The 71,682-nt window shown below is 43.1% G+C and overlaps 2 protein-coding genes across 4 annotated transcripts; both read right to left on the bottom strand.

Annotated features, from left to right (window-relative positions):
* Window positions 1-24,656: 24,656 nt before the first annotated feature.
* LOC132882275 (glutathione S-transferase A-like) lies at window positions 24,657-31,408 on the bottom strand. Of its 2 annotated transcripts, XM_060915565.1 has the most exons (6): window positions 31,097-31,407; window positions 30,870-30,935; window positions 29,948-30,053; window positions 25,265-25,383; window positions 25,101-25,189; window positions 24,657-24,888 (listed from the first exon to the last, which is right to left on the bottom strand). In XM_060915565.1, exons 1-6 carry the CDS (start codon window positions 31,262-31,264, stop codon window positions 24,756-24,758), a joined length of 681 nt encoding a protein of 226 aa, XP_060771548.1. In that variant the 5' UTR covers window positions 31,265-31,407; the 3' UTR covers window positions 24,657-24,755. The 2 variants fall into 2 exon arrangements, with proteins under 2 accessions (XP_060771548.1, XP_060771549.1); XM_060915566.1 differs by lacking the exon at window positions 30,870-30,935 and having other exon boundaries at window positions 31,097-31,408.
* A 23,402-nt stretch (window positions 31,409-54,810) lies between these two features.
* LOC132882274 (glutathione S-transferase A-like) lies at window positions 54,811-71,504 on the bottom strand. 2 transcript variants are annotated; one of them, XM_060915563.1, is made up of 6 exons: window positions 71,185-71,504; window positions 70,958-71,023; window positions 69,490-69,595; window positions 59,502-59,620; window positions 59,332-59,420; window positions 54,811-55,290 (listed from the first exon to the last, which is right to left on the bottom strand). In XM_060915563.1, exons 1-6 carry the CDS (start codon window positions 71,350-71,352, stop codon window positions 55,158-55,160), a joined length of 681 nt encoding a protein of 226 aa, XP_060771546.1. In that variant the 5' UTR covers window positions 71,353-71,504; the 3' UTR covers window positions 54,811-55,157. The 2 variants fall into 2 exon arrangements, with proteins under 2 accessions (XP_060771546.1, XP_060771547.1); XM_060915564.1 differs by lacking the exon at window positions 70,958-71,023 and having other exon boundaries at window positions 71,185-71,503.
* Between the last annotated feature and the right edge of the window lie 178 nt (window positions 71,505-71,682).

Genomic DNA, 71,682 nt, shown 5'->3' with positions numbered 1-71,682 from the left:
GGTGTTAGTCAGTGGTGTGTGTGTGTTATTAATATGCGCATACCTGCAGTGGTGTTAGTCAGTGGTGTGTGTGTGTTATTAATATGCACATACCTGCAGTGGTGTTAGTCAGTGGTGTGTGTGTGTTATTAATATGCGCATACCTGCAGTGGTGTTAGTCAGTGGTGTGTGAGTGTGTTATTAATATGCACATACCTGCAGTGGTGTTAGTCAGTGGTGTGAGTGTGTTATTAATATGCACATACCTGCAGTGGTGTTAGTCAGTGTGTTGTGAGTGTGTTATTAATATGCTCATACCTGCAGTGGTGTTAGTCAGTGGTGTGTGTGTGTGTTATTAATATGCGCATACCTGCAGTGGTGTTAGTCAGTGGTGTGAGTGTGTTATTAATATGCACATACCTGCAGTGGTGTTAGTCAGTGGTGTGTGTGTGTGTTATTAATATGCACATACCTGCAGTGGTGTTAGTCAGTGGTGTGTGAGTGTGTTATTAATATGCGCATACCTGCAGTGGTGTTAGTCAGTGGTGTGTGAGTGTGTTATTAATATGCGCATACCTGCAGTGGTGTTAGTCAGTGGTGTGTGAGTGTGTTATTAATATGCGCATACCTGCAGTGGTGTTAGTCAGTGGTGTGTGTGTGTGTTATTAATATGCGCATACCTGCAGTGGTGTTAGTCAGTGGTGTGTGAGTGTGTTATTAATATGCGCATACCTGCAGTGGTGTTAGTCAGTGGTGTGTGTGTGTTATTAATATGCGCATACCTGCAGTGGTGTTAGTCAGTGGTGTGAGTGTGTTATTAATATGCACATACCTGCAGTGGTGTTAGTCAGTGGTGTGTGAGTGTGTTATTAATATGCGCATACCTGCAGTGGTGTTAGTCAGTGGTGTGAGTGTGTTATTAATATGCACATACCTGCAGTGGTGTTAGTCAGTGGTTGTGAGTGTGTTATTAATATGCGCATACCTGCAGTGGTGTTAGTCAGTGGGTGTGAGTGTGTTATTAATATGCGCATACCTGCAGTGGTGTTAGTCAGTGGTGTGTGTGTGTTATTAATATGCGCATACCTGCAGTGGTGTTAGTCAGTGGTGTGTGAGTGTGTTATTAATATGCGCATACCTGCAGTGGTGTTAGTCAGTGGTGTGTGTGTGTGTTATTAATATGCGCATACCTGCAGTGGTGTTAGTCAGTGGTGTGAGTGTGTTATTAATATGCACATACCTGCAGTGGTGTTAGTCAGTGGTGTGTGAGTGTGTTATTAATATGCGCATACCTGCAGTGGTGTTAGTCAGTGGTGTGAGTGTGTTATTAATATGCACATACCTGCAGTGGTGTTAGTCAGTGGTGTGTGTGTGTTATTAATATGCGCATACCTGCAGTGGTGTTAGTCAGTGGTGTGTGTGTGTTATTAATATGCACATACCTGCAGTGGTGTTAGTCAGTGGTGTGTGTGTGTGTTATTAATATGCACATACCTGCAGTGGTGTTAGTCAGTGGTGTGTGTGTGTGTTATTAATATGCGCATACCTGCAGTGGTGTTAGTCAGTGGTGTGTGTGTGTGTTATTAATATGCACATACCTGCAGTGGTGTTAGTCAGTGGTGTGAGTGTGTTATTAATATGCGCATACCTGCAGTGGTGTTAGTCAGTGGTGTGAGTGTGTGTTATTAATATGCGCATACCTGCAGTGGTGTTAGTCAGTGGTGTGAGTGTGTTATTAATATGCACATACCTGCAGTGGTGTTAGTCAGTGGTGTGAGTGTGTTATTAATATGCACATACCTGCAGTGGTGTTAGTCAGTGGTGTGAGTGTGTTATTAATATGCGCATACCTGCAGTGGTGTTAGTCAGTGGTGTGAGTGTGTTATTAATATGCACATACCTGCAGTGGTGTTAGTCAGTGGTGTGAGTGTGTGTTATTAATATGCGCATACCTGCAGTGGTGTTAGTCAGTGGTGTGTGTGTGTTATTAATATGCGCATACCTGCAGTGGTGTTAGTCAGTTGTGTGTGTGTGTGTTATTAATATGCACATACCTGCAGTGGTGTTAGTCAGTGGTGTGTGTGTGTGTTATTAATATGCGCATACCTGCAGTGGTGTTAGTCAGTGGTGTGTGAGTGTGTTATTAATATGCTCATACCTGCAGTGGTGTTAGTCAGTGGTGTGTGTGTGTTATTAATATGCGCATACCTGCAGTGGTGTTAGTCAGTGGTGTGAGTGTGTTATTAATATGCGCATACCTGCAGTGGTGTTAGTCAGTGGTGTGTGTGTGTTATTAATATGCCATACCTGCAGTGGTGTTAGTCAGTGGTGTGTGTGTGTTATTAATATGCGCATACCTGCAGTGGTGTTAGTCAGTGGTGTGTGTGTGTGTGTTATTAATATGCACATACCTGCAGTGGTGTTAGTCAGTGGTGTGAGTGTGTGTTATTAATATGCGCATACCTGCAGTGGTGTTAGTCAGTGGTGTGAGTGTGTGTTATTAATATGCACATACCTGCAGTGGTGTTAGTCAGTGGTGTGTGAGTGTGTTATTAATATGCACATACCTGCAGTGGTGTTAGTCAGTGGTGTGTGTGTGTGTTATTAATATGCACATACCTGCAGTGGTGTTAGTCAGTGGTGTGAGTGTGTTATTAATATGCGCATACCTGCAGTGGTGTTAGTCAGTGGTGTGAGTGTGTGTTATTAATATGCGCATACCTGCAGTGGTGTTAGTCAGTGGTGTGAGTGTGTGTTATTAATATGCGCATACCTGCAGTGGTGTTAGTCAGTGGTGTGTGTGTGTTATTAATATGCGCATACCTGCAGTGGTGTTAGTCAGTGGTGTGTGTGTGTTATTAATATGCACATACCTGCAGTGGTGTTAGTCAGTGGTGTGTGAGTGTGTTATTAATATGCTCATACCTGCAGTGGTGTTAGTCAGTGGTGTGTGTGTGTGTTATTAATATGCGCATACCTGCAGTGGTGTTAGTCAGTGGTGTGAGTGTGTTATTAATATGCACATACCTGCAGTGGTGTTAGTCAGTGGTGTGTGTGTGTGTTATTAATATGCGCATACCTGCAGTGGTGTTAGTCAGTGGTGTGAGTGTGTGTTATTAATATGCACATACCTGCAGTGGTGTTAGTCAGTGGTGTGTGTGTGTGTTATTAATATGCACATACCTGCAGTGGTGTTAGTCAGTGGTGTGTGTGTGTGTTATTAATATGCACATACCTGCAGTGGTGTTAGTCAGTGGTGTGGTGTGTGTTATTAATATGCACATACCTGCAGTGGTGTTAGTCAGTGGTGTGTGAGTGTGTTATTAATATGCACATACCTGCAGTGGTGTTAGTCAGTGGTGTGTGTGTGTGTTATTAATATGCACATACCTGCAGTGGTGTTAGTCAGTGGTGTGTGTGTGTGTTATTAATATGCACATACCTGCAGTGGTGTTAGTCAGTGGTGTGAGTGTGTGTTATTAATATGCACATACCTGCAGTGGTGTTAGTCAGTGGTGTGAGTGTGTGTTATTAATATGCGCATACCTGCAGTGGTGTTAGTCAGTGGTGTGTGTGTGTGTTATTAATATGTGCATACCTGCAGTGGTGTTAGTCAGTGGTGTGAGTGTGTGTTATTAATATGCACATACCTGCAGTGGTGTTAGTCAGTGGTGTGTGTGTGTTATTAATATGCACATACCTGCAGTGGTGTTAGTCAGTGGTGTGTGTGTGTTATTAATATGCACATACCTGCAGTGGTTAGTCAGTGGTGTGTGAGTGTGTTATTAATATGCACATACCTGCAGTGGTGTTAGTCAGTGGTGTGTGTGTGTTATTAATATGCACATACCTGCAGTGGTGTTAGTCAGTGGTGTGTGAGTGTTATTAATATGCGCATACCTGCAGTGGTGTTAGTCAGTGGTGTGTGAGTGTGTTATTAATATGCACATACCTGCAGTGGTGTTAGTCAGTGGTGTGTGTGTGTTATTAATATGCGCATACCTGCAGTGGTGTTAGTCAGTGGTGTGAGTGTGTTATTAATATGCACATACCTGCAGTGGTGTTAGTCAGTGGTGTGTGTGTGTTATTAATATGCGCATACCTGCAGTGGTGTTAGTCAGTGGTGTGAGTGTGTTATTAATATGCACATACCTGCAGTGGTGTTAGTCAGTGGTGTGAGTGTGTTATTAATATGCTCATACCTGCAGTGGTGTTAGTCAGTGGTGTGTGAGTGTTATTAATATGCACATACCTGCAGTGGTGTTAGTCAGTGGTGTGTGTGTGTGTTATTAATATGCACATACCTGCAGTGGTGTTAGTCAGTGGTGTGTGTGTGTGTTATTAATATGCACATACCTGCAGTGGTGTTAGTCAGTGGTGTGAGTGTGTTATTAATATGCACATACCTGCAGTGGTGTTAGTCAGTGGTGTGTGTGTGTTATTAATATGCACATACCTGCAGTGGTGTTAGTCAGTGGTGTGAGTGTGTTATTAATATGCACATACCTGCAGTGGTGTTAGTCAGTGGTGTGAGTGTGTTATTAATATGCACATACCTGCAGTGGTGTTAGTCAGTGGTGTGAGTGTGTTATTAATATGCGCATACCTGCAGTGGTGTTAGTCAGTGGTGTGTGAGTGTTATTAATATGCACATACCTGCAGTGGTGTTAGTCAGTGGTGTGAGTGTGTTATTAATATGCACATACCTGCAGTGGTGTTAGTCAGTGGTGTGAGTGTGTTATTAATATGCACATACCTGCAGTGGTGTTAGTCAGTGGTGTGTGTGTGTGTTATTAATATGCACATACCTGCAGTGGTGTTAGTCAGTGGTGTGTGAGTGTTATTAATATGCGCATACCTGCAGTGGTGTTAGTCAGTGGTGTGTGAGTGTTATTAATATGCACATACCTGCAGTGGTGTTAGTCAGTGGTGTGTGTGTGTGTTATTAATATGCACATACCTGCAGTGGTGTTAGTCAGTGGTGTGTGTGTGTGTTATTAATATGCACATACCTGCAGTGGTGTTAAGTCAGTGGTGTGAGTGTGTTATTAATATGCACATACCTGCAGTGGTGTTAGTCAGTGGTGTGAGTGTGTTATTAATATGCACATACCTGCAGTGGTGTTAGTCAGTGGTGTGAGTGTGTTATTAATATGCACATACCTGCAGTGGTGTTAGTCAGTGGTGTGTGAGTGTTATTAATATGCGCATACCTGCAGTGGTGTTAGTCAGTGGTGTGTGAGTGTTATTAATATGCACATACCTGCAGTGGTGTTAGTCAGTGGTGTGAGTGTGTTATTAATATGCACATACCTGCAAGTGGTGTTAGTCAGTGGTGTGAGTGTGTTATTAATATGCACATACCTGCAGTGGTGTTAGTCAGTGGTGGTGTGTGTGTGTTATTAATATGCACATACCTGCAGTGGTGTTAGTCAGTGGTGTGTGAGTGTTATTAATATGCACATACCTGCAGTGGTGTTAGTCAGTGGTGTGAGTGTGTTATTAATATGCACATACCTGCAGTGGTGTTAGTCAGTGGTGTGAGGTGTGTTATTAATATGCGCATACCTGCAGTGGTGTTAGTCAGTGGTGTGAGTGTGTTATTAATATGCTCATACCTGCAGTGGTGTTAGTCAGTGGTGTGTGTGTGTGTTATTAATATGCACATACCTGCAGTGGTGTTAGTCAGTGGTGTGTGTGTGTGTTATTAATATGCACATACCTGCAGTGGTGTTAGTCAGTGGTGTGAGTGTGTGTTATTAATATGCGCATACCTGCAGTGGTGTTAGTCAGTGGTGTGTGTGTGTTATTAATATGCACATACCTGCAGTGGTGTTAGTCAGTGGTGTGTGTGAGTGTGTTATTAATATGCACATACCTGCAGTGGTGTTAGTCAGTGGTGTGTGAGTGTTATTAATATGCTCATACCTGCAGTGGTGTTAGTCAGTGGTGTGTGAGTGTTATTAATATGCACATACCTGCAGTGGTGTTAGTCAGTGGTGTGTGTGTGTGTTATTAATATGCGCATACCTGCAGTGGTGTTAGTCAGTGGTGTGTGTGTGTTATTAATATGCGCATACCTGCAGTGGTGTTAGTCAGTGGTGTGTGTGTGTTATTAATATGCGCATACCTGCAGTGGTGTTAGTCAGTGGTGTGAGTGTGTTATTAATATGCACATACCTGCAGTGGTGTTAGTCAGTGGTGTGTGTGTGTGTTATTAATATGCTCATACCTGCAGTGGTGTTAGTCAGTGGTGTGTGTGTGTTATTAATATGCACATACCTGCAGTGGTGTTAGTCAGTGGTGTGTGAGTGTTATTAATATGCACATACCTGCAGTGGTGTTAGTCAGTGGTGTGTGTGTGTTATTAATATGCACATACCTGCAGTGGTGTTAGTCAGTGGTGTGTGTGTGTGTTATTAATATGCTCATACCTGCAGTGGTGTTAGTCAGTGGTGTGTGTGTGTTATTAATATGCACATACCTGCAGTGGTGTTAGTCAGTGGTGTGTGTGTGTGTTATTAATATGCTCATACCTGCAGTGGTGTTAGTCAGTGGTGTGTGTGTGTTATTAATATGCACATACCTGCAGTGGTGTTAGTCAGTGGTGTGTGTGTGTTATTAATATGCACATACCTGCAGTGGTGTTAGTCAGTGGTGTGTGTGTGTTATTAATATGCACATACCTGCAGTGGTGTTAGTCAGTGGTGTGTGTGTGTGTTATTAATATGCTCATACCTGCAGTGGTGTTAGTCAGTGGTGTGTGTGTGTTATTAATATGCACATACCTGCAGTGGTGTTAGTCAGTGGTGTGTGTGTGTGTTATTAATATGCTCATACCTGCAGTGGTGTTAGTCAGTGGTGTGTGTGTGTGTTATTAATATGGCACATACCTGCAGTGGTGTTAGTCAGTGGTGTGTGAGTGTGTTATTAATATGCGCATACCTGCAGTGGTGTTAGTCAGTGGTGTGTGTGTGTTATTAATATGCACATACCTGCAGTGGTGTTAGTCAGTGGTGTGTGTGTGTGTTATTAATATGCTCATACCTGCAGTGGTGTTAGTCAGTGGTGTGTGTGTGTTATTAATATGCACATACCTGCAGTGGTGTTAGTCAGTGGTGTGTGAGTGTTATTAATATGCACATACCTGCAGTGGTGTTAGTCAGTGGTGTGTGTGTGTTATTAATATGCGCATACCTGCAGTGGTGTTAGTCAGTGGTGTGAGTGTGTTATTAATATGCGCATACCTGCAGTGGTGTTAGTCAGTGGTGTGAGTGTGTTATTAATATGCACATACCTGCAGTGGTGTTAGTCAGTGGTGTGAGTGTGTTATTAATATGCACATACCTGCAGTGGTGTTAGTCAGTGGTGTGAGTGTGTTATTAATATGCACATACCTGCAGTGGTGTTAGTCAGTGGTGTGTGTGTGTGTTATTAATATGCGCATACCTGCAGTGGTGTTAGTCAGTGGTGTGTGAGTGTGTTATTAATATGCGCATACCTGCAGTGGTGTTAGTCAGTGGTGTGTGAGTGTGTTATTAATATGCGCATACCTGCAGTGGTGTTAGTCAGTGGTGTGTGTGTGTTATTAATATGCACATACCTGCAGTGGTGTTAGTCAGTGGTGTGTGTGTGTGTTATTAATATGCTCATACCTGCAGTGGTGTTAGTCAGTGGTGTGTGTGTGTTATTAATATGCACATACCTGCAGTGGTGTTAGTCAGTGGTGTGTGTGAGTGTTATTAATATGCACATACCTGCAGTGGTGTTAGTCAGTGGTGTGTGTGTGTTATTAATATGCGCATACCTGCAGTGGTGTTAGTCAGTGGTGTGAGTGTGTTATTAATATGCGCATACCTGCAGTGGTGTTAGTCAGTGGTGTGAGTGTGTTATTAATATGCACATACCTGCAGTGGTGTTAGTCAGTGGTGTGAGTGTGTTATTAATATGCACATACCTGCAGTGGTGTTAGTCAGTGGTGTGTGAGTGTGTTATTAATATGCACATACCTGCAGTGGTGTTAGTCAGTGGTGTGAGTGTGTTATTAATATGCACATACCTGCAGTGGTGTTAGTCAGTGGTGTGAGTGTGTTATTAATATTGCACATACCTGCAGTGGTGTTAGTCAGTGGTGTGAGTGTGTGTTATTAATATGCACATACCTGCAGTGGTGTTAGTCAGTGGTGTGAGTGTGTTATTAATATGCACATACCTGCAGTGGTGTTAGTCAGTGGTGTGTGAGTGTGTTATTAATATGCGCATACCTGCAGTGGTGTTAGTCAGTGGTGTGTGTGTGTTATTAATATGCACATACCTGCAGTGGTGTTAGTCAGTGGTGTGTGTGTATGTTATTAATATGCGCATACCTGCAGTGGTGTTAGTCAGTGGTGTGAGTGTGTTATTAATATGCACATACCTGCAGTGGTGTTAGTCAGTGGTGTGTGTGTGTTATTAATATGCACATACCTGCAGTGGTGTTAGTCAGTGGTGTGTGTGTGTGTTATTAATATGCACATACCTGCAGTGGTGTTAGTCAGTGGTGTGTGTGTGTTATTAATATGCACATACCTGCAGTGGTGTTAGTCAGTGGTGTGTGTGTGTGTTATTAATATGCGCATACCTGCAGTGGTGTTAGTCAGTGGTGTGTGTGTGTTATTAATATGCACATACCTGCAGTGGTGTTAGTCAGTGGTGTGTGAGTGTTATTAATATGCGCATACCTGCAGTGGTGTTAGTCAGTGGTGTGTGAGTGTGTTATTAATATGCGCATACCTGCAGTGGTGTTAGTCAGTGGTGTGAGTGTGTGTTATTAATATGCACATACCTGCAGTGGTGTTAGTCAGTGGTGTGAGTGTGTTATTAATATGCACATACCTGCAGTGGTGTTAGTCAGTGGTGTGTGAGAGTGTTATTAATATGCGCATACCTGCAGTGGTGTTAGTCAGTGGTGTGTGAGTGTGTTATTAATATGCGCATACCTGCAGTGGTGTTAGTCAGTGGTGTGAGTGTGTGTTATTAATATGCACATACCTGCAGTGGTGTTAGTCAGTGGTGTGAGTGTGTTATTAATATGCACATACCTGCAGTGGTGTTAGTCAGTGGTGTGTGTGTGTTATTAATATGCACATACCTGCAGTGGTGTTAGTCAGTGGTGTGTGTGTATGTTATTAATATGCGCATACCTGCAGTGGTGTTAGTCAGTGGTGTGAGTGTGTGTTATTAATATGCGCATACCTGCAGTGGTGTTAGTCAGTGGTGTGAGTGTGTTATTAATATGCACATACCTGCAGTGGTGTTAGTCAGTGGTGTGAGTGTGTTATTAATATGCTCATACCTGCAGTGGTGTTAGTCAGTGGTGTGTGTGTGTTATTAATATGCACATACCTGCAGTGGTGTTAGTCAGTGGTGTGAGTGTGTTATTAATATGCACATACCTGCAGTGGTGTTAGTCAGTGGTGTGTGTGTGTTATTAATATGCACATACCTGCAGTGGTGTTAGTCAGTGGTGTGTGTGTGTGTTATTAATATGCGCATACCTGCAGTGGTGTTAGTCAGTGGTGTGAGTGTGTTATTAATATGCGCATACCTGCAGTGGTGTTAGTCAGTGGTGTGAGTGTGTGTTATTAATATGCGCATACCTGCAGTGGTGTTAGTCAGTGGTGTGAGTGTGTTATTAATATGCGCATACCTGCAGTGGTGTTAGTCAGTGGTGTGAGTGTGTTATTAATATGCGCATACCTGCAGTGGTGTTAGTCAGTGGTGTGTGTGTGTGTTATTAATATGCTCATACCTGCAGTGGTGTTAGTCAGTGGTGTGAGTGTGTGTTATTAATATGCGCATACCTGCAGTGGTGTTAGTCAGTGGTGTGTGTGTGTGTTATTAATATGCGCATACCTGCAGTGGTGTTAGTCAGTGGTGTGTGTGTGTTATTAATATGCTCATACCTGCAGTGGTGTTAGTCAGTGGTGTGTGTGTGTGTTATTAATATGCTCATACCTGCAGTGGTGTTAGTCAGTGGTGTGAGTGTGTTATTAATATGCACATACCTGCAGTGGTGTTAGTCAGTGGTGTGTGTGTGTGTTATTAATATGCACATACCTGCAGTGGTGTTAGTCAGTGGTGTGTGAGTGTGTTATTAATATGCGCATACCTGCAGTGGTGTTAGTCAGTGGTGTGTGAGTGTGTTATTAATATGCGCATACCTGCAGTGGTGTTAGTCAGTGGTGTGTGAGTGTGTTATTAATATGCGCATACCTGCAGTGGTGTTAGTCAGTGGTGTGTGTGTGTGTTATTAATATGCGCATACCTGCAGTGGTGTTAGTCAGTGGTGTGTGAGTGTGTTATTAATATGCGCATACCTGCAGTGGTGTTAGTCAGTGGTGTGTGTGTGTGTTATTAATATGCGCATACCTGCAGTGGTGTTAGTCAGTGGTGTGTGTGTGTGTTATTAATATGCGCATACCTGCAGTGGTGTTAGTCAGTGGTGTGTGAGTGTGTTATTAATATGCGCATACCTGCAGTGGTGTTAGTCAGTGGTGTGTGTGTGTTATTAATATGCGCATACCTGCAGTGGTGTTAGTCAGTGGTGTGAGTGTGTGTTATTAATATGCGCATACCTGCAGTGGTGTTAGTCAGTGGTGTGTGTGTGTTATTAATATGCGCATACCTGCAGTGGTGTTAGTCAGTGGTGTGAGTGTGTTATTAATATGCACATACCTGCAGTGGTGTTAGTCAGTGGTGTGTGAGTGTGTTATTAATATGCGCATACCTGCAGTGGTGTTAGTCAGTGGTGTGAGTGTGTTATTAATATGCACATACCTGCAGTGGTGTTAGTCCGTGGTGTGTGAGTGTGTTATTAATATGCGCATACCTGCAGTGGTGTTAGTCAGTGGTGTGAGTGTGTTATTAATATGCGCATACCTGCAGTGGTGTTAGTCAGTGGTGTGTGTGTGTTATTAATATGCACATACCTGCAGTGGTGTTAGTCAGTGGTGTGTGAGTGTGTTATTAATATGCGCATACCTGCAGTGGTGTTAGTCAGTGGTGTGTGTGTGTTATTAATATGCACATACCTGCAGTGGTGTTAGTCAGTGGTGTGTGTGTGTTATTAATATGCACATACCTGCAGTGGTGTTAGTCAGTGGTGTGTGAGTGTGTTATTAATATGCGCATACCTGCAGTGGTGTTAGTCAGTGGTGTGAGTGTGTTATTAATATGCACATACCTGCAGTGGTGTTAGTCAGTGGTGTGAGTGTGTTATTAATATGCGCATACCTGCAGTGGTGTTAGTCAGTGGTGTGTGTGTGTGTTATTAATATGCGCATACCTGCAGTGGTGTTAGTCAGTGGTGTGAGTGTGTTATTAATATGCACATACCTGCAGTGGTGTTAGTCAGTGGTGTGAGTGTGTGTTATTAATATGCGCATACCTGCAGTGGTGTTAGTCAGTGGTGTGAGTGTGTTATTAATATGCACATACCTGCAGTGGTGTTAGTCAGTGGTGTGAGTGTGTTATTAATATGCACATACCTGCAGTGGTGTTAGTCAGTGGTGTGAGTGTGTTATTAATATGCGCATACCTGCAGTGGTGTTAGTCAGTGGTGTGAGTGTGTTATTAATATGCACATACCTGCAGTGGTGTTAGTCAGTGGTGTGAGTGTGTGTTATTAATATGCGCATACCTGCAGTGGTGTTAGTCAGTGGTGTGTGTGTGTTATTAATATGCGCATACCTGCAGTGGTGTTAGTCAGTGGTGTGTGAGTGTGTTATTAATATGCACATACCTGCAGTGGTGTTAGTCAGTGGTGTGAGTGTGTTATTAATATGCGCATACCTGCAGTGGTGTTAGTCAGTTGTGTGTGTGTGTGTTATTAATATGCGCATACCTGCAGTGGTGTTAGTCAGTGGTGTGAGTGTGTTATTAATATGCGCATACCTGCAGTGGTGTTAGTCAGTTGTGTGTGTGTGTGTTATTAATATGCGCATACCTGCAGTGGTGTTAGTCAGTGGTGTGAGTGTGTTATTAATATGCGCATACCTGCAGTGGTGTTAGTCAGTGGTGTGTGAGTGTGTTATTAATATGCACATACCTGCAGTGGTGTTAGTCAGTGGTGTGAGTGTGTTATTAATATGCGCATACCTGCAGTGGTGTTAGTCAGTTGTGTGTGTGTGTGTTATTAATATGCGCATACCTGCAGTGGTGTTAGTCAGTGGTGTGAGTGTGTTATTAATATGCACATACCTGCAGTGGTGTTAGTCAGTGGTGTGAGTGTGTTATTAATATGCGCATACCTGCAGTGGTGTTAGTCAGTGGTGTGAGTGTGTGTTATTAATATGCGCATACCTGCAGTGGTGTTAGTCAGTGGTGTGAGTGTGTGTTATTAATATGCGCATACCTGCAGTGGTGTTAGTCAGTGGTGTGAGTGTGTTATTAATATGCTCATACCTGCAGTGGTGTTAGTCAGTGGTGTGAGTGTGTGTTATTAATATGCGCATACCTGCAGTGGTGTTAGTCAGTGGTGTGAGTGTGTTATTAATATGCGCATACCTGCAGTGGTGTTAGTCAGTGGTGTGAGTGTGTTATTAATATGCTCATACCTGCAGTGGTGTTAGTCAGTGGTGTGTGTGTGTGTTATTAATATGCGCATACCTGCAGTGGTGTTAGTCAGTGGTGTGAGTGTGTGTTATTAATATGCACATACCTGCAGTGGTTAGTCAGTGGTGTGAGTGTGTTATTAATATGCGCATACCTGCAGTGGTGTTAGTCAGTGGTGTGAGTGTGTGTTATTAATATGCACATACCTGCAGTGGTGTTAGTCAGTGGTGTGTGTGTGTGTTATTAATATGCGCATACCTGCAGTGGTGTTAGTCAGTGGTGTGTGTGTGTGTTATTAATATGCGCATACCTGCAGTGGTGTTAGTCAGTGGTGTGTGTGTGTTATTAATATGCGCATACCTGCAGTGGTGTTAGTCAGTGGTGTGAGTGTGTGTTATTAATATGCACATACCTGCAGTGGTGTTAGTCAGTGGTGTGTGTGTGTGTTATTAATATGCGCATACCTGCAGTGGTGTTAGTCAGTGGTGTGTGTGTGTGTTATTAATATGCACATACCTGCAGTGGTTAGTCAGTGGTGTGAGTGTGTGTTATTAATATGCACATACCTGCAGTGGTGTTAGTCAGTGGTGTGAGTGTGTGTTATTAATATGCACATACCTGCAGTGGTGTTAGTCAGTGGTGTGTGTGTGTGTTATTAATATGCACATACCTGCAGTGGTGTTAGTCAGTGGTGTGTGTGTGTGTTATTAATATGCACATACCTGCAGTGGTGTTAGTCAGTGGTGTGTGTGTGTGTTATTAATATGCGCATACCTGCAGTGGTGTTAGTCAGTGGTGTGTGTGTGTTATTAATATGCGCATACCTGCAGTGGTGTTAGTCAGTGGTGTGAGTGTGTGTTATTAATATGCACATACCTGCAGTGGTGTTAGTCAGTGGTGTGAGTGTGTGTTATTAATATGCACATACCTGCAGTGGTGTTAGTCAGTGGTGTGTGTGTGTGTTATTAATATGCGCATACCTGCAGTGGTGTTAGTCAGTGGTGTGTGTGTGTGTTATTAATATGCACATACCTGCAGTGGTTAGTCAGTGGTGTGAGTGTGTTATTAATATGCACATACCTGCAGTGGTGTTAGTCAGTGGTGTGAGTGTGTTATTAATATGCGCATACCTGCAGTGGTGTTAGTCAGTGGTGTGTGAGTGTTATTAATATGCGCATACCTGCAGTGGTGTTAGTCAGTGGTGTGAGTGTGTGTTATTAATATGCTCATACCTGCAGTGGTGTTAGTCAGTGGTGTGAGTGTGTGTTATTAATATGCTCATACCTGCAGTGGTGTTAGTCAGTGGTGTGTGTGTGTGTTATTAATATGCGCATACCTGCAGTGGTGTTAGTCAGTGGTGTGAGTGTGTGTTATTAATATGCACATACCTGCAGTGGTGTTAGTCAGTGGTGTGTGAGTGTGTTATTAATATGCGCATACCTGCAGTGGTGTTAGTCAGTGGTGTGAGTGTGTGTTATTAATATGCACATACCTGCAGTGGTGTTAGTCAGTGGTGTGTGAGTGTGTTATTAATATGCGCATACCTGCAGTGGTGTTAGTCAGTGGTGTGAGTGTGTGTTATTAATATGCACATACCTGCAGTGGTGTTAGTCAGTGGTGTGTGTGTGTGTTATTAATATGCACATACCTGCAGTGGTGTTAGTCAGTGGTGTGTGTGTGTGTTATTAATATGCGCATACCTGCAGTGGTGTTAGTCAGTGGTGTGAGTGTGTGTTATTAATATGCACATACCTGCAGTGGTGTTAGTCAGTGGTGTGTGAGTGTGTTATTAATATGCGCATACCTGCAGTGGTGTTAGTCAGTGGTGTGAGTGTGTGTTATTAATATGCACATACCTGCAGTGGTGTTAGTCAGTGGTGTGTGAGTGTGTTATTAATATGCACATACCTGCAGTGGTGTTAGTCAGTGGTGTGAGTGTGTGTTATTAATATGCACATACCTGCAGTGGTGTTAGTCAGTGGTGTGTGTGTGTGTTATTAATATGCACATACCTGCAGTGGTGTTAGTCAGTGGTGTGTGAGTGTGTTATTAATATGCACATACCTGCAGTGGTGTTAGTCAGTGGTGTGTGTGTGTGTTATTAATATGCACATACCTGCAGTGGTGTTAGTCAGTGGTGTGTGAGTGTGTTATTAATATGCACATACCTGCAGTGGTGTTAGTCAGTGGTGTGTGTGTGTTATTAATATGCGCATACCTGCAGTGGTGTTAGTCAGTGGTGTGAGTGTGTTATTAATATGCGCATACCTGCAGTGGTGTTAGTCAGTGGTGTGAGTGTGTTATTAATATGCACATACCTGCAGTGGTGTTAGTCAGTGGTGTGTGTGTGTTATTAATATGCACATACCTGCAGTGGTGTTAGTCAGTGGTGTGTGTGTGTTATTAATATGCACATACCTGCAGTGGTTAGTCAGTGGTGTGTGAGTGTGTTATTAATATGCACATACCTGCAGTGGTGTTAGTCAGTGGTGTGTGTGTGTTATTAATATGCACATACCTGCAGTGGTGTTAGTCAGTGGTGTGTGTGTGTTATTAATATGCACATACCTGCAGTGGTGTTAGTCAGTGGTGTGTGAGTGTTATTAATATGCGCATACCTGCAGTGGTGTTAGTCAGTGGTGTGTGAGTGTGTTATTAATATGCGCATACCTGCAGTGGTGTTAGTCAGTGGTGTGAGTGTGTGTTATTAATATGCACATACCTGCAGTGGTGTTAGTCAGTGGTGTGTGAGTGTTATTAATATGCGCATACCTGCAGTGGTGTTAGTCAGTGGTGTGTGAGTGTGTTATTAATATGCACATACCTGCAGTGGTGTTAGTCAGTGGTGTGTGAGTGTTATTAATATGCGCATACCTGCAGTGGTGTTAGTCAGTGGTGTGTGTGTGTTATTAATATGCACATACCTGCAGTGGTGTTAGTCAGTGGTGTGAGTGTGTTATTAATATGCTCATACCTGCAGTGGTGTTAGTCAGTGGTGTGTGTGTGTTATTAATATGCGCATACCTGCAGTGGTGTTAGTCAGTGGTGTGAGTGTGTTATTAATATGCACATACCTGCAGTGGTGTTAGTCAGTGGTGTGTGTGTGTGTTATTAATATGCACATACCTGCAGTGGTGTTAGTCAGTGGTGTGTGAGTGTGTTATTAATATGCGCATACCTGCAGTGGTGTTAGTCAGTGGTGTGTGTGTGTGTTATTAATATGCGCATACCTGCAGTGGTGTTAGTCAGTGGTGTGTGAGTGTGTTATTAATATGCGCATACCTGCAGTGGTGTTAGTCAGTGGTGTGTGTGTGTTATTAATATGCGCATACCTGCAGTGGTGTTAGTCAGTGGTGTGAGTGTGTTATTAATATGCACATACCTGCAGTGGTGTTAGTCAGTGGTGTGTGAGTGTGTTATTAATATGCGCATACCTGCAGTGGTGTTAGTCAGTGGTGTGAGTGTGTTATTAATATGCACATACCTGCAGTGGTGTTAGTCAGTGGTGTGTGAGTGTGTTATTAATATGCACATACCTGCAGTGGTGTTAGTCAGTGGTGTGTGTGTGTGTTATTAATATGCACATACCTGCAGTGGTGTTAGTCAGTGGTGTGTGAGTGTGTTATTAATATGCGCATACCTGCAGTGGTGTTAGTCAGTGGTGTGTGTGTGTGTTATTAATATGCGCATACCTGCAGTGGTGTTAGTCAGTGGTGTGAGTGTGTGTTATTAATATGCGCATACCTGCAGTGGTGTTAGTCAGTGGTGTGTGAGTGTGTTATTAATATGCGCATACCTGCAGTGGTGTTAGTCAGTGGTGTGAGTGTGTGTTATTAATATGCGCATACCTGCAGTGGTGTTAGTCAGTGGTGTGTGTGTGTGTTATTAATATGCGCATACCTGCAGTGGTGTTAGTCAGTGGTGTGAGTGTGTGTTATTAATATGCGCATACCTGCAGTGGTGTTAGTCAGTGGTGTGTGAGTGTGTTATTAATATGCGCATACCTGCAGTGGTGTTAGTCAGTGGTGTGTGTGTGTGTTATTAATATGCACATACCTGCAGTGGTGTTAGTCAGTGGTGTGTGAGTGTGTTATTAATATGCGCATACCTGCAGTGGTGTTAGTCAGTGGTGTGTGTGTGTGTTATTAATATGCGCATACCTGCAGTGGTGTTAGTCAGTGGTGTGTGAGTGTGTTATTAATATGCGCATACCTGCAGTGGTGTTAGTCAGTGGTGTGTGTGTGTTATTAATATGCGCATACCTGCAGTGGTGTTAGTCAGTGGTGTGAGTGTGTTATTAATATGCACATACCTGCAGTGGTGTTAGTCAGTGGTGTGTGAGTGTGTTATTAATATGCGCATACCTGCAGTGGTGTTAGTCAGTGGTGTGAGTGTGTTATTAATATGCACATACCTGCAGTGGTGTTAGTCAGTGGTGTGTGTGTGTTATTAATATGCACATACCTGCAGTGGTGTTAGTCAGTGGTGTGTGAGTGTGTTATTAATATGCGCATACCTGCAGTGGTGTTAGTCAGTGGTGTGTGTGTGTTATTAATATGCACATACCTGCAGTGGTGTTAGTCAGTGGTGTGTGTGTGTTATTAATATGCACATACCTGCAGTGGTGTTAGTCAGTGGTGTGTGAGTGTGTTATTAATATGCGCATACCTGCAGTGGTGTTAGTCAGTGGTGTGAGTGTGTTATTAATATGCACATACCTGCAGTGGTGTTAGTCAGTGGTGTGAGTGTGTTATTAATATGCGCATACCTGCAGTGGTGTTAGTCAGTGGTGTGTGTGTGTGTTATTAATATGCGCATACCTGCAGTGGTGTTAGTCAGTGGTGTGAGTGTGTGTTATTAATATGCGCATACCTGCAGTGGTGTTAGTCAGTGGTGTGAGTGTGTTATTAATATGCACATACCTGCAGTGGTGTTAGTCAGTGGTGTGAGTGTGTTATTAATATGCACATACCTGCAGTGGTGTTAGTCAGTGGTGTGAGTGTGTTATTAATATGCACATACCTGCAGTGGTGTTAGTCAGTGGTGTGAGTGTGTGTTATTAATATGCGCATACCTGCAGTGGTGTTAGTCAGTGGTGTGTGTGTGTTATTAATATGCGCATACCTGCAGTGGTGTTAGTCAGTTGTGTGTGTGTGTGTTATTAATATGCGCATACCTGCAGTGGTGTTAGTCAGTTGTGTGTGTGTGTGTTATTAATATGCGCATACCTGCAGTGGTGTTAGTCAGTGGTGTGTGAGTGTGTTATTAATATGCGCATACCTGCAGTGGTGTTAGTCAGTGGTGTGAGTGTGTTATTAATATGCGCATACCTGCAGTGGTGTTAGTCAGTGGTGTGAGTGTGTTATTAATATGCGCATACCTGCAGTGGTGTTAGTCAGTGGTGAGTGTGTGTTATTAATATGCACATACCTGCAGTGGTGTTAGTCAGTGGTGTGTGTGTGTTATTAATATGCGCATACCTGCAGTGGTGTTAGTCAGTGGTGTGTGAGTGTGTTATTAATATGCGCATACCTGCAGTGGTGTTAGTCAGTGGTGTGAGTGTGTGTTATTAATATGCGCATACCTGCAGTGGTGTTAGTCAGTGGTGTGAGTGTGTTATTAATATGCGCATACCTGCAGTGGTGTTAGTCAGTGGTGTGTGAGTGTGTTATTAATATGCGCATACCTGCAGTGGTGTTAGTCAGTGGTGTGTGTGTGTTATTAATATGCGCATACCTGCAGTGGTGTTAGTCAGTGGTGTGTGAGTGTGTTATTAATATGCGCATACCTGCAGTGGTGTTAGTCAGTGGTGTGAGTGTGTGTTATTAATATGCGCATACCTGCAGTGGTGTTAGTCAGTGGTGTGTGAGTGTGTTATTAATATGCGCATACCTGCAGTGGTGTTAGTCAGTGGTGTGAGTGTGTGTTATTAATATGCGCATACCTGCAGTGGTGTTAGTCCGTGGTGTGTGAGTGTGTTATTAATATGCGCATACCTGCAGTGGTGTTAGTCAGTGGTGTGAGTGTGTTATTAATATGCACATACCTGCAGTGGTGTTAGTCAGTGGTGTGTGTGTGTGTTATTAATATGCGCATACCTGCAGTGGTGTTAGTCAGTGGTGTGAGTGTGTTATTAATATGCGCATACCTGCAGTGGTGTTAGTCAGTGGTGTGAGTGTGTGTTATTAATATGCGCATACCTGCAGTGGTGTTAGTCAGTGGTGTGAGTGTGTTATTAATATGCGCATACCTGCAGTGGTGTTAGTCAGTGGTGTGTGTGTGTTATTAATATGCGCATACCTGCAGTGGTGTTAGTCAGTTGTGTGTGTGTGTGTTATTAATATGCACATACCTGCAGTGGTTAGTCAGTGGTGTGAGTGTGTTATTAATATGCACATACCTGCAGTGGTGTTAGTCAGTGGTGTGAGTGTGTTATTAATATGCGCATACCTGCAGTGGTGTTAGTCAGTGGTGTGTGTGTGTGTTATTAATATGCACATACCTGCAGTGGTGTTAGTCAGTGGTGTGAGTGTGTGTTATTAATATGCACATACCTGCAGTGGTGTTAGTCAGTGGTGTGTGTGTGTGTTATTAATATGCGCATACCTGCAGTGGTTAGTCAGTGGTGTGAGTGTGTTATTAATATGCACATACCTGCAGTGGTGTTAGTCAGTGGTGTGAGTGTGTTATTAATATGCACATACCTGCAGTGGTGTTAGTCAGTGGTGTGTGAGTGTTATTAATATGCGCATACCTGCAGTGGTGTTAGTCAGTGGTGTGTGTGTGTGTTATTAATATGCACATACCTGCAGTGGTGTTAGTCAGTGGTGTGAGTGTGTGTTATTAATATGCGCATACCTGCAGTGGTGTTAGTCAGTGGTGTGAGTGTGTGTTATTAATATGCACATACCTGCAGTGGTGTTAGTCAGTGGTGTGTGAGTGTGTTATTAATATGCGCATACCTGCAGTGGTGTTAGTCAGTGGTGTGAGTGTGTGTTATTAATATGCACATACCTGCAGTGGTGTTAGTCAGTGGTGTGTGTGTGTGTTATTAATATGCACATACCTGCAGTGGTGTTAGTCAGTGGTGTGAGTGTGTGTTATTAATATGCACATACCTGCAGTGGTGTTAGTCAGTGGTGTGTGTGTGTGTTATTAATATGCACATACCTGCAGTGGTGTTAGTCAGTGGTGTGTGTGTGTGTTATTAATATGCGCATACCTGCAGTGGTGTTAGTCAGTGGTGTGAGTGTGTGTTATTAATATGCACATACCTGCAGTGGTGTTAGTCAGTGGTGTGTGTGTGTTATTAATATGCACATACCTGCAGTGGTGTTAGTCAGTGGTGTGAGTGTGTGTTATTAATATGCACATACCTGCAGTGGTGTTAGTCAGTGGTGTGAGTGTGTGTTATTAATATGCACATACCTGCAGTGGTGTTAGTCAGTGGTGTGTGTGTGTTATTAATATGCACATACCTGCAGTGGTGTTAGTCAGTGGTGTGTGTGTTATTAATATGCACATACCTGCAGTGGTTAGTCAGTGGTGTGTGAGTGTGTTATTAATATGCACATACCTGCAGTGGTGTTAGTCAGTGGTGTGTGTGTGTTATTAATATGCACATACCTGCAGTGGTGTTAGTCAGTGGTGTGTGAGTGTTATTAATATGCGCATACCTGCAGTGGTGTTAGTCAGTGGTGTGTGAGTGTGTTATTAATATGCACATACCTGCAGTGGTGTTAGTCAGTGGTGTGTGTGTGTTATTAATATGCGCATACCTGCAGTGGTGTTAGTCAGTGGTGTGAGTGTGTTATTAATATGCTCATACCTGCAGTGGTGTTAGTCAGTGGTGTGTGTGTGTTATTAATATGCGCATACCTGCAGTGGTGTTAGTCAGTGGTGTGAGTGTGTTATTAATATGCACATACCTGCAGTGGTGTTAGTCAGTGGTGTGAGTGTGTTATTAATATGCTCATACCTGCAGTGGTGTTAGTCAGTGGTGTGTGAGTGTTATTAATATGCACATACCTGCAGTGGTGTTAGTCAGTGGTGTGTGTGTGTGTTATTAATATGCACATACCTGCAGTGGTGTTAGTCAGTGGTGTGTGTGTGTGTTATTAATATGCACATACCTGCAGTGGTGTTAGTCAGTGGTGTGTGAGTGTTATTAATATGCGCATACCTGCAGTGGTGTTAGTCAGTGGTGTGAGTGTGTTATTAATATGCACATACCTGCAGTGGTGTTAGTCAGTGGTGTGAGTGTGTTATTAATATGCACATACCTGCAGTGGTGTTAGTCAGTGGTGTGAGTGTGTTATTAATATGCACATACCTGCAGTGGTGTTAGTCAGTGGTGTGTGAGTGTTATTAATATGCGCATACCTGCAGTGGTGTTAGTCAGTGGTGTGTGAGTGTTATTAATATGCACATACCTGCAGTGGTGTTAGTCAGTGGTGTGAGTGTGTTATTAATATGCACATACCTGCAGTGGTGTTAGTCAGTGGTGTGAGTGTGTTATTAATATGCACATACCTGCAGTGGTGTTAGTCAGTGGTGTGTGTGTGTGTTATTAATATGCACATACCTGCAGTGGTGTTAGTCAGTGGTGTGTGAGTGTTATTAATATGCACATACCTGCAGTGGTGTTAGTCAGTGGTGTGTGTGTGTGTTATTAATATGCGCATACCTGCAGTGGTGTTAGTCAGTGGTGTGTGTGTGTTATTAATATGCGCATACCTGCAGTGGTGTTAGTCAGTGGTGTGTGTGTGTGTTATTAATATGCACATACCTGCAGTGGTGTTAGTCAGTGGTGTGAGTGTGTTATTAATATGCACATACCTGCAGTGGTGTTAGTCAGTGGTGTGAGTGTGTTATTAATATGCACATACCTGCAGTGGTGTTAGTCAGTGGTGTGAGTGTGTTATTAATATGCACATACCTGCAGTGGTGTTAGTCAGTGGTGTGTGAGTGTTATTAATATGCGCATACCTGCAGTGGTGTTAGTCAGTGGTGAGTGTGTGTTATTAATATGCGCATACCTGCAGTGGTGTTAGTCAGTGGTGTGTGTGTGTGTTATTAATATGCACATACCTGCAGTGGTGTTAGTCAGTGGTGTGTGAGTGTTATTAATATGCACATACCTGCAGTGGTGTTAGTCAGTGGTGTGAGTGTGTTATTAATATGCACATACCTGCAGTGGTGTTAGTCAGTGGTGTGAGTGTGTTATTAATATGCGCATACCTGCAGTGGTGTTAGTCAGTGGTGTGAGTGTGTTATTAATATGCTCATACCTGCAGTGGTGTTAGTCAGTGGTGTGTGTGTGTGTTATTAATATGCTCATACCTGCAGTGGTGTTAGTCAGTGGTGTGAGTGTGTGTTATTAATATGCACATACCTGCAGTGGTGTTAGTCAGTGGTGTGTGTGTGTGTTATTAATATGCACATACCTGCAGTGGTGTTAGTCAGTGGTGTGAGTGTGTGTTATTAATATGCGCATACCTGCAGTGGTGTTAGTCAGTGGTGTGTGAGTGTTATTAATATGCACATACCTGCAGTGGTGTTAGTCAGTGGTGTGTGTGTGTGTTATTAATATGCACATACCTGCAGTGGTGTTAGTCAGTGGTGTGTGTGTGTGTTATTAATATGCACATACCTGCAGTGGTGTTAGTCAGTGGTGTGTGAGTGTTATTAATATGCGCATACCTGCAGTGGTGTTAGTCAGTGGTGTGTGAGTGTTATTAATATGCACATACCTGCAGTGGTGTTAGTCAGTGGTGTGTGTGTGTGTTATTAATATGCCCATACCTGCAGTGGTGTTAGTCAGTGGTGAGTGTGTGTTATTAATATGCACATACCTGCAGTGGTGTTAGTCAGTGGTGTGAGTGTGTTATTAATATGCACATACCTGCAGTGGTGTTAGTCAGTGGTGTGTGAGTGTTATTAATATGCGCATACCTGCAGTGGTGTTAGTCAGTGGTGTGTGAGTGTTATTAATATGCGCATACCTGCAGTGGTGTTAGTCAGTGGTGTGTGTGTGTGTTATTAATATGCGCATACCTGCAGTGGTGTTAGTCAGTGGTGTGTGTGTGTGTTATTAATATGCGCATACCTGCAGTGGTGTTAGTCAGTGGTGTGAGTGTGTTATTAATATGCGCATACCTGCAGTGGTGTTAGTCAGTGGTGTGAGTGTGTTATTAATATGCACATACCTGCAGTGGTGTTAGTCAGTGGTGTGAGTGTGTTATTAATATGCACATACCTGCAGTGGTGTTAGTCGGTGGTGTGTGTGTGTGTGAGCGTCTGGTGGGAGCTGAGCAGCTGATGGTCTGGCAGATCTTGAGTTCAATCCATCTTCTCCTGGACATGCTGCTGTTGCTATAATGCACTTGTAGTCCTGAAACTCAACCGTAACACACTTGAATACAAACGTGGGTTCAGCTGAACTCACTGAACGCATCTACACACATCTGAACACACCTGAAGTGCTACAGCTCCACCTTATCCATTATTAATGTCTCAGGTGTAGTGTGTCACAGAAGAGATCGATCGCGATCACCCACCTTTAAATATAATATAATACAGGGGGCAGATGCACTTCCTGGTTGGAAACTACTCTCCATAATACAGAGTGACAGTTGTGTATTATTAGGGAACTGACAAACCTGTCGTCATTCATGTTTACCTCACTGTAATAAATCAGAACATCCATTTTTAGCTTAAAATTGTACAGAACTCAAGTGCAGATATTGCCACCTTGAGAGAAAATAGCCAAAAGTATTGGAAAAAGACAACAACAATAATAATAATAATTCGGATTTTCATGTTGATAAATTTTCATCAATAGTTCTGGAGTTGTAATATTCCACCTGAGCTAAAGGCACACTTGAATTTTCTACTGAGGAAAACGAATCCGAGAGAAATGACACAACTGTATACCGAACCACAACCAAGATACACCTGGAACATCACATTCGCATAAATATGAAGCCCAACATACAGCTTTGATCACGAGTGTCAGACACAGCAACGGCAGGTTAATTATCTGATCTGTGTGTGTGTGTGTGTGAGAGAGAGAGAGAGAGAGAGAGAGAGAGAGAGAGGGAGATTATCAACATTGTACAATGACCCTGAAATATTAACGAGGCGAGAATACCATTAGGAATTCATGGAGGAGCTCTGGTTTCTCTCAACTGGCCATATGATGGGACTTTAATGGAGTTTACTGTCTGTTTATTCTGTAATTCTTTACAGTACACCTGATGCTAAACTGGTGGCTAGAATCTTTCATTCCTTGTTAGCGACATTAGCCTCGACGCTACAGTGTAAACTGAAGAAGCAAACTTCACACAGAACGTTCTTTTACATTGCTATTCTTTAATCTTTAAATGTTCATTGTTGTGCATTTTATATAGTTGTTTTAGAAAAATAGTGAGTTTCAAAATTGTTAGGATTTATTCCTTCGTAAGGATAAATAATTGTAAGGATTTATTCTTAATATTGTTAATATTCTACTTTATCCTGTTTTACTGTTTCAGCTCGAAGGCACTGAATTCTTCTGTCTCAGTGTGTGCTGTACTGTTGTGATGACACATTGCTCGAGACGTAATATTGATATCTTTTGGAACATTCTATCAGATCATATTGCCCTGTGCTATCTCCGACCTAAGGTTGTGCGTAAATGTTGATATCTGTTAGAACATCTGCTAATATGAAATGTATACAGAACATTATGACATGATTGATCCAAGGTTTCACTCACACACACACATATATAAAATCCCCTGTATACTCTCGTCTCATTGGGGACTTGTGAATAAAGACTGCGAACTCATGGGGTTCCTGTCTTTCTTTCGCGACTCACCCCCAGAGCTCGACTGATCTCGAGATGGTGAGGGCAAGAGGTGAAGAAAACCTTTCAAAAATGAAGTGATATAAATTGCTGAATGTCATGAGATCAGATTAAACATTTAGTTTTTCTTCAAATCAGCTTTAAAGAAGAAAATAACATGTAATAGTACAGAAAAAGCGGCGATTAAATTGGACTTGTGTTATATACTGGAAGTAAAGAGAGAGAGACGATCGTGTTGGCGTTACATTAGAAGATTAGAGTAGAAGCCTTTATTTGTAGAACAGTAGTACAGCTGGTAGTGAGCGGCTCTGTTCCAAATCCCTTCGCTGTGTCCTCACAGGTCTTTGAGTGTGTCCCCTGCTGTAGCCTTGTCCGCCCAGTGAGGAGGCCATGAGGCTTTAATGCTCGGACGCTCCTTCAGCATCTCGTAATACTCCATCAGGTTGGGATAGCGCTCCTTACTCAGCCTGCACACGCCAATACATACATTAGACAGGAACAGAGAAATATGTACGTATTGTCTACGTGAGCGGTCTTGTCTTCAACACAACAACGCTGGAGGAGTGAGAGATAGCCGTTATCAAGTCCCCACTCACTGTATTACACATTTAATTTGATCACACACACACACACACACACACACACACACACACACACACACACACACACACACACTTACCCATAGTCTGGGAGGAAAGCAACAATTGGGAAGAAAATGACATCAGCCATAGAGAAGTTTCTTCCAGCCAAGAACGATCCTTTACCCATCTACAGAGAGTCACAGAGTGTTGGTGTGTCAGTGTGTGTTGTGTATGTTGTGTGTGCGCTCGCACATGCGTGTACCTTCTGTAGGTAACCCTCCCACAGTGTGACTTCAGTCTTCAGGTTCTCCATGTGTCTCTTCAGTGCTGATTCTTGTCTCTCAGGTTCAGGGACGAAGTAATCGTAGAACAGAGAATCATCTGAACAATCAGCATCACACACACACACACACACACACACACACACACACACACACACACACACACACACACTTCTATAGCTTACACACATCACAAAAATGCAATAATGTTGTAATCACATCACACACAAAATGCGTGTCATCCATCAAACACACACCATCCTCCTGTGCTGTGTCTGTGGTGTTTTGTAGGTGGGACTGTGCAGGTCAAACATTCAAAGAACATTTTGGACCTGCTTGATCCATCCTGGTGCCCTGTGTCTGGTCGGAGTTTTATCGCCCCACTCCTGTGAAGGACGGCCCCATGAGGACAGTTGAGGGTTATACCTGTTAAAACTGTTAATATTATAGTCAGGCTGTCTGTTGTTGCCCAAATGAGGATGGGTTCCCTTTTGAGTCTGGTTCCTCTCGAGGTTTCTTCCTCATGTCGTCTGAGGGAGTTTTTCCTTGCCACCGTCGCCACAGGCTTGCTCATTGGGGATAGATTAGGGATAAAATTAGCTCATGTTTTAAGTCGTTCAAATTCTGTAAAGCTGCTTTGCGACAATGTTTATTGTTAAAAGCGCTGTACAAATAAACTTGATTTGATTTGACTTGAACATTTTGGACTGATATTATACCTAGTGAACAGTAGCAAGTAGCGCTAGCAACAAGCTAGCCATTTACCGTTAGTAATAACTGTAATGCTGATGATTAGCTTCTCAGAACAGTGATTATTATGGTCAGTGTTAGAGATTTAACTGAGTGCTGTGTGTGTGTGTGTGTGTGTGTGTGTGTGTGTGTGTGTGTGTGTGTGTGTGTGTGAACTGATCTAGTCAAGTCAAATCAAGTTTATTTGTATCGCGCTTTTAACAATAAACATTGTCGCAAAGCAGCTTTACACAATTTGAACGACTTAAAACATGAGCTAATTTTGTCCCTAATCTATCCCCAATGAGCAAGCCTGTGGTGACGGTGGCAAGGAAAAACTCCCTCAGACGACATGAGGAAGAAACCTCGAGAGGAACCAGACTCAAAAGGGAACCCATCCTCATTTGGGCAACAACAGACAGCCTGACTATAACATTAACAGTTTTAACATGAAGTCAGTTTCGTTGATGTTATAAACTCTTCATTGATGGAAACTTGAGTGCAAAACTGTTCATGACAACTGCAGTCCTAAAGTTAGCAAGTCAACTGTAGTCCTCAGCCATAAAAGCATTACTGTAAGAGTCCAGAGCGTCCTCCAGGTGTGACTTTCAACTGTCCTCATGGGGCCGTCCTCCACAGGAGCGATGCGATGAGACTCCAACCAGACACAGGGCACCAGGATGGATCAGGCAGGTCCGAGGAGCAGAAGAGGTTCAGCATTTCGATCTGCTCTGGCTGGATGCTTGATTGGGTGATGGGAGCACATTCCTCAGCAATGAGACAGTTGGAATTATAGATCAGAGTGAGTGCAGGCAGATGCAGATGGGACCCTTAGGGCTGGCCAAGACAATTCAGTTGCATTTCACCGGGTCTGGGACATGCGACAAAATGTCTGGCGGCCGATTCCCTGCAGGCTACGAGAGCCAGTCGAGGTCTCCACCCTCTCCACCAAAAGATTTCCTGTTGACTAAATCTAAAGTCAGTATGGCAATAAACTTCTTTAAAAGTGGAGAAGAGGAACTTTACACTGTGCACAGAGTGAGTGGCCATGTTGATGTGACGTCACGCCGTAAACAAGGAAGGAACTGGGAGGTGAGAAGACCACTACAAGTTCTAACTTAACCTTAAACACAGAATACGGGTTCCTTCCCTCTTAATTTCCCTGAGGGAACCCTCCCAAAGGGATCAATAAAGTTTTATCTAATCTAATCTAATCTAATCTAATCTAATCTAATCTAATCTAATCTAATCTAATCTAATCTAACAGTAACATCAAATAAACATGGCGGCTCACAGCATCAGAAAACAACACAGCAGCACTTCATACTTTTAAAGGAGTTTTACTGTCTCCACATGTTTATATCAGTCAACACACAGCCACGTTCACCTGTTAAACCCATAACACTGACTCAACACTCAACACTCGTCACTGTTCTGAGGAGAAAATATTCATCACGCATCGTTTAGCGGCTCGCTTTCTGAGAACAAAAACATGGAGAGGATTTTTCCACTTTGCAGGTTGATCGTGCTGATGTGTAAAATGATGTCATTCCAACCTGCACATTACATCTTACAAGAAAAGCAAAAGAAATTGCAGTTCAATTCAGTTTTAGCTTACAGCGTCACCCAGTGTTCAGAACAGGAACTGCAGCTGTTTTCAAATGCTTTCATGACGTTGCACAAAAATATCAGAAATCAGGCCCAAACATCACCTCTGTTTTTCAACAGATTAAAGTGTGCACACAGAAACGCTTCTGAAAGCAAAAAACACTGCAGTGATAAACTGTGCAGGGACTTAGCAAAATAAATTATTTTAAAATAATTTGGAGGTATTTTTAAAACGTTTTTATCAGTGAGGAAAAGTTTTATTAGCTTCACTCTATATAATTAATTATGGTACATAATGTATTAATCTAAATACAGTGTACCTGCACAGCTAATATCCCATTCATCAATTATCCGTAACTGCTTATTCTGTGCAGGGTGACGGGCGAGCTGGAGCCTATCCTAGCTGACTATGGGCGAGAGGCGGGGTACACCCTGGACAAGTCATCAGATTATCGCCCGGCTGACACATAGAGACACACAACCATTCACACCTACGGTCAATTTAGCCCAACCTTAGCCACACCAATTAGCCTAACCTGCATGTCTTTGGACTGTGGGGGAAACCCGGGGAGAACATGCAAACTCCACACAGAAAGGCCTCCGTCAGCCACTGGGCTCGAACCCAGAACCTTCTTGCTGTGAGGTAACAGTACTAACCACTATACCACCGTAGCAAATATGATATTGTACAACCCCGATTCCAAAAAAGTTGGGACAAAGTACAAATTGTAAATAAAAACAGAATGCAATAATTTACAAATCTCAAAAACTGATATTGTATTCACAATAGAACATAAACAACATATCAAATGTCGAAAGTGAGACATTTTGAAATTTCATGCCAAATATTGGCTCATCTGAAATTTGATGAAAGCAACACATCTCAAAAAAGTTGGGACAGGGGCAATAAGAGGCTGGAAAAGTTAAAGGGACAAAAAAGGAACAGCTGGAGGACCAAATTGCAACTCATTAGGTCAATTGGCAATAGGTCATTAACATGACTGGGTATAAAAAGAGCATCTTGGAGTGGCAGTGGCTCTCAGAAGTAAAGATGGGAAGAGGATTGCCAATCCCCCTAATTCTGCGCTGACAAATAGTGGAGCAATATCAGAAAGGAGTTCGACAGTGTAAAATTGCAAAGAGTTTGAACATATCATCATCTACAATGCATAATATCATCAAAAGATTCAGAGAATCTGGAAGAATCTCTGTGCGTAAGGGTCAAGGCCGGAAAACCATACTGGGTGCCCGTGATCTTCGGGCCCTTAGACGGCACTGCATCGCATACAGGCATGCTTCTGTATTGGAAATCACAAAATGGGCTCAGGAATATTTCCAGAGAACATTATCTGTGAACACAATTCACCGTGCCATCCGCCGTTGCCAGCTAAAACTCTGTAGTTCAAAGAAGAAGCCGTATCTAAACACGATCCAGAAGCGCAGACGTCTTCTCTGGGCCAAGGCTCATTTAAAATGGACTGTGGCAAAGTGGAAAACTGTTCTGTGGTCAGACGAATCAAAATTTGAAGTTCTTTATGGAAATCAGGGACGCCGTGTCATTCGGACTAAAGAGGAGAAGGACGACCCGAGTTGTTATCAGCGCTCAGTTCAGAAGCCTGCATCTCTGATGGTATGGGGTTGCATTACTGCATGTGGCATGGGCAGCTTACACATCTGGAAAGACACCATCAATGCTGAAAGGTATATCCAGGTTCTAGAGCAACATATGCTCCCATCCAGACGACGTCTCTTTCAGGGAAGACCTTGCATTTTCCAACATGACAATGCCAAACCACATACTGCATCAATTACAGCATCATGGCTGCGTAGAAGAAGGGTCCGGGTACTGAACTGGCCAGCCTGCAGTCCAGATCTTTCACCCACAGAAAACATTTGGCGCATCATAAAATGGAAGATACGACAAAAAAGACCTAAGACAGTTGAGCAACTAGAATCCTACATTAGACAAGAATGGGTTAACATTCCTATCCCTAAACTTGAGCAACTTGTCTCCTCAGTCCCCAGACGTTTACAGACTGTTGTAAAGAGAAAAGGGGATGTCTCACAGTGGGAAACATGGCCTTGTCCCAACTTTTTTGAGATGTGTTGTTGTCATGAAATTTAAAATCACCTAATTTTTCTCTTTAAATGATACATTTTCTCAGTTTAAACATTTGATATGTCATCTATGTTCTATTCTGAATAAAATATGGAATTTTCAAACTTCCACATCATTGCATTCCATTTTTATTCACAATTTGTACTTTGTCCCAACTTTTTTGGAATCGGGGTTGTATTAAAAATGCGTACAGTGTTATTATACATACACATTTTCTGCTGCAGTGCGAGGGCCTCAAACGCACGCTGCAACACGAGCGCCTGCTCCTTCACATCATCCGGAATCAGCTGAGTGCCCTGAGACTTAAACTGATTCTACACACACACACACACACACACACACACACACACACACACACACACACACACACACACACACACTTTACACAAGGTGTTTATGTTACATACTAGACAGCTAGAACGTGGCTGAGCAATATAACAAAAACATCAGGATTCTGAAAAGCAGTTCTGTGATATAAAATATGTCTCACAGTATAAAAGTTGGCTCATGAGTTCCAAGCGATTTTGCATAAAAAACCTGCTCAATGATTTATATAGAGTCTATAAAAATAAATAAGTTAGATTATCAGCTCAGCCTTTGGGTGAAGCCTATCGAGGCACTTTTCTGTATGCGCGTGTTTAACCAAGTTTGAGCGAGGTTAAGAATGTAATTGGCGTGCCAGCCTCAGGGAGCGATTACACGGTTGTGATGCGGCGCCACCGTGTACTGGCTGTGTAAGTGCCACATTTACATAACCTCAGTTTGTGATATAATCCTCCATGGTTGAGTGGTCGAAAGCGCTATCTAGGACTATAACAGATTTTATGTCCTTGGTTCGAATCCTGACATCAAAGGCTGAGCTCAGACCTGCACGTGTCTCTGGTTAATTTTAAAAAATCTCATCAGCTGCTTCCAGTGAGTTTGTAGTTAAATAAATAAACCTCATAAGATGGTCAAAGTCTCAGAAAAGTGAATCATGACATAATTCATCATGAAGTCATTATTATATTTCATGGAACACCTTCTGATCTGCATCCACGCTCTGACCATTCACTGGCTATGGAAATGAGTGTATGACGTCACCTGGCGACCCTTTCCCCTGAGCAGTGCAGGCTCCATGTTCCCCTTACCTCCAGATACAAGCAGGCAGCGAAGGATTCATTCACCACCACATCTCCATGTTTAAAGGTTGGAAGCTCAATAAACAAACAGACAGATGAATAAGTCCTAGTCCTGTGATGGTGTGAGTTATATGAATGTGTTTTATCATATAGTGTGTGTATAAAGTGCTGGATCAGTTCTACATGAAGAAATGAAGTAGAAATGAGAATCCTTTGGTCTGTGTGGTGTTGATCACCTGTCCTCTCGGGTTCAGCTTCATCACCTCCTCACTCTTGTGCTCTCCTTTATCGAAAGAGAGCAGTTTGTGTTGAAACCCCTGCAGGTTCTTCTCCTCCAGAGCGATCAGGACTCTCCAGCATGGAGGAGATCCCGAGCCCCAGTACAGCATCATGCTTTCAGCCATGTTTTACACCCACAAGGTGGATAAAATACTCTGAGAAACCGCGGCAGGCTGCAAAACTGCACTTTGGACCTCTTTGCCCTTTTGCTCCAGACAGAAGAACACGATCATGGATTGGTGAAGCACACACCACCCCTTCCTCTTCCGAGAGAGACGCTTCCTGCTTTTACTCACCACCAGATGGCGCTATTATATATAATCAGAATTAGAACCACAATAATGTCGACTGGCCAAGTTTGTTGACCCACAAGGAATTTGTTTCCAGCAGTTGGTGTCTTTCATGTGTTGGGGGAAGCGTGAATATATGTATATGTAAGTTGTGTATATGTAATATAAGAAATATATATATATATGTAACTGTCATGTACAATATAGACATCACACAATATAATAAATATGAAATCTACAATAACTAGTATAACTGTTATATACAATATACATAATATACAATACCTATATTACACACAATGTCTAAAATATATGTATTATATAATATTTAGGCGGCACGGTGGTGTAGTGGTTAGCGCTGTTGCCTCACAGCAAGAAGGTCCGGGTTCGAGCCCCGGGGCCGGCGAGGGCCTTTCTGTGCGGAGTTTGCATGTTCTCCCCGTGTCCGCGTGGGTTTCCTCTGGGTGCTCCGGTTTCCCCCACAGTCCAAAGACATGCAGGTTAGGTTAACTGGTGACTCTAAATTGAGCGTAGGTGTGAATGTGAGTGTGAATGGTTGTCTGTGTCTATGTGTCAGCCCTGTGATGACCTGGCGACTTGTCCAGGGTGAACCCCGCCTTTCACCCGTAGTCAGCTGGGATAGGATCCAGCTTGCCTGCAACCCTGTAGAAGGATAAAGCGGCTACAGATAATGAGATGAGATATAATATTTATCTGTAATTTAAATATCTATAATATATCTATCTCTAATAAACAATATCAATAATATACAACATATGCATAAAAATATCTATAATATCAAGACTATACAATATAATATACAATATACATCATAAAAACATATGCTACCAACAATATAAACAGAACACCATATACAGAGAATATGCAGGATATTTCCAGACAAGACACAATATACTAAAAAATCTACAGGGCAGTCAGAGTGCAGTGAGGCAGTGCAAACGACACATAATACAAAGATTAATGCACAGATTTTTATTTACAGAATTGCTCCTGGTAATGTTTAATGTGTAAAGTATAGAGTATAATGTGTAATGTATATGGCTAAAAATGTTTGTTTGTGACTTTATCACTTTTTTAAATAGATGTTCGTGTTCTTTGTCCCTCTCTCTCTCTCTCTCTCTCTTTGGGAGTGTTTTTCCTGAGGTCCATTCCAGATTTAGTCCTTCCCTTTCAGACTGGGAATTGGCTTCACCTGTTTGGCCTGTGATAAAAACCTGTATGTTTCAAAGATGGCTGGCCTCAGCTTGCTTACATGCTGGCTTCTCCCTGATGCTGTGTCTGTCTAGGAGGCGACGGCCTTCTGGATATCTGTTTTGTTATGCTGTTTCTTTGGTTAAATTGGAGTTGTTTAATAAATTACTTTATTTAATGCTGCAAAACAGTGTGTCTCCTGTGTCATGGCCTTTGGCCAAACAAAATAATATATGTGTTTCCGGTTACCCGACCGACCCTGTAAAAACACTGTGACCCTTCAACTGTTTATGGCCACGATAAACAAACTATTTCTCGCGCCTGACCCTACCTGCTTGGCAGCCACCTGGTGAGTCAAACAAGAACCGCTAGGGCATGTCATATAAACCACTTGGTATTTGCCAAAAGACACGAGGCCCGTCAGGAGTAAATTGGGGAGTCTGGGACCTCCTCTGCCCGAGTTACGAGCATCCAAAGTCGGGCAGGAGCCGCCGATATAAAAACGAAACTAAAGCCGAGCACCGTGGCTCTTCGTCCCGAGGCGCGGGGCTAGCCCGCCCTGGCAGTGCTGGTTCTTTGGGGACAGGGCAGAGGTCTCGTGCGGGGAAAATAATTTAGTGTGGATATGGCTAGAGAGTGATTGAAATAATGCATACATCACAAGGAACTGTTTGCTCAGGGTATAAATCAGGTATTCAACACTTCCAATGCTATTCTATACTCAACTTAAGATATCTGAATTGATAATAAATCTGAAATTGGAGGAGTTTGTGTCAGTGAAATGATACATTCCTTGATTTCCTCCTGATTTAAACCTTAGAGCAAATAGTATGAACCATGGACTAACAGGGCTGAAAAATGAAAGCGTTTGCATTTATTTTGCAACAATTTACAAACACAGAATGGGAAACTTAAATATAGGAATTTTAGTTTCTTTATTTGAAAAGAAAATGGCACGGAGCAGCTGTATTCATTAGAACAACATAAGTGAACATTGCATTCATAGACAGAATAAGAAAAAACATGAAGCAAATATAATGTCATTAAGGCCGAGATGTTAGGCACGCACCCAATTTTGATAAACACACAAGACATCAGTTTTAAGTATGAAAGTCCCCACTAGTATATAAAAATATATTTTGGAAATGTTCAGAACTGGCGGCACGGTGGTGTAGTGGTTAGCGCTGTCGCCTCACAGCAAGAAGGTCCTGGGTTCGAGCCCCGGGGCCGGCGAGGGCCTTTCTGTGCGGAGTTTGCATGTTCTCCCCGTGTCCGCGTGGGTTTCCTCCGGGTGCTCCGGTTTCCCCCACAGTCCAAAGACATGCAGGTTAGGTTAACTGGTGACTCTAAATTGAGCGTAGGTGTGAATGTGAGTGTGAATGGTTGTCTGTGTCTATGTGTCAGCCCTGTGATGACCTGGCGACTTGTCCAGGGTGTACCCCGCCTTTCGCCCATAGTCAGCTGGGATAGGCTCCAGCTTGCCTGCGACCCTGTAGAAGGATAAAGCGGCTAGAGATGATGAGATGAGATGTTCAGAACTGAAGGGATAGATCTACTGTAGGTACTGGACCACCACCACCACCACTCTGGCCACCACCAAATAGATCATCCACCAAAATATTCCCATTTTACCTGGAAAATGAAAGTATGCCATCATTATTAGAACAATTTATATACAAGTGCATCCTTATATCATCGATATCTGATGACTAGGTTTAGTTTTGAATGAGTATTTTGCAAAAAAAAAAGTTTTCAAAGGAAACTTCTCACTTTTTCCTACCTACCCTAGAAAATTTGTTGTAAACTTTTGAGATAAACAAATTTTTTTTACCTACCTACCTACCCTATTTTGAAAACCCAGGAAACACATATTATTTTGTTTGGCCTTATGAGCCAGGTTGTGACAAAAGTTAACTTGACTTGATAATGTTGAATGTATAAAGTATAATGTTTATAAAAACTAAACTATCTAAAAATTATATACAATGAGCAGTGACACAAGATCCACTGGATTACTTTGTTTTTAACAACACAAGCATGTCCTCAGAAATGTCTGCTAGTGCAATACCAGTGTAAAATCTGTGTGTGTGTGTGTGTGGTGGGTGGCCGGGTGGCCGAAGTATGATGTGTTGTCATCTCAGCACCAGACTCACACCCAACAACAATGGCAGAATGCTTTGGAGAGGAATCAATAGTCATTTCTCTGTGTCACATCACAGGGACAAACCAGAACATGTTGGCAGAATAGTTGCTCTGAAATCTACTGTCGCCATGTTCATTGTTGAAATGCAAAATCAGAGCTAGTAACCCAGTGATTTCTAAATTGACTTTGACTTGTATTTCTTTGCAGATAGAATGAACCCAAGATATTTCACGTTTTGTTGGTCAACTTCATTTGTTAATGTCCATCCATTCCTGCATTTCAGGCCTGAGACCCATTCCAAACAAAGTCGGGATACAGCAATGTAGGGCTAGTAATGAGGTAAAACAATTAAATAATGATGTGATTTGCAACAGGTGATTGTAATCATGATTTCATACAAAATCAGCATCCAGGAAAGGCCTAGTCTTTGAGGAGCAAAGATGGGCCAAGGATCTCCAGTTTGTCAATAAATGTGTGAGAAAATTAGTGAAATATTTAAAAAACATTTAAATGCTGTGCAAAGAAAGATAGGAAAGGGTTTGAATGTGGTTTTGCATTGTACATATTTCACATTGTAAGGTGCAGAATATATTTAAACGATTCAAGGAATCTGAAGGAATTTTGGTGTGTAAAGGGCAAAGACTCAAGCACAATCTTGAACACCCGTGATCTCCAATCTCTCAGATGGCACTGCATCAAGAACTGTCATTCATCTATAGCCAATAGAACCACATGGGCTCGGGATTACTTTTGCAAACTGTTGTCAAGCTTCAATACGGCGTTACATCCACAAACACCAGTTAAAATTTTACTGTGCAAAAAGGAAGCCTTATGTTAACTATGTCCAGAAGCACCATCGACTTCTCTGGTTTTGGAGGTGTCTGGGATGGACCATCACATACTGGAAACGTGTTGTGGCAGTGGGGGCATGGTCAAGCACCAATTTGTGAATGGAGGGCAAGGCTGGGGAAGGTGAGGGGCAAAACGATCACACTTGTGTTAAATTAATGCTGCACGTGTGTGTGTGTGTGTGTGTGTGTGTGTGTGTGTGTGTGTGTGTGTGTGTGTTTTGCAGTGACAGCTGGGAGCTTATATGAAGGGCAGAAGCAGAGAGGGAGAGAGCTTCACTGCATACTGTGTTTGTGTGCGCACACGTATAAGAGAAGCAACATTTAAAGTTGAAAAGCATAAATAAAAATTGCCCAGCAATTAACTCGCCTGTCCCAGTGTTTCAGTATTCCACCACCCCCATAAGACAGTGTTACACTGGTGCCAAAACTCGGGATACTGAAGCAAACTGCCGGCATGGAGTCCTCGCCATTTAAGGAGCTCATCTATGCACTCACTGCTGCCCAACAGAACCAGCACCAGGCACAGGTCACCCTGTGCCAAGAACAGGAGTAGTGCTTCGAAGCACTGATGCAGGCCCAGTAGGAGTCAAGTCAAGTTTATTTGTATAGCACTTTTAACAATAAACATTGTCGCTAAGCAGCTTTACAGAATTTGATCTACTTAAAATATGAGCTAATTTTATCCCTAATCTATCCCCAATGAGCAAGCCTGTGGCAAGGAAAAACTCCCCCAGACGACACGAAGAAACCCCGAGAGGAACCAGACCCAAAAGGGAACCCATCCCCACCTGGGCAACAACAGACAACATGACCATAACATTAACAGTCCCAACATAAAGTCAGGTTCATTGATGCCATAACCCCCCCACCGACGGAAACCCGAGCAACAAAACCGTTCATGGCAACCACAGCCCCAAAGTCAGCAAGTGAACTGGAGCCCTAAAGTCAGCAAGTCAACTGCAGCCCTAAAGTCAGCAAGTCAACTGCAGTCCCCAGCCACAAAAGCACCACTGCAAGAGTCCAGAGCGTCCTCCAGGTGTGACTTTCAACTGTCCACATGGGGCCGCCCTCCACAGGAGCGATGCAATGAGACTCCAACCAGACACAAGGCACCAGGATGGATCAGGCAGGTCTCAGGAGCAGAAGAGGTTCAGCATCTCGATCCCAGGATTGACATGTAACTCAGAGGGACAGATTTTTTTTTTTTTGGGGGGGGAAGAGAAAAAAAAAACACAGGTTGTTAGGTATGCCCAATGTCACCTGAATAAGTAGGAGCAGTATACATATTGCACTGAGTACAAGCAGGGACTCCGGCAACTAACTATGACAGCATAACTAAAAGGGGAGAGCCAGAAGGTAACACAGGCATGAGGGAGCCCCAGGACATAAAGCAGCAGCCACTGCACCGTCAACAAACTCGAGTGAGCAAGCGAGTGGGGACTGACAGCATCCATACATCCCAGTTTACCAAAACACTCTATGTCTGAGGACCCTCCAGATCTACTCCTTTACCTCATAAACACCATTAACACAAGGCTTGACTAAACAGATCTGTTTTCAGCCGAGACTTAAACACTGAGACTGTGTCTGATTCCCGAACATTACTTGGAAGGCTGTTCCATAACTGTGGGGCTTTGTAAGAAAAGGCTCTGCCCCCTGATGTAGCCTTCACTATACGAGGTACCAGCAGATAGCCTGCACCTTTTGATCTAAGTAGGCGTGGCGGGTCATAGAGGAGCAGAAGTTCACTCAGGTACTGTGGTGCGAGACCATTCAGTGCTTTAAAGGTCAATAGTAGTATTTTATAATCAATACGAAATTTGATTGGGAGCCAACGCAGTGTGGATAAGACAGGGGTGATGGGGTCATATTTTCTAGTTCTAGTAAGGACTCTTGCTGCTGCATTTTGAACTAACTGGAGCTTGTTTATGCACTTATTGGAACATCCAGACAGTAAGGCATTACAATAATCCAACCTGGAGGGAACAAAAGCATGAACTAGTTTTTCTGCATCATGTAGTGACATTAAACATTAGGAGGATCGTCAGGAGTTCTGGAACCTGCGCACATTGGCCAGTACCTCAGCAGCAGGGTCTGTAGGCTTCTCCCATGTCACACTGATGAAGATGGGGCCTCATGATCATCTGGAGACCCTCCTCATGCTCTTTGAGCAAGCCACGGAGGCGTGGGGATGGCCAGTCAAACAGCAAACAGTGTGTTTACTGCTGCTCCTGAGTGGAGAAGCACAACTTGCTGCACAGCAACTACCCCTAACAGCAGGCTGGAGTACCCGGCCCCACAGCAGGCTGGAGTATGCAGCCTTAAAATGCACCATTATGTAACACGTTGGCCACACCCTCAAGCATCATCATCAGTGTTTCCACATGCTGATTCTGGAAGAGTTTAGACAGCCATTCAGGTTCAGCCAACAACACCCCTGCCGGTGGTAGCTGAGGGCGGAAGATTACGATGCCAAGGGTATCAGTGACATGGTCACACTGGAGCAGTTCATCACTTGGCTGCCAAGAGGAACAGCCGCGTGCATTCCGTGACACTGTTGGGCACTGCTGGATAGCATCATCACTCTGGCTGAGGAACATCTGGCAACAGTTCCAGTGGTAGGCAGGCATCCTGCCTCTTCTCTCTCTCGCTCTCTCTCCGTTCTTCCTAGCTCTGCACCATAGAAGTGGGGATCGACTCTCTTGCAGCCAGCTGGCCGAGCCCATGCCCCCCCTTCCCCTTGTGTTTCTGTGTCTTCTCCCCCAGAGGTGAGTGATCCCCATACCACCAGTGCAGAGGTGAGGCCTGAGCCTTTGTGCTGGTGCTGCGGGGAGCCTGGGCCCTTCTAGGACCAGTGCCACGTGATGGAGGACATACCGGGTACCACAGGTTGGTGGATTCAGGCTGTCATCAGACCTCCATCCGCCAAAGCTTGGTGTAAGGTGAGGCATTGGGGAGAGCATGTTTGGTGACGGTTTTGTGTGTGCATGGGGATGTTCACAAATACCCACTGGTGTCTGTCCAGATCCATTTTTGGAGGAAAAATCAAAGTATAGAGATGGTGTTTAGTCCATGCCTCACCCACCCACTAATTCTGGGAACAGACTGACCACGGTTTAAGTATTTAATGGAGTGAGTAGTGGTGGGTGGGTTCTGCAGTAACACATCATGGGGGGATCCTAGCATAGTGTTAGTTGGGAGGTTATCCCAGAGCCATCTACATCAGCTGTGCATCATAGTACCGGTAACACTGATAGTGAGGAGTGCCCTGGCCATCCTCTATCTCTTGGGGATTCCAAAGAGGATTTCCCTCTCGAGCAGGGGCATAGATGGTGGTGGCAGGTTACCTCTCCAGCTGGGGTTGGGGGAGTGAGCTGGAGGCTGGACAGCTCCCCAGCCTGAGTCAGGTAGTGGGGTTATGTGGCAGCAGCAGGGGCATGGTCAAGACCCTGTGAATGGAGGGTGAGGCTGGGGAAAGTGAGTCACAAAATGATCACACCTGTGTCAAATTAAGGGTGCATGTGTGTGTATATGTGTCTTGCAGTGACAGCTTGGGGGCTTATGCAGAGGGAGAAAGCCGAGAGGGAGAGAGAGCTTCCCTGCATGCCGTGTTCTGCACGTGTAAGTGAAGCAGCATTTAAAGTTGAAAACAGTAAATAAAATTTGCCCTGCAAGTAACCTGCTTCTCCCAGTGCTTCAGTGTTCCACCAACCCCAAAGACAGCGTTACAGTGTATTGTGATCAGACGAATCAGTATTCCAGATATATATATATTTTTAACAAATGGACACTGTGCCCTCTGGAACAAAGAGGAAAAGGGTTTGTCATGGTATGGGGTTATGTCAGTGACCTTGGCAAAGGTAACTTACACTTCTGTGATGGCAGACTCAATGCAGAAAAGTACACTAAGATTTTGAAGCAACATATGCTACCATCAAGACAACATGTTTTCCAGGGATATTTCAATAAGACAATGCAAAACCACATTCTGCACACAATACAAAGGTGTGGCTGTGGAAGAAGAGGGTGTGTCCCCTCTGTCCCAATAGAGAATGTGTGGATAATTTTGAAATGAAAAATATGACGACGACCCCGTACTGTTGCACATTTTCAGACCTATTTGTAGGAAGAATGGAACAAAATAAGATGTGAAACACTTCATCACTTGGTGTCTTCAGTCCCTAAACATCTTTCAAGTGTTGTGGGAAGTCAAGTCAGTTTATTTGTATAGTGCTATTAACCACAGACATTGTTGCAATCAGCTTTACAGAAAAATTAAGACTTTAAATATATGAACAAATTTTATCCCGAATAAATTTGTCACTGATGAGCAATCCTGTGGTGACAGTGGCAAAGAAAAACTCCCTCAGACAACATGAGGAAGAAACCTGGAGAGGAACCAGATTCAAAAGGGAACCCATCCTCATCTGGGTGATAACAGATAACGTGATAACAACTTGCGTTGATAACTATGTCCTATATAGTCACAAAGTATAATTGTGCAACCAGGAAATTCATTATAGTTTCAGGATGAAGTCTATTTTATTCAAGTTATCAACTGTTCATTGATGGAGAATTGAGTGTAAGACTGTTCATGACAACTGCAGTCCTAAAGTTGTCATGGTGATTGTAGTCCTCAGCCATCATAACAAAACTGTAAGTGTCCAGAGCCATCTTCCAAGTGTGTCTTTTGACTGTCCTTATGGGGATGTTCTCCACAGAAGCGATGTGATGAGAACTCCAGCCAGACGTAGGGCATCAGGATGGATCAGGCAGGTCCAAAGAGCAGAAAAACTCAGCATTACTGTGACTGTATTTTCTGCAGAGGCTGAGGAAGTTTGGTATGTCGCCCAAAATCCTCAGCAACTTCTACAGCTGCGTGATTGACAGCATCCTGACCAACTGCATCACTGTGTGGTACAGCAGCACTACAGCTATGGACTGCAAGTGCCTGCAGGTGGTGGTAAAGACTGCTGAGGGGATCACCAGAACTCCACTGTCTCTCTGCAGAGCATCTACCGCCACAGAGTCCACAGGAGAGCTGTGTCCATCCTCAAAGACCCCACCCACCCCCAGCATGGACTGTTCACACTTCTACCCTCAGGCCTGAGGTACAGAAGTATGAAATGCAGGACTGTCAGACTAAAGAACTCTTTCTTTCCCACCGCCATCAGACTCCTGAACAGCTGACAGGAATCTATAACCATGGACTACCTCCCTGTAAACGGTCCTTGACTGTTTACATCTGTTTGCACGTTTGCACATTACTTCCCTTTTCACTGCTATGTTCGATCATTGCCTTATTTTTGTATTATACTGCCTATTTTGCACTACATTACCTTTATTTTGTACTTTTTTGCTTTTCTTTTGCACTATATTGCCTTTACTTTGTATTATTTCTTCCACATATTTACTGTTGTAATTGGCATTCATGGTGGATGGCAAAGTAAGAATTTCATTGTGCAAGAGGACATGTTCCTTACTGTGCATATGACAATAAACACGTTGAAACCTGAAACTTGAATTACTGGAGTTTCAGGATCGACATGTTACTTGACACAGAGAGATAGACAGAGGGAGAGACAGAGAGAAGGAGGGAGGGAGGGAGGGAGGGAGGGGGTGGGGAGAAACAGAGAGAAAACACATGTTGTTAGATATGTCCGGTCTCACCTAATGGTGAAGAACAGTATACATTTTGTGCTGAGTGCAAACGGGGACTCTGGCAAGACTAATTATGACAGCATAACTAAAAGGGAGAACCAGAAGGTAACACAAACATGAGTGCACCCGGGGACATAAAGCAGCAGCCACTACACCGTCAACAAACCCGAGTGAACATGGGGGGGGGGGGGGGGGGGGGGGACTGCATCCATACATCCCAGCTTACCAAAACACACTACTATGCCTGAGGACCCTCCAGATCTACTCCTTTACCTAATAAAATGCTATTAAAGTGAATTTAATGTCCTTAAACCACACTTTTTTCCTTGTACAAATCAACAATCATTATGTTGATTGACCATGTGTTTTCGAACCATAGCTGATCCAAAAGGCATACATTGATGGAAAATCAGTAAGATCGACTGATTTTCATGGAATCTGCCAAGACTGATGCAGAAGATCCCGAAGGGATGTGTGATGTCACATGTGTAATAAAGATCCCGGTATCAATTTCATTCCCATGCGCAGCAGTGGTTAGACCAGTCTCAATATGGAATCACATTTTGGAGAGAATTCTGATAGTGATTGGGATTCTTATATGTCGGATGAAGGGGCAGAAGATTGTCAAGGATATTCCAGAGTAAATGGCTATCTTTTCAAGCCCCCAAGATGATAAGCTGTCAGTTCACTCAGTTCATGACAGTCCCACTCACCGCCGAGAATTGGAAACACAGATTGGTTTGTGGATTTTTATTCTAAGCTGGCCACTGCAAAATATAGGGAAAATTTTACATGTACCTCAATAAATGCAGAAATATAATCTTTAAAATTTACACTTATTCAGTGCAATTATTAATAGAAAATATGAAGTGGGTGATAATAGGGGAATCAACGAACTGTCCAAATGTCAGATCGAGTGTCATTTATTAATTAAATGGGTTTCTTCTTGCTCCAGTAGTTCCCATGTGGTCATTCTGGTGGTGATGAACACGTGATGAATCAGATTTATTATTAGTAAGTGTTGTGGATATAGAAGTTCTAACTGGAGCCATACACCACCAGGAAACAAAGTGACAATCAATATTCTGTTTATTGTGTCTTGTCTTTCACAAAGTTTAGTTAATGAGTGTTTTGGTGATTGTCATGATGAATGCCATGCTTCTAAAGGAAAGGAAATATAAAAATTGTTCAAACATCTCATCTCATTATCTGTAGCCGCTTTATCCTGTTCTACAGGGTCGCAGGCCAGCTGGAGCCTATCCCAGCTGACTACGGGCGAAAGGCGGGGTTCACCCTGGACAAGTCGCCAGGTCATCACAGGGCTGACACATAGACACAGACAACCATTCACACTCACATTCACACCTACGCTCAATTTAGAGTCACCAGTTAACCTAACCTGCATGTCTTTGGACTGTGGGGGAAACCGGAGCACGCGGAGGAAACCCACGCGGACACGGGGAGAACATGCAAACTCCGCACAGAAAGGCCCTCGCCGGCCACGGGGCTCGAACCCGGACCTTCTTGCTGTGAGGCGACAGCGCTAACCACTACACCACTGTGCCGCCCATTGTTCAAACAAATAGTTAAATCAGCATTAGATTATATTAAATACTATTAAGTAAATTAGAAAAAGGGTCAACCATTTAATTTATCCTATACATCAAATCCAAATGATTAGAATAAACTTCTACTTTTGAAGATTAATCAAAAGACACATGACATTATTGATGGAACAGCAAAAACCACTACAGGTGTAGTGTTCAGGGAAGAAGGAGAACAAAGAGAGGAAGGCCTGGTCCAGGCCTCTACTTATAGATTGGGAGGTGCAATGGGAGGTACTTCCTGGGTCCTTGAGGTCATGATGAAACTAATCCTATGGTTTCTAACAGTAGGCGACATGAAATCTGCCCGCTTTGTTTGCATAAACCTCACCCACCATCACTTTAGATTAGTGTCATTTCTTGGAAATTCGTGAACCGAACATCCTGTTATATATGGATTTAAACATCCAAACAACACAGCGCTTTCCTATCAATATTTTTGTAAGATTCCAACAATATCCAATTTCAGTGAGTAAACAAGCATGGAGTCAGATGAACCGAAATGACCCAGATAACCCGGGTTCCACATGCAATGTCATGCGAGATTAGCCCCGGGGCAAGGCTGACTTTTTCTGGGATCTGGAAGCCACAATTTATCGATAATTTTGTGCTTGATAATAAAATAAATAATTTATATTATTTCCCCCCCTTCTTTATTAATTCATTTTGGTCATTACTAATGATGTACAGTGGGGCAAAAAAGTATTTAGTCAAGGCAAGGCAAGTTTATTTATATAGCGCATTTCATACACAGTGGCAGTTCAATGTGCTTTACAGAAGTAAAAGCAAGACAGTAAGCAATAGAAAATAAAATTACATAGAATAAAGGGGAAGAAGAGATAAAGTTCAGTAAAGACAGCAGAATAAAATGGAATAAAAGTTAAGTAAAGTTTAAGACATGCAAAGACTGTAAAGTTAAGTAAAGTTTAAAACATGTAAAGATGATGATATTTCTCTATATATGTTTGATGATGATGATGATGATGATGATATTTCTCTATATATGTTACCTCTGGGCGATATTATTCGTAAACATTGTATTAGTTTCCACTTTTATGCTGATGACACACAGTTGTATGTCTCTGCAAAATCTGATGAGAGACACCAGCTTAATAGAATTGAGGAATGTGTTAAGGACATTAGACACTGGATGCTTATTAATTTCCTTCTGCTTAACTCTGACAAGACTGAAGTACTTGTACTCGGACCACATGCAGCTAGAAGTAAGTTTTCTGATTATTTTAATCCCCTTTGTGTCAAGAATAGTGGTAATCCTGAGTCTTTCATCTTTTTTCCCAAATAGAATTACTTCTGTTTTATCTGTGTTCAGCTGAAGATAATTTTGTGACATCCAGTTGTTGATTTGGTCGATACACTGGTAGAGACATTCAAGGGGGGCGCAATCATTAGGTGATAGAGCAAAATAAATTTGGGTGTCATCTGCATAGCAGTGATACAAAATTGAGTTGTTCTTGATAATTTGTCCAAGTGGGAGCATATAAAGGTTGAATAGTAATGGTCCAAGGATCGACCCCTGGGGGACACCACAGGTCAAGGACATTGATGTTGAGGTACAATTTCCCATGGTAACAAAGAAGCTTCTATCTTTTAAGTATGATTTTAACCAATTGATAACTTTACCAGTCAACCCAACTCAGTGTTCAAGTCGATATAGCAGTATGTTGTGATCAACAGTATCAAAAGCTGCACTGAGGTCCAGTAACACCAGGACCGATGTTTTGCCTGCATCAGTATTAAAACGCATGTCATTTATAACTTTAATCAGTGCTGTTTCAGTGCTATGATTGGCACGAAATTCTGACTGAAAGTTATCAAAACAGCTGTTTGATATCAAGAAGGCAGTTAATTGATTGAAGACAATTTTTTCAAAGATTTTCCTGATGAATGGTAGATTTGATATTGGCCTGTAGTTGTTCAATACTGAAGCATCTAGATTATTCTTTTTAAGTAGGGGCTTTACAACGGCTTTTTTAACTTAGTTTTTCTGTATCATGTAGTGACATTGTTTCTTATCTTAGCAATATTTCTGGGATGAAAGAAAGCTATCCTCATATTGTGATCGAAATGAGATTCAAATGAAAGACTGGGATCAATAATCACTCTGAGGTCTTTTACTGCTACATGTGAAGAAACAGAAAGGCCATCCAGAGTTACTGTGTAAACAGACAACCTACTTCTAGCTGCATGTGGTCCGAGTACAAGTACTTCAGTCTTGTTAGAGTTGAGCAGAAGCAAGTTCATAAGCATCCAGTGTCTAATGTCCTTTACACATTTCTCAATTTTATTAAGCTGGTGTCTCTCATCTGGCTTTGCAGAAACATACAACTGTGTGTCATCAACATAACAATGGAAGCTAATACCATGCTAATGAATATTACCCAGAGGTAATATTGGGCAGCAGGGGCGTGGACAAGCATCAGTTTGTGAATAGAGGGCGGGGTCAGGGAAGGTGAGTGGCAAAGTCAATGCACCTGTTGTCAATTAATGTTGTGTGTGTGTTTGTTGTAGCGCTAACCACTACACCATCGTGCTGCCCTAGCTGAAAAGTGAAAGTATTAAAAATAAAGTGTGTGAACATCATTTCCTGCCTGCCGTGCTTCAGTACTCCACCTACATCAGGGGCTTACTACAGATGTGCCGAAAGCCAGGATATGGAAGGGAACCACCCATGGAGTCCTCCGCATTCAAGGACCTCATCCATACCCTTGCTATCACCCAACAAAACCAGCACCAAGCGCTAATCTCCCTCCGAAAGGAGCAGGAACAATGCTTTGAAACCTTGATGCTGGCCCAGCAGGAAGATTGCCAGGCATTCTGGCACCTGCTCACGTCGGCAGGGTCCTCAACCACCACCGCAACAGACCCTCCCCACATGACCCTCACAAAGATGGGGGTGCATGATGATCCAGAAGCCTTCATTGCGCTCTTCAAGCAAGCGGCTGAAGCGTGTGGGTGGCCGGTCAAGCAGCACATGGCGTGCCTACTTCCACTAACTGGTGAGGCACAGTGCACCACGCAGCAGCTCACCGCCGACAGCCGGCTCATATACACGGACCTGAAGCGAGCCATCCTGCAGTGTGTTGGCTGCTCTCCAGAACAACATCGTCAGTGCTTCTGGACACTGACATTGGAGGAGGTTGGCCAGTCGTTTGCATTTGGCCAACAGCTCCAGGACGCCTGCCGGCGGTGGCTGAGGGCGGACGAATGCGATGCCAAGGGGATCATCAATCTGGTGAGACTGGAGTAGTTCATCGCATGTCTTCCGGAAGGAACAGCGGAATGAGTCCAGTGTCATTGCCCGGTGTTGCTGAATCAAGCCATCGAGTTGGTATAGGACCATCTGGTGGCGGTTCCAGCGGCAGGCGGAAGTGTCACTTCTTCTCTTTTTATCTCTCCTTCTCCCCCTCCCTTCCTCTTCCCATCCCTACCCCATTCCCTCACCACAGAGATGGGGGAGAAAATACTTTTGGAGAGAAAAGCAAAAGTATTAAAAATAAAGTGTGTGAGAACATCGTCTCCCGCCTGCCATACTCCAGTACTCCACTCACATCAGGGCTTACTACAGTAACATGTATAACAAAAAAAAGGCAGTTGGCCAAAGACAAAACCCTTGTGGAACACCAACCTTTTCCTTAGAATGCATGGAAAAAAAAATCACCATTTAAATCAAGAAACTGATAGCGATCAGTTAAATGTTCTTTTGGCTGCTCCTGATTAGGGGTCGCCACAGCGGATCTTTCGTCTCCATTGCTCCCTGTCTTCCGCATCCTTCTCTACCACACCTGCCACTTTCATGTCCTCTCTCACCACATCCATGTATCTCCTCTTTGGCCTTCCTCGTTTTCGTTTGCCTGGCAGCTCCATCCTCAACATTCTCCTTCCAACATGCTCTGCATCTCTTCTCAGGATGTGCCCATACCATCTCAGTCTCATCTCTCTTAGCTTAATTCCCAAGCTCTCCACATGTGCTGTCCCTCTGATGTGCTCATTCCTTATCCTACCCAACCTCATCACTCCCATCACAAATCTTAACATCCTCAACTCCACCACCTCCAACTTTGCCTCCTGTCTCTTCGTTAAGGGTACGGTCTCCAATCCATACAGTGGTGCTTGAAAGTCTGTGAACCCTTTAGAATTTTCTATATTTCTGCATAAATATGACCTAAAACATCATCAGATTTTCACACAAGTCCTAAAAGTAGATAAAGAGAACCCAGTTAAACAAATGGGACAAAAATATTATACTTGGTCATTTATTTATTGAGGAAAATGATCCAATATTACATATCTGTGAGTGGCAAAAGTATGTGAACCTTTGCTTTCAGTATCTGGTGTGACCCCCTTGTGCAGCAATAACGGCAACTAAATGCTTGTGGTAACTGTTGATCAGTCCTGCACACCGGCTTGGAGGAATTTTAGCCTGTTCCTCCGTACAGAACAGCTTCAACTCTGGGATGTTGGTGGGTTTCCTCACATGAACTGCTCGTTTCAGGTCCTTCCACAACATTTCAATTGGATTAAGGTCAGGACTTTGACTTGGCCATTCCAAAACATTCACTTTATTCTTCTTTAACCATTCTTTGGTAGAATGACTTAGGGTCATTGTCTTGCTGCATGACCCACCTTCTCTTGAGATTCAGTTCATGGACAGATGTCCTGATATTTTCCTTTAGAATTCACTGGTATAATTCAGAATTCATTGTTCCATCAATAATGGCAAGCCGTCCTGGCCCAGATGCAGCAAAACAGGCCCAAACCATGATACTACCACCACCATGTTTCACAGATGGGATAAGGTTCTTATACTGGAATGCAGTGGTTTCCTTTCTCCAAACATAACGCTTCTCATTTAAACCAAAAAGTTCTATTTTGGTCTCATCTGTCCACAAAACATTTTTCCAATAGCCTTCTGGCTTGTACACGTGATCTTTAGCAAACTGCAGACGAGCAGCAATGTTCTTTTTGGAGAGCAGTGGCTTTCTCCTTGCAACCCTGCCATGCACATCATTGCTGTTCAGTGTTCTCCTGATGGTGGACTCATGAACATTAACATTAGCCAATGTGAGAGAGGCCTTCAGTTGCTTAGAAGTTACCCTGGGGTCCTTTGTGACCTCGCCGACTATTACATGCCTTGCTCTTGGAGTGATCTTTGCTGGTCGACCACTCCTGGGGAGGGTAACAATGGTCTTGAATTTCCTCCATTTGTACACAATCTGTCTGACTGTGGATTGGTGGAGTCCAAACTCTTTAGAGACGGTTTTGTAACCTTTTCAAGCCTGAGGAGCATCAACAACGCTTTTTCTGAGGTCCTCAGAAATCTCCTTTGTCCGTGCCATGGTACACTTCTACAAACATGTGTTGTGAAGATCAGACTTTGATAGATCCCTGTTCTTTAAATAAAACAGGGTGCCCACTCACACCTGATTGTCATCCCACTGATTGAAAACACCTGACTCTAATTTCACCTTCAAATTAACTGCTAATCCTAGAGGTTCACATACTTTTGCCACTCACAGATATGTAATATTGGATCATTTTCCTCAATAAATAAATGACCAAGTATAATATTTTTGTCTCATTTGTTTAACTGGGTTCTCTATCTACTTTTAGGACTCTTTTGAAAATCTGATTATGTTTTAGGTCATATTTATGCAGAAATATAGGAAATTCTAAAGGGTTCACAAACATTTAAGCACCACTGTACATCACAGCTGGTCTCACTACTGTCTTATACATCTTACCTTTCACTTTTGCTGGGACTTTCCTATCACAAATGACTCCCGAAATCCTTCTCCAACTGCTCCACCCTGCCTGCGCACTCTTTCTCACCTCACTATCGCAGCCCCCATTTTCCTGCACAGTTGACCCCAGGTACTTGAATTCACCAACTTTCTTTACGTCTACTCCTTGCATCTTCACTACACTCTCATCTCCATTCTCATTGATGCACATGTATTCTGTTTTGCTCCTGCTCACCTTCATTCGTCTTCGTTCCAATGCATCCCTCCATCTCTCCAAACCCAACTCAACCTCCTTTCTACTTTCACCGCATATCACAATATCATCCGCATACATCATGTTCCATGGTGACTCTTGCCTCACTTCGTCCATCAAGCTATCCATCACTATGGCAAACAAGGAAGGACTCAAAGCAGATCCTTGATGGAGTCCCACCTTCACCTTGAACCATTCAGTCATTCCAACTGCACACCTCACTGCTGTTTCACTGTTCTCATACATGTCTTGCACCACTCTAATATACTTCTCATTCACTCCACTCTTTCTCATACAATACCATAACTCATCTCTCGGCACTCTATCGTATGCCTTCTCCAGGTCTACAAACACACAGTGTAGCTTTCTCTGGCCTTCTCCGTACTTCTCCATTAATATTCTTAAAGCAAAAATTGCATCCGACATGCTTTTCCTTGGCATTTACCCGTACTGCTGTTCACAGATTGCTACCTCTCTTCTCAGTCTCGCCTCCAATACCCTTTCCCATAGCTTCATGGTGTGGCTCATCAATTTTATCCCTCTGTAATTACTGCAGCTCTGTACATCTCCCTTATTCTTGTATATTGGGACTAGCACACTCTCTATTCATTCGGCATTTTCTCATTCTCTAGGATCTTATTAAACAATCTTGTGAAGAACTCCACAGCCGTCTCACCCAAACATCTCCAAGCCTCAATCGGGATACCATCAGGTCCGACTGCTTTCCCAGTCTTCATTCTTTTCATGGCTGCCCTCACCTCATCCTTACTAACCAACTCTGCTTCCTGATTTGCTGTCTCCAGTGAATCTGACCTTTTCCCTTTTGGATTCTCCTCATTTAATAAATCTTCAAAGTACTCTTTCCACCTTCTTAATACACTCTCTTTGTCAGCACATTTCCATTTCCATCTTTCATCACTCTTACCTGCTGTACATCCCTCGCTTCCCTGTTTCTCTGCCTAGCTAGTCTGTACAGGTCTTTCTCTCCTTCTTTGGTCTCCAGTCTTTTGTACAACTGGTATGCATCTGCTTTCACCTTCACTACCACTCTTTTTGCCTTCTGTCTCGTCTCTCTGTATAACCGCCTGCTTTCCTCGTCTCTCTGATCATCCCGATTCTTCTTTGCTAGCCTCTTCTCTTTTATAATTTCCTGCACTTCTTTGCTCCACCACCATGTCTCCTTGTCTTCCTTCCTCCTTCCCGATGACCACCCTAGCACCTTCCTTGCTGCCTCTCTTACTAGTATAGCAGTCATATCCCAATCTTCTGGCAGACTTCCATGACCACTCAATGCTCGTCTCATTTCTTCCCTAAACTTCTTCTGATGTTCAACCTCTTTTAGTTTCCACCACTTAATCTTCGGCTCCACTATTTCACGCTTCCTCTTTTTCGCTTTCAAGCTCATCCTGCACACGACCACTCGATGTTGTCTAGCTACACTCTCCCCTGCCATCACTTTACAGTCTCCAATCTCCTTCAGGTTACCCCTTCTGCAGAGTATGTAGTCCACCTGTGTAGATCTTTCTCCACTCTTAAACGTCACCCTGTGCTGCTCTTTCTTCTCGAAGTATGTATTGGCTATTGCCAAATTCACCCTCTTTGAAAAATCAACCACCATTTGCCCTTCCACATTTCTCTCTCTTACACCATATCTGCCCATCACGTCCTCATCTCCTCTGTTTCCCTCACCAACATGCCCGTTGAAATCTGCTCCTATCAGCATGCGCTCCTCCCTCGGTATACTTTCTACCACTTCATCCATCTTTTCCCAGAAAGACTCTTTCTCTTCATTCTCACATCCAGCCTGTGGGGCGTACGTGCACACAACATTGATTACCACTCCTTGAATCTCCAACTTCATGCCAATCACTCGGACACCCTCAGATAGAGTGATCAGTTAAATAAGACCAGAAAAATGTTAATATATTTAAAAAATAAAATTATGCTCATTTTGACTTTGATGACATTTCAAAATAGTTGGGACAGAGACATGTTTACCAGTGTGTTGCATCACGTCTACTTTTAACAACGTCCTGTCAACGTTTAGGAAAAAAATTAAAATGCACAAGAAGCAAAAAGTGAAAATGCAACAAATGTGACTTTAGGAGGTTGGGCGGCACGGTAGTGTAAGTGGTTAGCATGGTCGCCTCACAACAAGAAGGTTCTGGGTTCGAACCCAGCGGCTAGCGAGGGCCTTTCTGTGTGGAGTTTGCATGTTCTCCCCGTGTCTGCGTGGGTTTCCTCCGGGTGCTCCTCCCCCCCCAGTTCAAAGACATGCGATTAGGTTAATATGGGACGACCTTGGGCTGAGGTGCCCTTGAGTGAGGCACTGAACTCCTGACTGCTTCCCGGGCGCTGTTAGCATGGCTGCCCACTGCTCTGGGTGTGTGCTCATTGCTCACGTGTGTGCATGTGTGTGTTCACTGCTTCAGATGGGTTAAATGCAGAGAGGAAATTTCACAAGTGTGTGATGAATAAAGTTGTGCTTTCTTTCTTTTCTTTCTTTTACACGTAACCACAACCTAAATACACCTGGAACATCACATCACATTAGCATAAATATGAAGCCCAACATACAGCTTTGATCATGAGTGTCAGACAGCAATGGCAGGTTAATTATCTGATCTGTGTGTGTGAGAGATTTTATATATAACACATTATATATATATATACAGTGGGGCAAAAAAGTATTTAGTCAGTCACCAATTGTGCAAGTTCTCCCACTTAAAAAGATGAGAGAGGCCTGTAATTTTCATCATAGGTACACTTCAACTATGAGAGACAGAATGAGAAAAAAAATCCAAGAAATCACATTGTCTGATTTTTAAAGAATTTATTTGCAAATTATGGTGGAAAATAAGTATTTGGTCAATAACAAAAGTTCATCTCAATACTTTGTTATATACCCTTTGTTGGCAATGACAGAGGTCAAACGTTTTCTGTAAGTCTTCACAAGGTTTTCACACACTGTTGCTGGTATTTTGGCCCATTCCTCCATGCAGATCTCCTCTAGAGCAGTGATGTTTTGGGGCTGTCGCTGGGCAACACGGACTTTCAACTCCCTCCAAAGATTTTCTATGGGGTTGAGATCTGGAGACTGGCTAGGCCACTCCAGGACCTTGAAATGCTTCTTACGAAGCCACTCCTTCGTTGCCCGGGCAGTGTGTTTGGGATCATTGTCATGCTGAAAGACCCAGCCACGTTTCATCTTCAATGCCCTTGCTGATGGAAGGAGGTTTTCACTCAAAATCTCACGATACATGGCCCCATTCATTCTTTCCTTTACACGGATCAGTCGTCCTGGTCCCTTTGCAGAAAAACAGCCCCAAAGCATGATGTTTCCACCCCCATGCTTCACAGTAGGTATGGTGTTCTTTGGATGCAACTCAGCATTCTTTCTCCTCCAAACATGACAAGTTGAGTTTTTACCAAAAAGTTCTATTTTGGCTTCATCTGACCATATGACATTCTCCCAATCCTCTTCTGGATCATCCAAATGCTCTCTAGCAAACTTCAGACGGGCCTGGACATGTACTGGCTTAAGCAGGGGGACACGTCTGGCACTGCAGGATTTGAGTCCCTGGCGGCGTAGTGTGTTACTGATGGTAGCCTTTGTTACTTTGGTCCCAGCTCTCTGCAGGTCATTCACTAGGTCCCCCCGTGTGGTTCTGGGATTTTTGCTCACCGTTTTTGTGATCATTTTGACCCCACGGGGTGAGATCTTGCGTGGAGCCCCAGATCGAGGGAGATTATCAGTGGTCTTGTATGTCTTCCATTTTCTAATAATTGCTCCCACAGTTGATTTCTTCACACCAAGCTGCTTACCTATTGCAGATTCAGTCTTCCCAGCCTGGTGCAGGTCTACAATTTTGTTTCTGGTGTCCTTTGACAGCTCTTTGGTCTTGGCCATAGTGGAGTTTGGAGTGTGACTGTTTGAGGTTGTGGACAGGTGTCTTTTATACTGATAACGAGTTCAAACAGGTGCCATTAATACAGGTAACGAGTGGAGGACAGAGGAGCCTCTTAAAGAAGTTGTTACAGGTCTGTGAGAGCCAGAAATCTTGCTTGTTTGTAGGTGACCAAATACTTATTTTATCGAGGAATTTACCAATTAATTCATTAAAAATCCTACAGTGTGATTTCCTGGATTCTTTCCCCCCATTCTGTCTCTCATAGTTGAAGTGTACCTATGATGAAAATTACAGGCCTCTCTCATCTTTTTAAGTGGGAGAACTTGCACAATTGGTGGCTGACTAAATACTTTTTTGCCCCACTGTATGTAATTAATTATATATATATATATATATATGTGTGTGTATATATATACACTCTGTGTGTGTATATGTGTGTGTATATATATATATATATATATATATATACACACACACACACACACACACACATACATACACACACACATACACACACACAGATATACACACACACAGAGTGGTGCTTGAAAGTTTGTGAACCCTTTAGAATTTTCTATACTTCTGCATAAATATGACCTAAAACATCATCAGATTTTCACACAAGTCCTAAAAGTAGATAAAGAGAACCCAGTTAAACAAATGAGACAAAAATATTATACTTGGTCATTTATTTATTGAGGAAAATGATCCAATATTACATATCTGTGAGTGGCAAAAGTATGTGACCCTTTGCTTTCAGTATCTGGTGTGACCCCCTTGTGCAGCAATAACTGCAACTAAACGTTTGCGGTAACTGTTGATCAGTCCTGCACACCGGCTTGGAGGAATTTTAGCCCGTTCCTCCATACAGAACAGCTTCAACTCTGGGATGCTGGTGGGTTTCCTCACATGAACTGCTCGCTTCAGGTCCTTCCACAACATTTCCATTGGATTAAGGTCAGGACTTTGACTTGGCCATTCCAAAACATTAACTTGGTGAGGTTGAACGGCTGGTCTGTTGGTGCGGTCAGAACAATCTGGAGCTGAAAACGCTCAAAACTGTGGAGATGACAGTGGACTTTAGGAGGAGCCCCCCCACCCTGCCACCCATCACCAACAACACTGTGACTGCTGTTGAAACCTTCAGGTTTCTGGGCTCCACAATCTCCCGGGACCTGAAGTGGGAGACCAACACAGTCACCATCAAAAAGGCCCAGCAGAGGTTGTACTTTCTGCGCCAGCTCAGGAAGCTCAACCTGCCTAAGGAGCTCCTGACAATTCTATTCTGCCATCATTCAGTCTGTTCTCTGCTCTTCCATAACTGTTTGGTTTGGATCGGTCACCAAGCAGGACAAGAACAGACTGCAACGGACAATAAGGTCTGCAGAGAAAATTATTGGTGTCAGCCTGCCCTCCATCCAAGACCTGTACCTGTCCAGAGTCAGGAAACGGGCAGGTAACATCTCTGCAGACCCATCACACCCTGGTCACAAACTGTTTAAACTTCTCCCTTCTGGGAGACGCTACAGATCACTGTACGCAAAAACAACCAGACACAAGAACAGTTTTTTCCCCTCAGGCTGTCTCTGTGATGAACAGCTAAAACCGGACCCAAATATCAGTAACATCAACTGTGAAATATCTGCACACTCATACTGTCATTCTGTGCACACAGTATATTTATATTTACTTAGTCATCCTTGCACTATGCACCATTTTGCACCAAAAGATTTAAAAAAAAAATCCTTGTCTATACATATATTTACCCTTCTACATGTACATAGCTTTTTGTTTTGTCTACGCTTTTTATCTGTTTGTACTGAGAGAGCTAAGTGAAACCGTAGTCAAATTTTGTGTGTGTTCACATACCTGGCAATAAAAGTGATTCTGATGCTAAACTGGTGGCTAGAATCTTTCACTCCTTGTTAGCGACATTAGCCTCGAAGCTACAGTGTAAACTGAAGAAGCAAACTTCACACAGAACTTTCTTTTACATTGCTATTCTTTAATCTTTAAATGTTCATTGTTGTACATTTTATAGTTGTTTTAGAAAAATAGTGAGCTTCAAAATGAAGTGCTATAAATTGCTGAATGTCATGAGATCAGATTAAACATTTAGTTTTTCTTCAAATCAGCTTTAAAGAAGAAAATAACATGTAATAGTACAGAAAAAGTGGCGGTTAAATTGGACTTGTGTTATATACTGGAAGTAAAGAGAGAGAGACGATCGTGTTGGCGTTACATTAGAAGATTAGAGTAGAAGCCTTTATTTGTAGAACAGTAGTACAGCTGGTAGTGAGCGGCTCTGTTCCAAATCCCTTCGCTGTGTCCTCACAGGTCTTTGAGTGTGTCCCCTGCTGTAGCCTTGTCCGCCCAGTGAGGAGGCCATGAGGCTTTAATGCTCGGACGCTCCTTCAGCATCTCGTAATACTCCATCAGGTTGGGATAGCGCTCCTTACTCAGCCTGCACACGCCAATACATACATTAGACAGGAACAGAGAAATATATACAGTGCTGAGCGTAAATGAGTGCACCCTCTTTGAAAACTAACATTTTAAACAATATCTCAATGAACACAATTTCCAAAATGTTGACAAGACAAAGTTTAATATAACATCTGTTTAACTTATAACGTGAAAGTAAGGTTAATAATCTCATCTCATCTCATTATCTCTAGCCGCTTTATCCTTCTACAGGGTCGCAGGCAAGCTGGAGCCTATCCCAGCTGACTACGGGCGAAAGGCGGGGTACACCCTGGACAAGTCGCCAGGTCATCACAGGGCTGACACATAGACACAGACAACCATTCACACTCACATTCACACCTACGGTCAATTTAGAGTCACCAGTTAACCTAACCTGCATGTCTTTGGACTGTGGGGGAAACCGGAGCACCCGGAGGAAACCCACGCGGACACGGGGAGAACATGCAAACTCCACACAGAAAGGCCCTCGCCGGCCCCGGGGCTCGAACCCAGGACCTTCTTGCTGTGAGGCGACAGCGCTAACCACTACACCACCGTGCCGCCCAAGGTTAATAATATAACTTAGATTAAACATTTTTTCAGTTTTACTCAAATTAGGGTGGTGCAAAAATGAGTACACCCCTCAACAAAAACTACTACATCTAGTACTTTGTATGGCCTCCATGATTTTTAATGACAGCACCAAGTCTTCTAGGCATGGAATGAACAAGTTGGCGACATTTTGCAACATCAATCTTTTTCCATTCTTCAACAATGACCTCTTTTAGTGACTGGATGCTGGATGGAGAGCGATGCTCAACTTGTCTCTTCAGAATTCCCCAAAGAAAATAATAATTTCTTTACACCACGAAGGTGAAGGCTACAAGAAGATCAGCAAAGCTTTACTTATCAGTCAGAATACTGTAGCAAAAGTGGTACAAAAATTTAAGAAAGATAGAACTGCAACCATCTCATAGAGACGTCCAGGTAGTCCACGGAAGTTAACACCTCGACAGGAGCGTCTTCTGATGAGAAGGGTTGAAGAAAATTGGCGTGCAAGTTCACTGCAGTTATCTAAAGAAGTAGAAAGCCAAACTGGGGTGACTATTTCCTGTGACACAATACGGCATACGCTGCAGAGGAATGGTATGCATGGATGCCGTCCACGAAAGAAGCCTCTCCTAAAGCCCAGGCACAAAAAAGCCCGCCTAGAGTTTGCCAGGGCCCATGCTGACAAAGATGAAGACTACTGGGACTCTATACTCTGGAGTGATGAGACCAAGATAAATGTCTTTGGAACTGATGGCTTCAAAACTGTATGGCGTCGCAAAGGTGAGGGATACAAAGAAAAATGCCTGGTGCCTACAGTGAAACATGGTGGTGGTAGTGTCCTTATGTGGGGCTGCATGAGTGCTGCCGGTGTCGGGGAGCTGCATTTCATTGATGGCATCATGAATTCACAGATGTATTGCTCTATACTGAAAGAGAAGATGCTACCATCACTCCGTGCCCTTGGTCGTCATGCACTTTTCCAACATGACAACGATCCTAAACACACATCTAAGGCCACTGTTGGATTTCTGAAGAAGAACAGGGTGAAAGTGATTCAGTGGCCAAGTATGTCTCCTGATCTGAACCCAATCGAACACCTATGGGGAATTCTGAAGAGACAAGTTGAGCATCACTCTCCATCCAGCATCCAGTCACTAAAAGAGGTCGTTGTTGAAGAATGGAAAAAGATTGATGTTGCAAAATGTCGCCAACTTGTTCATTCCATGCCTAGAAGACTTGGTGCTGTCATTAAAAATCATGGAGGCCATACAAAGTACTAGATGTAGTAGTTTTTGTTGTAGGGTGTACTCATTTTTGCACCACCCTAATTTGAGTAAAACTGAAAAATGTCTAATCCAAGTCAGCCTCTCAACCAGGGTGCTATGGCACCCTGGGGTGCCGTCTGGCTTTGTTAGGGGTGCCATCAAAAAATTATATAATCTAACACTGAAATAAATAAAATCAATTAAAATTCCAAAAAACAATAGTTACACTAATGCAGATCATCGCCGCCTCATGCATCATCAAAATTTGTCTCACGGCCCCCTTTCCCCATGTCACAATGTCACTGCCGGGGTCAGCGCATGGTCAGCGTGACTGCGTATATTTTATATGGGGGTGCCTTGAGAATTTGCATACTTCTGAAGGGTGCCGTGACTGAAAAAAGGTTGAGAAACGCTGATCCAAGTTATATTAAAGTTATAACTTAGATCAGCTGATCTAAGTTATATCATCATATTGCTGGTCGGCAGCAACTCCTCCAGCATTATCATGTTGAACACGGGGGCCCCCCAAGGATGTGTGCTGAGCCCCCTCCTCTTCACTCTGCTGACCCACGACTGCACACCAACATCCAACTCTAATCGCTTAATTAAGTTTGTGGATGACACGACTGTAGTGGGTCTCATCAACAATGGCGATGAGAATCTACAGGAGTGAGGTGAGCCGCTTGGCCATCTGGTGCAAGGACAACAATCTCCGCCTGAACGTGGAGAAGACGAAGGAGACTGTTGTGGACTTCAGGAGAGCGCACACCCAGCATGCTCCACTATCTATCGACGGTGCTGCAGTGGAGAGGGTGAGCAGCACCAAGTTTCTGGGTGTGCACATCTCTGAAGACCTGTCCTGGAGCAACAACACCGCATCACTGGCCAAAAAAGCCCAACAGCGTCTGTATTTCCTCTGCAAACTGAGGAGAGCAAGAGTCCTGGCCCCCATCATGCACACTTTCTACAGAGGCACCATCGAGAACATCCTGAGCAGCTGCATCACCGTGTGGTACGGCGCCTGCACCGTGTCCTGCTGCAAGACTCTGCAGCGCATCGTGAGAGCAGCTGAGAGGATCATTGGTGTCTCTCTCCCTTCTCTAATGGATATCTATAACTCCCGCCTCACCCGCAAAGCCATCAGGATCGCAGGTGACCCCACCCACCCATCTCACAGCCTCTTCAGCCTGCTGCCGTCGGGGAGGAGACTGCGGAGTCTCCGGGCCAAAACCAGCAGGCTCAAGAACAGTTTCTTTCACCAGGCGGTCAGGAGGCTCAACTCCCTCCCTGTTCTGCCCCTCCTCTCCCCTCTGCCCCCCGCCACAGATTCTGCTTGCGCACCCCCCTGCCCCCCCTTCAGCATCTGATGTCACCCTCACAGTTCCCGCCCCCCAACACACACACACATATACACATACATACATACATATACACACACACACACACTCTCAACGTTCATTAACACACTGAACTCAGGGTCCGCACATTTCACTTTACCTCGCTCATTTGCACTATTCTGCACTACCTCATCTTAATAGCTATTAGTTTATTGTTTATACTGCTTATTTCATGTTTACCTGCTATACCTCAAGTGCCCTTGAATGTTTATTTGCTTCAGTATATATGTGTGTGTATGTATGTATGTATGAGTGTTTTAGTCCATGTCCAGTTCTTATCTAAAGTGTTTATACTGTTTATATTGTTTATTTCAATTATTCTGTTTTTTAATTTATTGCATTGCCTGTTTGCACCGTGGGTCAGAGAGGACTGTAATTTCATCTGTGCTGTATGTCGAGCATGTAGAGCATATTTGACAATAAAGTTGACTTGACTTGATTATTAACCTTACTTTCACGTTACAAGTTAAACAGATGTTATATTGAACTTTGTCTTGTCAACATTTTGGAACTTGTTTGTGTTCACTGAGATATTGTTTAAAATGTTACTTTTCAAAGGGGGTGTACTAATTTACGCTGAGCACTGTACGTATTGTCTACGTGAGCAGCCTCATCCTCAACACAACAATGCTGGAGGAGTGAGAGATGGCCGTTATCAAGTCCCCACTCACTGTATTACACATTTGACCACACACATACAATATACACACTACATTATCTTACATAGCATTTAACAGACGCTCTTATCCAGAGCGGCATACAACAAGTGCACAAGTCAGATACAAGAAGTGCTGAAGTTCTAGAAAAGAGAGTTCACCCACTTACCCAAATCGTGGGAGGAAAGCAAAGACAGGGAAGAAAATGACATCAGCCATAGAGAAGTTTCTTCCAGCCAAGAACGATCCTTTACCCATCTACAGAGAGACACAGAGTGTCCGTTTGTGCACACACACACACACACACGTGTAATTTTATATATGTACACACACACACACCTTCTGTAGGTAACCCTCCCACAGTGTGATTTCAGTCTTCAGGTTCTCCATGTGTCTCTTCAGTGCTGATTCTTGTCGCTCAGGTTCAGGGACGACGTGATTGTAGAACAGAGACTCATCTGAACAAATCAGCATCACACACACACACACACACACACACACACACAATACATCTGTCTTACACACATTACAAACACGTCACACACATGCAAAGAAAATGTCATTCACATCACACATCATGCAGGTCATACACGCCATGCTCACATCAAACACACACCATCCTCCTGTGCTGCGTTTGTGGTGTTTAAGTGGTATTGCGCAGGTCATACATTCAAGCAACATTTTGGACTGAATAGTAGTGAGTAGCGCTAGCAACAAGCTAGCCATCAAACATTAGTGATAACTAATGCTCTAATGATGACGAGCTTCTCAGAACAGTGATTATTATGGTCAGTGTTATAGACCTGACTGAGGGTTGTGTGTGTATGAACTTTAAATGTCAGTACAGCAACAAACTCCTTTAAAAGTGGAGAACAGGAACTCTGTGCACAGAGTGAGTGGCCATGTTGATGTGACATCACTGGACTGTATCGATGTTTGGAGTAGTTTAGAGCAGTGTTTCTCAATCTAAGGGCCGTGGACCGGTACCGGTCCGTGAGAAGATTACTGTCGGTCTGCAAGCCTGCCTCTGCACTAGTAGTCAGTGTTATAATTTCAAACTACTGGTCACTGTCAATCAGATTATGTAGAAGAGTGATTGGCTGGCTCTGCTCTCAGTGCTTTTGTCACTGTGTGCCACGTAGCATAAGTCCTGCCCCCCCATTCTAGAATGTTAAGCGTTCCCGCCTGCGCGAGGTTGCACACTTGCACTTATTCATTCATTCTGTCCCAAGTCCAGTCATTCGCGTGCACACGCTTTATGAGAGCAATATCATGGCACGTTCAAAGCAAGCTACTCTTGACTCTTTCTTTGGAAAGCGTCCATCTGACAGTGCAGATACACAACATGAGCCAGAGGCAAAAAAATATCACCCATTCACTCGCAATTACGACCCTTCAAACATACAATTTGGCTTTATTTGAAGTGATAGTTGTCCCCCGAAACCAATCTGTGTTATCTGCCAAACCATGCTAAGCAACGATGCTATGAAGCCATCCAAATTACGCCGGCATTTGGAAACTAAACATTCGCATCTCAAGGATAAATCAGAGGATTTTTTCAGAAGAAAACGTGATGAATTGGCCACCCAAACTAAAGTGTTGAAAAGTAATTTGACCGAGAATGAAAAGCTAACAAAAAAGGCATCATACATGATTTCACACCACATTTCCAAATGTCAGGCACCCTTCACAACTGAGAAGCTAATTATGCCTTCGATTGTTACTGCTCGTAGTGAGGTGTTGGGTCCGGCTGCTGCAGCCAAAGTAAAAGAGATTCCTCTGTCAAATGACACGGTCTGTCGTCGAATTGACGATATGGCGGCAGACATCGAAATGCAAATTTTAGAAAGGGCGGAGTCATCTGACTGGTTTGCCATTCAATTGGATGAGACCACAGATCTCTCTAACTTGGCTATGCTTCTGGTCTACATCAGATATGCTCATGAGGGCTGGTTTCATGAGGATTTTTTGTTTTGTAAGGTGCTTCCAGGGACCACAACTGCTGGAGAAATATTCCGTATGCTTGATGGGTACATCTCTGGGCATGGGTTGATATGGGGGCGTTGCGTTGGTGTCTGCACAGATGGGGCAGCGGCTATGACCGGCAGGCACAACGGAGTTGCTGCTCGGGTAAAAGCCGTTTCACCATCCGTGCAGGCAACACACTGTGTTATTCATCGAGAGGTACTTGCCTCTAAACGCCTGTCCACAGAGCTTCATGAAGTTTTAAATCAAGTGGTCAAAATAGTGAACTTCATTAAGGCCAATCCGACAAATTCCTGTCTATTTACAGCTCTGTGCGATGAGACGGGTGCAGGTCATGTTCATCTGCTCTCGCACTCTGAGGTTCGTTGGCTGTCACGGGGTAAAGTGGTGAACAGTGTGTACGAGTTGAGGCATGAGGTTGAGGCATTCTTGACAAATAAACAGTCCAATCTTGCCGATCACCTGCGAGATCAGTCTTGGCTTATAAAGGTAGCTTATCTTTCTGACATCCGGGACCATTTCAATATGCTAAACCTGTCGATCCAAGGCCAAGCGTGTGACATTTTTCTAGCCAATGATAAAATCATGGCTTTCAAAAAGAAGCTCTCAGTCTGGACCTACAGAGTTAATAGAGGTGTGTTTGACATGTTGGGCTGTCTGTCGTCTCTGGCTGATGAAGGTGTGGATTTGGGGCAGGTGCTGGCAGTGATCGCGCAACACTTTACCGAAACACTGCATCATGTTGATTCATACTTCCCCTCAAAATCCCATCTCACGGAAAAGCAATGGGTAAGAGATCCGTTCACCAACCCAGAAACAAGAGCTTTGCCACCTGTGATGCGGGATAAACTTCTGGAGCTTTCGTGCGATGCTGGTCTGCAGTCGAGATTTGGTCGACTTTCTCTGTCTGAATTCTGGCTGTCATGCTGTGATGAAGCTCCCCAGCTGAGTGAGATGGCAGTGAAAACACTGATGCCTTTCCGTTCAACATACCTCTGCAAGACCGCATTTTCACATTTGACAGCAACAAAGACAAAATCCCAAAACAGGCTCAACTCAGAAAACAAGCTCCGAGTGGCCTTGTCACCCTGTCTTCCTCGTTTCGACATGTTGGTGGCGAGAAAGCAGGCACATCCTTCGCATTAGAATGCTGACTTTTCTTTTACTAAATCTCTGTGGGTGACTGGGCCTGTCATTTGAGGTTAAAAGTCAGCACGTAGCCTACGTTCAGTTCTCCCTTCTTCATACTGGGACTGTGTAGTCAGTCAGTATTAGGGCTACAGTGGGTCTTTAGGGTTCTCGGTTTGAGGTCCCATGTTTCTGGTAGACCTTTTTAAAAGTGTGTATGTTATTGAGGCACTGTTTGGCAGTGCTTCAAGTTCAAAGGTGTAGTTTAAAAAAAAAATGTTGGTTTAATGTTTCTTACACAAATGGTAATAATAATAATAATAATAATATCAAATTATTGGGCCTATATATCAGTATATTTATGTAATTTGGCAATAATCTCAAAGCCAAAGCACTTCTGTTAGTTTCCCTTGTTTAATAATAGTTTAGGCTTAAGTAATAATAATAATAATAATAATAATAATAGGCCTACTACTACTACTACTAATAATAATAATGGCATATCTTTGGACAGTTACTGGTCATTTGGCAATTTTCTACAATTCTGCCAATGCACTACTGTTAGGTCTTATTTAGCCAAAATATTGTTATGCTGGTATAAGCCTGCTACTTGTAATAAGTACTACTAACAAAAAAATAAAATAAACTATGTATGTATGTATCTATGGAGGCGCACATGGTGTGTGTGTGCGTGCGAGGGGGGGGGGGTTTCAGCGGGGCGCACAGAGGCGTAGGCCTATGCAGGGCCTTGCAGCACCAAAGCCTCACATTACTGGGCCCCAGAGCAAAGAAGTTTGAGAAACCCTGGTCTAGGGCACCTCTTATAGACAACATAAGGCAACCCTCACTTGCACCTGGTGCTGAGCCAGACATGGTTGCTTTGACAACTTCCTCAACTTCTTTCAGGACTGGCTCCTTGAGATTGAATGCTACAATGGGTTCTGGTGGGGTTATCAAAGTACTGTATGGACCAAGGACCTGTTCTCTTGCACTGTCACTACACCTGGCACCAAGGTACTTGTCAACCTCTTCCTGAATGCAGGCAAGTCGGCCACTGCGCTTCTGCCCAAGAATTCTCTTGGCAAATCCAAAGGGATTCGCAATGAAGGATGCATGTTTTCGGGCTCTCTCTTTGCCTGTCCTTCTATGCGACTCAGCTCAACGGAGGGTCACAAGCTTTCTCCTTACAATATTATGGAGCTCTGCCAGATGGGCCTTGTTGTCCGCCCTTGTCTGCTTGAACTGCCATCTAAGCTCACTGAGCTCCTGCCGCAGCTGGCTGATCTTCACCTCCCGTCGGCTTGGCCCCTCTAAACTACTGGTAGAATTCTGCCTCTTTGTGCCAAGTCTCTCAGCTGTGATACTGATGATCGTACAGCACATTGCCTGCAACCTCTGGTCAACATCCCCTCTGGCTGTGACTTGAAGGATCTGGTCAACATCCTTATTAAACTGGCAGCACTCCTTCTTCTGATTAGTGGCAGGCCATTTAACCTGACGAACGATGAACGAGTATGTAGCATTAAAAGAAAAGAAAGCCCATTTTTAAAATACAGTTATGAAGATAGCTTATGATATAAACTAATGATTCATGCGAATAATTGAAAATAAGGAGCTCATACAACCAAGATATCCATCTCCGAAAGTCAGTTTCTATGCAGAATGGAGGATTTCATTGATGCCACCATTGAAAATATTTTAGCCAATCAGAAAAATCCCCCTGATCGTTTCTGGCAGTGCTCTGATGTAATCTGGGTGCAAGACACAGAAGCTCCACATAGCAAGTAAGACTTGAAGCTGCCTCTGGCTGGAGATTAAGTTTATATGAAAAAAATTGAAATTCCATTTCTCTAACAAAAAAGTGGAGGGGGAAAGATAATACTGATGTCGCTGATAAACAGCGAGGGAAGCGTGAACAGCTGATGTGCTCTTATGTGACTGAATGGGGGAGGCAACTTTTCATATTTATATCCCTGGTACAAGTCGTGCTGCCGTGACGCCTCATTCTGCGGACTGTAACCTCGCTAGACAACCTACAAACAGATCTGCATGCAATCTAACTTGCCTAAATCTGTCAAAGAGGCAAGTGCACAAGTTTTTACACATTCCTGACAGCATAAGCACTCGTTAGCATGCGCTCAGCTCATTCATGAAAAACTTCCTCATTGAGACATCACCAGGCTTACCATAATTACCGTGGTAGACAGTCCAACCCCTGTGGCAACGCAGAAAGAGGGGAAACAAACACTGCTTTATGCAGCTCGTGTGCTCGGAACATTTTGAAGAAAATTGTTTCACTCAAACAACTCAGATGCACCAGCATTAGGAATACCGTACACGCCAGCGCTGAGTCCAGATGCGGTTCCCACAATCTTCGGCCAAAAAGCAGAAGAGACAAATGAGAACATGGTCAGTAGTCCGCAAAAGAGAAGTTCAAAGGGTAAGAAAACACTTTATGGCTTCCCTAACTTTTTTATTAAGCGTGATATGTTATTTTGAGTTCCTTTGGGCATAAACGTAATAACTGCTGATGCAGCTAAGCAGCTTGATGTTTGTTGGGTGTCTTGCTTTGATTCAGTGTTTGTCAGAAAAGCCTCAGTAATGACTAACTAAAACAACTCTATAAATATTGTTCACTTGTGTGTAACTAATTGATATGGTAATGCTTGTTTATCACGATCTCATCTCATCATCTCTAGCCGCTTTATCCTGTTCTACAGGGTCGCAGGCGAGCTGGATCCTATCCCAGCTGACGACGGGCGAAAGGCGGGGTTCACCCTGGACAAGTCGCCAGGTCATCACAGGGCTGACACATAGACACAGACAACCATTCACACTCACATTCACACCTACGCTCAATTTAGAGTCACCAGTTAACCTAACCTGCATGTCTTTGGACTGTGGGGGAAACCGGAGCACCCGGAGGAAACCCACGCGGACACGGGGAGAACATGCAAACTCCACACAGAAAGGCCCTCGCCGGCCACGGGGCTCGAACCCAGGACCTTCTTGCTGTGAGGCGACAGCGCTAACCACTACACCACCGTGCCGCCTGTTTATCACTGTTTATCATCAGTCCAAAATAGTCGGGGAAATCAATAAAGAAACGTCGCTGGTGCTGTGGTCCATTTTGTCGAATACGGCTGTGTGCTGTAAGTGACGTCGCACTTTACGGAAACCATTCGGAGTTCTTTTAGGTTTACAGGAATGTGTTTGTGGAATAGCCGACCTCCATCACTGCAATCTAGTCAAACACGTGATCATTTTAAGAAACAGGTGAAACAGTTTTTTAAATAAATAAAACCCAGTTTTATTTTGTGTATATAACTAATTTTAATCATTTTGGTGTTATTTCTGTAATCTAGTTGTATTCTGTGATACAGTTAGCATATATTTTTTGTTTATGACTTTTTCATTATTGTTTATACAATTTTGTCAATTTATTCTTGTCTCTTATATTTTATTGTTTCCTGCTGTCATCAAGAGGACCACATTGGAAATAAGTGTATTTTATACTTTGTGTTGTCCTCTGTGTTATTTATACTGTACCTTTTACATGTATGAATTTTGCCAAATAAATCCATACAATACCAGCAGTGTTTCTGCCAATATTTCCTCCTTTTTCTGTACAAGTGCATCCTCAGGTAATGCTCACATGAATCCTGTATAGTAACGCAGTGGTTGTTTACCCTTTTTCTGCGTTGCCGTGGGGGCTGAACTGTCTACCACGGTAATTACGGTAGGCGACCCTGGGGACATCTTGATGATGTTTTTCATGAATGAGTCGAGAGCATCGCCCTTCCAACAGACAACATGGCAGCCTCCTGGTGGCATCAGAGCAGCGACACAAAAACGCTCACAACTTTCTTATAAATGGTCAAACATGCCTGAAACTTTTCTTACAGGCTCTCAATATTACAAGCTACCAACCCGTGCATGGATTTACTTTGCATTTTCTATTCCTTTAAATGAAGCTAGTCTTCCTGGATACAGTTATATACACCAGCCTCATCTATCTGGCAGAAGAGGAGACATTGCAGTTATTCATAATGATTATCTAGGTGTAAAATAAAAACCTGGTCACGAATCCAATATGTTTGAAGTTCTTCGTTACTAATACCACATATAGCCACAAAAAAGTCTACCCAATCCATTCTGTTACTTATTATTTACAGGCCCCCGGGGCCACATGCCGTTTCTTTCTGAATTTGCGGATTTCATCTCAGACCTGGTTATTTCCTTAGACAAAGCCTTAGTTGTTAGAGACTTTAATAATCACTTTGATAACTCAGAAGGCCCTCGGAAAACAGTGTTCGTGTCCATTCTAGATTCAGTAGGGGTTAATCAGAACGTCATAGGACCGACCCACAATGGTGGTCACATTCTTGATCTAATGCTAACTTTTGGTTTAAATATAGAAAAATATAGTCACACTTCCACAGTCTGAAGCTACCGCAGATCATTATCTCATTCAAAATATGACTGAGCAATAATATATGCACCTTGCCATTGTACATTTCACAGTAGCTTCACATCAACTACTGCACAAAGTTTTATAAATAGTCTCCTAGAGTTATCAACTTTGGACAACAGTTAGATCCCACAGAACTTCATCAGGCAACTGAATGCGGAGTGTCAACGTTCTGCTATACTTCAGATATAGCTCCACTTAAAATAAAAATGATTAGAGAAGAAAAAAATTAGCACGCTGGTATAAGGATTACACTTGTACCTGAAAACAGACCACTTGAAAATTAGAACTTAAAATGGAATCAAACAAAATTGATAGTATTCCGATTAGCATGGAAGGAGAGCCTCCTGAAGTAAAGAAAAGCTCTTAGTGCGACTAGATCAATGTATCTCTCCATCCTAAAAGATTAACAAAAATAATCCTAGCTTCCTATTTAATACTGTAGCAAAAATTAATGAGGAAAAAGCCCACAATAGACACATGCACACCTGCAATATGTAGCAGCAACAATTTCAAAATTGAAACTATCAAAAAAACCCCAAAAATAAACTACTAATTTCAGGCCATACAATTTAAGTGACACTGTAGTTAACAATATAACTACAGAGAGACAAGACAGAAGGCAAAAAGAACGGTAATGAAGGCGAAAGCAGATGCATACCAGGAGTTGTATGAAAGACTGGAGACCAAAGAAGGAGAGAAAGACCTGTACAGACTAGCTAGGCAGAGAAACAGGGAAGCGAGGGATGCACAGCAGGTAAGAGTGATGAAAAATGGAAATGTGCTGACAGAGAGTGTATTAAGAAGGTGGAAAGAGTACTTTGAGGATTTATTAAATGAGGAGAATCCAAGAGAGAAAAGGTCAGATTCGCTGGCGACAGCAAATCAGGAAGCAGAGTTGGTTAGTAAGGATGAGGTGAGGGCAGCCATGAAAAGAATGAAGACTGGGAAAGCAGTCGGACCAGATGGTATCCCGATTGAGGCTTGGAGATGTTTGGGTGAGACGGCTGTGGAGTTCCTAGAGAATGAGAAAATGCCAAATGAATGGAGAAAGAGTGTGCTCGTCCCAATATACAAGAATAAGGGAGATGTACAGAGCTGCAGTAATTACAGAGGGATAAAATTGATGAGCCGCACCATGAATTTATGGGAAAGGGTATTGGAGGTGAGATTGAGAAGCGAGGTAGCAATGTGAACAGCAGTATGGGTTTATGCCAAGGAAGAGCACGTCGGATGCAAGTTTTGCTTTAAGAATGTTAATGGAGAAGTACAGGGAAGGCCAGAGAAAGCTACATTGTGTGTTTGTAGACCTGGAGAAGGCATACGATAGAGTGCCGAGAGATGAGTTATGGTATTGTATGAGAAAGAGTGGAGTGAATGAGAAGTATATTAGAGTGGTGCAAGACATGTCTGAGAACAGTGAAACAGCAGTGAGGTGTGCAGTTGGAACAACTGAATGGTTGAAGGTGAAGGTGGGACTCCATCAAGGATCTGCTTTGAGTCCTTTCTTGTTTGCCATAGTGATGGATAGCTTGATGGACGAAGTGAGGCAAGAGTCACCATGGAACATGATGTTTGCGGATGATATTGTGATATGTGGTGAAAGTAGAAAGGAGGTTGAGTTGGGTTTGGAGAGATGGAGGGATGCACTGGAATGAAGAGGAATGAAGTTGAGCAGGAGCAAAACAGAATACATGTGCATCAATGAGAATGGGGATGAGAGTGTAGTGAAGATGCAAGGAGTAGACGGAAAGAAAGTTGGTGAATTCAAGTACCTGGGGTCAACTGTGCAGGAAAATGGGGGCTGCGATAGTGAGGTGAGAAAGAGAGTGCAGGCAGGGTGGAGCAGGTGGAGAAGGATTTCGGGAGTCATTTGTGATAGGAAAGTCCCAGCAGAAGTGAAAGGTAAGATGTATAAGACAGTAGTGAGAGCAGCTGTGATGTATGGATTGGAGACCGTACCCTTAACGAAGAGACAGGAGGCAAAGTTGGAGGTGGCGGAGTTGAGGATGTTAAGGTTTGTGATGGGAGGTTGGACAGGATAAGGAACGAGCACATCAGAGGGACAGCACATGTGGAGAGCTTGGGAATGAAGCTAAGAGAGATGAGACTGAGATGGTCTGGGCACATCCTGAGAAGAGATGCAGAGCATGTGGGAAGGAGAATGTTGAGGATGGAGCTGCCAGGCAAATGAAAACGAGGAAGGCCAAAGAGGAGATACATGGATGTGGTGAGAGAGGACATGAAAGTGGCAGGTGTGGTAGAGAAGGATGCAGAAGACAGGGAGCAATGGAGACGAAAGATCTGCTGTGGCGACCCCTAATCAGGAGCAGCCAAAAGAAGAAGAAGATACGCATTTGTTTGTGTACAGTTGCTGTTCCAAGAACTGTCATCTGTTGTCAGATGAATATAGATTCGCTTATTGTAACATAGTGCAATGACAAATTAATTCATAAAATTTGGCAATATCAAAGCAGGCACAAACATCACCTCTGTCTTTCAACAGATTAAAGTGTGCACACAGAAATGCTTCTGAAAGCAAAAAACACTGCAGTGATAAACTGTGCAGGGACTTGGCAAAATAAATTATCTTAAAATAATCTGGAGGCATTTTTAAAAAGTTTTATTCGCTTCACTCTATAAGATTAATTATAATGATGGTAAATAATGTATTAATGCTAAATGCAGTAGACCTGCAAAGCTAATATGATATTAAAATGCGTACAGTGTTATTATACATACACATTTTCTGCTGCAGTGCGAGGGCCTCAAACGCACGCTGCAACACGAGCGCCTGCTCCTTCACATCATCCGGAATCAGCTGAGTGCCCTGAGACTTAAACTGATTCTACACACACACACACACACACTTTACACAAGGTGTTTATGTTACATACTAGACAGCTAGAACGTGGCTGAGCAATATAACAAAAACATCAGGATTCTGAAAAGCAGTTCTGTGATATAAAATACACTACCGTTCAAAAGTTTGGGGTCACTTTGAAATGTCCTTATTTTTGAAAGAAAAGCACTGTTCTTTTCAATGCAGATCACTTTAAACTAATCAGAAATCCACTCTATACATTGCTAATGTGGTAAATGACTATTCTAGCTGCAAATGTGTGGTTTTTGGTGCAATATCTCCATAGGTGTATAGAGGCCCATTTCCAGCAACTCTCACTCCAGTGTTCTAATGGTACAATGTGTTTGCTCATTGCCTCAGAAGGCTAATGGATGATTAGAAAACCCTTGTACAATCATGTTAGCACAGCTGAAAACAGTTGAGCTCTTTAGAGAAGCTATAAAACTGACCTTCCTTTGAGCAGATTGAGTTTCTGGAGCATCACATTTGTGGGGTCGATTAAATGCTCAAAATGGCCAGAAAAATGTCTTGACTATATTTTCTATTCGTTTTACAACTTATGGTGGGAAATAAAAGTGTGACTTTTCATGGAAAACACAAAATTGTCTGGGTGACCCCAAACTTTTGAACAGTAGTGTATGTCTCACAGTATAAAAGTTGGCTCATGAGTTCCAAGTGATTTTGCATAAAAAACCTGCTCAATGATTTATATAGAGTCTATAAAAATAAATAAGTTAGATTATCAGCTCAGCCTTTGGGTGAAGCCTATCGAGGCACTTTTCTGTATGCGCGTGTTTAACCAAGTTTGAGCGAGGTTAAGAATGTAATTGGCGTGCCAGCCTCAGGGAGCGATTACACGGTTGTGATGCGGCGCCACCGTGTACTGGCTGTGTAAGTGCCACATTTACATAACCTCAGTTTGTGATATAATCCTCCATGGTTGAGTGGTCGAAAGCGCTATCTAGGACTATAACAGATTTTATGTCCTTGGTTCGAATCCTGACATCAAAGGCTGAGCTCAGACCTGCACGTGTCTCTGGTTAATTTAAAAAATTTAATACTGCAAACATTTTAAACTCTAAAAAATAAATAAAAAGTCCAAATTTTTTAAACATCTCATCAGCTGCTTCCAGTGAGTTTGTAGTTAAATAAATAAACCTCATAAGATGGTCAAAGTCTCAGAAAAGTGAATCATGACATAATTCATCATGAAGTCATGATTATATTTCATGGAACACCTTCTGATCTGCATCCACGCTCTGACCATTCACTGGCTATGGAAATGAGTGTATGACGTCACCTGGCGACCCTTTCCCCTGAGCAGTGCAGGCTCCATGTTCCCCTTACCTCCAGATACAAGCAGGCAGCGAAGGATTCATTCACCACCACATCTCCATGTTTAAAGGTTGGAAGCTCAATAAACAAACAGACAGATGAATAAGTCCTAGTCCTGTGATGGTGTGAGTTATATGAATGTGTTTTATCATATAGTGTGTGTATAAAGTGCTGGATCAGTTCTACATGAAGAAATGAAGCAGAAATGAGAATCCTTTGGTCTGTGTGGTGTTGATCACCTGTCCTCTCGGGTTCAGCTTCATCACCTCCTCACTCTTGTGCTCTCCTTTATCGAAAGAGAGCAGTTTGTGTTGAAACCCCTGCAGGTTCTTCTCCTCCAGAGCGATCAGGACTCTCCAGCATGGAGGAGATCCCGAGCCCCAGTACAGCATCATGCTTTCAGACATGTTTTACACCCACAAGGTGGATAAAATACTCTGAGGAACCGCGGCAGGCTGCAAAACTGCACTTTGGACCTCTTTGCCCTTTTGCTCCAGACAGAAGAACACGATCATGGGTTGGTGAAAAACACACCACCCCTTCCTCTTCCGAGAGAGAGAGACATACACTTCCGGTTTTTACTTACCGCCAGATGGCGCTACTACACACACACACACACACACACACACATACTAGCGCATCTCAAAAAATTGGAATATTGTGAAAAACTTCAATATTTTCCATCAGTTATTTAAGAAAGTGAAAATGTTATATATTATAGACTCATTACACATAAA

The sequence above is a fragment of the Neoarius graeffei genome, chromosome 2, assembly GCF_027579695.1.
Source record: "Neoarius graeffei isolate fNeoGra1 chromosome 2, fNeoGra1.pri, whole genome shotgun sequence".
In the NCBI taxonomy this organism is placed as follows: Eukaryota; Metazoa; Chordata; class Actinopteri; order Siluriformes; family Ariidae; genus Neoarius; species Neoarius graeffei.
This window is presented reverse-complemented; position numbering and strand designations above follow the sequence as displayed.

Bases quoted from the DNA above. Each gene is read 5' to 3' on its own strand.
- LOC132882274 (XM_060915563.1), bottom strand. From the start codon at position 71,352: ATGTCTGAAAGCATGATGCTGTACTGGGGCTCGGGATCTCCTCCATGC. The intron at 69,596-70,957 runs GTAAGGGGAACA...GTGTGTGTGTAG, and splicing joins CTGCCTGCTTGTATCTGGAG to AATCAGTTTAAGTCTCAGGG. The intron at 59,621-69,489 runs GTATGTATAATA...TGATTTGTTCAG, and splicing joins CGCACTGCAGCAGAAAATGT to ATGAGTCTCTGTTCTACAAT.
- LOC132882275 (XM_060915565.1), bottom strand. From the start codon at position 31,264: ATGGCTGAAAGCATGATGCTGTACTGGGGCTCGGGATCTCCTCCATGC. The intron at 25,190-25,264 runs GTACACGCATGT...GACTCTCTGTAG, and splicing joins GGGAGGGTTACCTACAGAAG to ATGGGTAAAGGATCGTTCTT. The intron at 24,889-25,100 runs GTAAGTGTGTGT...TGGCGTGTGCAG, and splicing joins GCTTTCCTCCCAGACTATGG to GCTGAGTAAGGAGCGCTATC.